Source organism: Magnolia sinica, chromosome 11 (assembly GCF_029962835.1).
Source record: "Magnolia sinica isolate HGM2019 chromosome 11, MsV1, whole genome shotgun sequence".
In the NCBI taxonomy this organism is placed as follows: Eukaryota; Viridiplantae; Streptophyta; class Magnoliopsida; order Magnoliales; family Magnoliaceae; genus Magnolia; species Magnolia sinica.
The window spans coordinates 75,365,418-75,421,532 of record NC_080583.1 but is presented as its reverse complement, the minus strand read 5'-3'; the positions used below and the strand labels follow the sequence as shown (position 1 = coordinate 75,421,532).

General features: G+C 38.5%; 3 protein-coding genes across 3 annotated transcripts; 1 reads left to right on the top strand and 2 right to left on the bottom strand.

Annotated features, from left to right (window-relative positions):
• Window positions 1-4,123: 4,123 nt before the first annotated feature.
• On the top strand, window positions 4,124-37,809 carry LOC131219389 (uncharacterized). Its single transcript, XM_058214496.1, has 11 exons — window positions 4,124-4,628; window positions 6,500-6,649; window positions 6,982-7,149; window positions 25,238-25,390; window positions 26,011-26,163; window positions 26,637-26,798; window positions 27,227-27,427; window positions 29,264-29,450; window positions 29,820-30,009; window positions 34,846-34,996; window positions 37,419-37,809. Exons 1-11 carry the CDS (start codon window positions 4,421-4,423, stop codon window positions 37,484-37,486), a joined length of 1,791 nt encoding a protein of 596 aa, XP_058070479.1. The 5' UTR covers window positions 4,124-4,420; the 3' UTR covers window positions 37,487-37,809.
• Window positions 37,810-40,482: 2,673 nt separating this feature from the next.
• LOC131219388 (protein SPIRAL1-like 2) lies at window positions 40,483-44,462 on the bottom strand. Its single transcript, XM_058214495.1, has 2 exons — window positions 44,133-44,462; window positions 40,483-40,823 (listed from the first exon to the last, which is right to left on the bottom strand). Exons 1-2 carry the CDS (start codon window positions 44,415-44,417, stop codon window positions 40,743-40,745), a joined length of 366 nt encoding a protein of 121 aa, XP_058070478.1. The 5' UTR covers window positions 44,418-44,462; the 3' UTR covers window positions 40,483-40,742.
• Window positions 44,463-47,563: 3,101 nt separating this feature from the next.
• On the bottom strand, window positions 47,564-55,021 carry LOC131218182 (uncharacterized). The gene is made up of 2 exons (XM_058212863.1): window positions 54,883-55,021; window positions 47,564-48,036 (listed from the first exon to the last, which is right to left on the bottom strand). The coding sequence occupies exons 1-2, from the start codon at window positions 55,010-55,012 to the stop codon at window positions 47,564-47,566; spliced, it is 603 nt and encodes a 200-aa protein (XP_058068846.1). The 5' UTR covers window positions 55,013-55,021.
• Between the last annotated feature and the right edge of the window lie 1,094 nt (window positions 55,022-56,115).

The window sequence follows — 56,115 nt, the reverse complement described above, 5'->3', positions numbered from 1 at the left end:
ATATGTGGACCATTGATGTGACCGTTTTTGCTACTATATTTGCAGGCCAAAAAATTGGAGGATTGTGATTGTTTCTAGGCTTGTTCCATCCACCATGGGTCCCACATGAGGTCCTTACCTCATGGCTTATACTTAGACATGATTCAGCTCAGCCCAGCAGGCCTGAGGAACCCACCCAGCTCCCATCTTGGCTTGTCGATGGTGCTTAGACCCATGGGTCCGACTGTCGGGTTCAAATTTTCCGGCCATTTAGAAGTTTTGAGTCTGGTTTGGGTCTACCACTTTGGACCCGGTTAAAAATCAGGTCTAGCCAGTTTTTGGGTTGTGCCCACTAGGGTTAGATTTAGTCAGATCAGGTTGGAACCTCGACTCTAACATTTCCCTTGTTGGAATATAATATATTCTCACGAGGAAATGCACAAACAATCACATTCAACAAAAGATAGAATATTTGACAGTTGGGATCCTTTTCAATTTAAGATTTTTTATTTTTTATTTTTTGTTAACCATTCATACATAATGTGGAACATCAAATCAACGGCTTGGATGAACCGATCATGATCCCTATGTATACAGATTAGGTCCCAAAAAGGGAAGTTCACTTTCTTTATTATGACCAAGAATCTATACCCCATTAAATATATGTTACCTAGGGTTGGAAAGCCTGCGTTATTAGATACACTAGGGGCGACGTAGGCGGAGTAAGGAGGGAGAGAGAGAAAAAAGGAAAAGGGGCAAATAGACCAAACCTTCTACAACACCTGTTTTGCCCACGGTATAAAGCTCCTAGGGCATCTTTCGAAATATATGGACTAGCAATCCCTGGAATTGGAATATTCCGTTGTGTTTGATGCCTTAGATTCAGAATCCCCTATAATCCAAAAGTAGTTATATGCTTTAAATTATGTAGCATGTTTACTATAGTTTGAATTTAATTACTAAATCAATTTTAATATTTTTAATTAATGTATGTATATAATGTTTGACACAATGATCATAATAGGTCCATTGAAATATATACTTTGGCCACATATGACATTTGACATAATGATCATAATAGGTCCATTGAAATATATACTTTGGCCACATATGATGAAATTCCAGCCTCGGATGGGCAACAAGTATAGAATCACAATGAATACTAACCAATGTTTTCTAATGGTAATATATTTGAACAGGGTTTGGATTGCTCAAATCATTCCATTGATGTAATTTTAGTGATGCAGTTGAGAATTTAATTGTTTTAAGATATCATTACCAAGCAACATATATAATGGATTAGTAGCCTAGTGACACAAGTTATGCATATGATTCTTTCACAATAATAATAATAACAAAAAATAACAAAAAAGATGAGGATTGGTAATCTTAGTAAAAGGGAGGGATCACAAAACTCACCATAAATGAGGATTTGAAATCCCCTCCAATTCATGCTGCCAAAAGATCGGTGGATTTGAATACCCACAAATATTGTCCAATCCCTCCCAATCTACCTCTAAATCCATGCCGAGTCATCATGTTTTTTAACATAAAATTCATCACACCCCTAAGGTAAGTCTTGAGGTTAAAACTAGCTATATCCACAACTCAATAGAATACACTACAAGGAACAATAGCAATGAGATGATGGCCATAGGATTGTATGTTCGCCACCATTTGGCTTTTCTTTCAACAAACCCATTAATTAGGTCTAAATAGCAAAGATAAAGAAAAAAAAGTACAAAAATCAAATTGATAATAAACTTCGGTGGGCCACACCGAGTGAACTTAGCAATTCCGGGAGAAATTTACAATGCCCTATTAGTGTAGCCCACTTGAGTCTTTAAATGGGATTATCCTTTTTACACTTCAAAAAATGGTTTTTACCTTAAGTAGATTTTACATACACAACATAGTAGATCCTATATAGCATCAAGATTTTTAGTTATATAACATAGTGGACCCTACACAATGTTACACCACCTCATTCATGCTACATGCACATAATATAATAATCCACATTAAATAAGGTGGATGAGGCAAGCTTAATCCAAGCCATCCATTGTGCAGTAGAATTTCATTCTTTTCCTACCACACACAACTCTATTTTTATGATGAATTTAAAGAAGGTGGAGGAAGTGGATTGAATCCAACCCATCCCTTGTGCAGTAGAATTTCATTCTTTTCCTACCAAAAAACTTTTTTTCGATGACGAATTTACCCTTTCTTAACTAATACTGTAAAGATTAAAAGACTATTTGTAGGGGTAAAAATGTCCAAACCACTTGAGTGGTATAGGGCTGAAAGTTGGGCGGGTTCAACCCGACCAACCCATGACCGACCAGATATTGGGTTCGGCTCGGGCAGGATATATTGGGTCTGATCTCAAGTTTGGGCTATACAAACACCAACCCGATATAACTTGGGTTGAGCTCAGGTTGAGGTATCAGGTTGCTCGACCCAACCCGAACCCGATCAATATATAAGTTACTTATAAATTATAATTGAGTGTGAATTATGATGTCGAGTCTCATTTGTCCACATCATTTCCAAGGACTCAAACTAACAAGATATGCCGAATTTCTGTCTCCCAAACAGATTATGTGCTATGCTACATGACTTTTAAATGAGTAGTTGTCCTATATTTTAGCTTGTTTTTTTAAAGAAAAAAAAAATTCTTTATGATGAATAATCACATATATAATTAATAAAATCATAGATATAAAAAATAAATCCTATATTAAAGTATAATAAACTAATTTAATAATGAAAATATTAGCACATATACACTTGACCAACTTGACCAAGCGTGCTTGGGTTGAGCTTGGGTTGAGAATTCCCAACCCGAGATTGAGTTAGTTTGAGTTAGGGTTGAGGTATAGGAACCTTGGATTGAGTTAGGGTTGAGTACCGACCTGACCCGGCCTGACCCACCCGACTTTCAGCCCTAGAGTGGTATTTAACAGGCATTAACTAATCTATCAACCAAAATTTTATAGCCCACATATTTGACCGGACCCAGCTTGAAACCAAATATCAAAACCCGATGGGTAGGCAGATACCCGACCCGAAAAGATCAGAGCGCTGTGCCCGAGTACGGTATGATCTACTAAATGAACCTGACCCGTTGACAGCATTCTTCCCATCACACCAAACGGCCTAAACCACCAAGCCAATGGGCCCCACCTGTACATAAGACAAACTGATAAACCGAGGAAACTGTACACAGGAACAAGTGTTTGCTATCGTACATCCGCATGTATTGTTACAGAACACATCTGCAGCCGTTAGATCTGGACTCATTTTTCAATGATCCAAGTCGTTTATATGATGGGCCACCATTGATGGGGAACACCCAAATTGAAAAATCCTCCGATTCAGATATTTCAACCCTTGATCATTTAACTCTACTGCTTTGAATGTGAACCGTCTCGTTCACCCTGTCTTTCGGTCATTTATAAAAAGTTTAGGATATTCCTATCTTAAATATTTTCAATATATAAACATTAATATGTGTGTCCCATCAGATGAACGGTTTGGATCACTGAAAATTATCCCATATCTGGCGGCTATAGTCCCGACGTATCAAACAACGGAACGTGGGAATGCGCTGTAGCAAACCTCAACTGATAATCCGAGGAAACCATGCACTATCCTCTTCATCTATCTCCACGTGCACACCGCGTGACATCAACCACCTAAAACTATAGGGCTAGGCCCTTACTTCATTTCGAAAATGGTAGTGAACCTGTCCTTCTGACTCGTATTACTCGTTTACGTCCATCAGAACCATTCAAAATGTGGACCATGTTGTCATTATAGATAAAAAATAAAAATAAAAATCTAACCATGCAATATAAAGCTATAATAGTGAAATTTAAAAGAAAAATGGTGAAATGCATGATATCAAGTGATTGAAGAGATAATTACTATAATCTTCTCAATGAAAATTTCAATTATCCTCTATCCAGAGATGGTTGTCGATTTGGACGGTCTAGATTGTGTTATAATAGATGCAATATTACGATCGAATAGTCACCACCATTTTTCAAAGGTTGATAAACTATCATAGAAAGCTGAAAGAATAAAATCGTCACCGTCGGATCGCTGATATAAAGGCAGAGGTAAACCCCGCTATTATACACCGTATCTACAGTATATTTCCGCATCTCTTCCTCCTCTCTAACCCCAGATTTCTGTTATCGTAACACCCCTCTTGTATACCATACTTCCGTATATATCTCTTCTTCCTTTTTAACCCCACCTATTTTTTCATTTCCCACCATTGCCCTTCCCTTTTCCCCTCTAACATAAATCCATGCCATATGATAATCGATTTTCCATGACTGTTACACCTGAAAATCCGTTTTAGCTGCAGGAGGGTTTCCGGGACATTTTCGTCATTTCAGGGGGGAATTTTTTATTTTAATTTTTTTGAAGAATGAGGTGGGAGAAAGTGGAGTTGAATGGGAGACCGAAGGAGACAGCTGAAGGGAAGAAATCACCGGGCAGGATTGGTGGGATTCTTGGGCCAGGGAAGAGGTGGGGCCACACATGCAATGCCATCAAAGGGGGGAGGTTTCTCTACGTTTTCGGTGGATACGGCAAAGACAACTGCCAGACCAACGATATCCATGTCTTCGATACATGTGGGTATTATATGTAAATTTATCATTCTTTGTTGGTTTTTTATTATTGTAGTGTTATACAAGTGGGTTTTTGAAATCTTGCATTTTTTGTTGTTTTTGTTTGTGGGTTTTGGTTATTATTGTGATTTGATTCTTTACTTTTCATGCATTTGGTGTTTGTGATGGGTGATGATTTGGGTGGTTGTAATTTCTGCTTTCTGGGGGGTTTTTTGTTAGTGGGTTTTGGTTGTTGTGTGATACAAGTGGGTTTTTGAAATTTTGAATTTCTTTGGTTTTGGTTTGTGGGTTTTGGTTATTACTGTGTTTTGAATCTGTATCTTTCATGTATTTGGTGATTGTGATGCTGATTATGGTGTGGTGATTTTAATTTTATTTTTATTTTTTATTTTGGTTGGGGGGATACAGTTTGGTATTTGAAAATTTGAATTTTCTTTGGTATTTTGCTTGTGGGTTTTGGTTATTATTGTGTTTTGCATATGCATTTTTGCGTGCATTTGGTGTTTAAATATGTATCTTGCATTGCTGTAATTGTAATTTTGTGGTTTTGTGGATTTCCCTGCATTTTTTTTTTCTCAGATTGAAATCCATGTCTTCCGTGCGTTGATGTTTATGCTTTCAATCAAGTAGGTAGATGCAAATATGCAGTTTTTCTGGGTGTGTTTGTGCATACTTTTTGGTTATTGTTGGGTTTGGATTGGTATGATTTGGTTTTCAGCTTGTACGTACTTATGTTGGGGTTTGTCGCATGCATCGCTTGTTGCGTCTCAATGCATGCGTGTAGTTATAGTTATGCAGATTTTGTGGGGGCTTTTTTTTTTTTTTTTTCTAAAATGGGATTTGATTATTCTCGTGTTTTGTATTTGCATGGTCTGGTTTTGAGCTTGTTATTGAGATTGCTTCATGCATTTGGTGTTTTTCTTTTTCTTTTTCTTTTCTAGGCTTTAGGTATTGTTGGTTTGATTCTGTGTGCTTAGATTTTGAGGTTGTCATTGAGGGTTGTTTTCATTGTCTTGCCATCTCTGTTGAGTAAGTGTCTTTGATACATGTAGGTAGTTGTAATTTGCTCTTCTTCTTCTTCTTCTTTCTGGGTTTTCCTTTTTGGGTGCTGGTTATATTCATCTCCTCATCCATTCTTTTAATTCTGAGATTTTCTTTATTTGTCAACTGTTTCTTATGATTTGTCTTTGATACATTAGTTGGAACTTTCTAGGTTTTTTCCTCGGTTTTCTACAATTGATTTTGGTTATTGTTTTGTTTGGGTCTCTAGGTTATGCTTTTGAGCTTTTTTTTTTTTTTGAAAGGCGATAGCAGAATCTTTGTTAATGCAAAAGAAACAAGGACGGTGATAATGCAAAAGAAACAAGAACAGTGATTAGGAAACAAATAACAAACAGGGAACCATGTAGTGAAAGCTTTTATGGGTTTTGCTTCATTGGTTTTTGTTATGGTTCTGTTTTGAAGCTGTATGCTCTAGTTTCATGCTTACAACCAAGGTTACTCCGCGTCATTTCGTATTTTTAGTGACAGTCTGGTCTTTGGCACATTTAGTAGTAATTTTGCATCACATTGGAATTTTACTTCCTCTGTTTTTTATTCCGAATTTTGAATGTTTATCTTCTATTTAGGAGCTTGTTTTCAGGATTTCTATAACCTTTGCAACATGTAAATGCTGCTTGTGTGCAAATGGGACGCTTCAATCATGCAGTTTCATGGTTTTCTTTTTCATTGTTTGGATCTTCTTCTTCTTCTTCTTTTTGCATTTGTAGTTTCACTGTAGATATTTATTGGTATTTGTTTATCTTTCATCACCATAGTTAGTTTTTGAGCTTTTTTTTTTTAAGTTTTGGGTTTTTATCTTGATCAATTTGCAGCTAAGAATACATGGAGTAAGCCAATGGTGAAGGGAAATCCGCCTTCTCCAAGAGACAGTCACAGTTGCACCGCAGTTGGAAACAACCTGTTTGTGTTTGGGGGTACAGATGGAATAAATCCACTCAAGGATTTGTATATTTTTGACACCTGTAAGTCTTCTTTTTTTCCTCGGCATGACTGCTTGATGATATTTTGTTTTCTTCCACTCCATGTTTTTGTTTTCTGGTATTGTATTGAAGCCAGATTTGTATTGCCCATGACAAGTATTGTATTTTTCTTTTTAAACCTTAGTTATTAATCTAATTTTATGATCTAATAGAGAGAAGATCATAAAAATTTCATGAGCAGATTGCTTAATCACTCTTCTTTGTTGGTGCTTGTGCTTGTAGCTTATTTTTGGGTTCAATAATTTAATTAGACATGAAAGAAACTTATGATTAACGCACAGGATAGATTCTAACAACCTTTTGCATATTTGTAGCTTCGAATACATGGATAACTCCAAGTGTAAGTGGTGAGGGACCAGAAGCACGGGAGGGGCATAGTGCAGCACTTGTTGGTAAGAGGATTTTCATATTTGGAGGCTGTGGGAAATCTCGATATGATCCAGAAGAAGTATATTTTAACGATATTTACATATTGGACACAGGTAACTTCTTCTTTATCTAGCTTATGTAGTTTGTATCAGTTGGTTATTTTCACTATCCCTTCAACATCTAACAAGTTATATGGCCGGCTTGTCCATCCCTTGCCACCGCACAAGCCAATTAGTAGTATGGAATTGAGTACGGGACCTTACTAGTATGGGTATTGAGTACGGTAGGGTGTCCTGAAATTCAAATGTGTAGAATATGGGTGTGGCAAGGATTGGTTACTTCTAACACATTATCTTATTAAAATACTTCCCTAACAAGTTGAATCCATTGCCTGTTCGTTACAATTCACAATAAAGTCCAAATAACTAACAGCTGTAGAGTTCAAAATCCTAGTGTATGTTTTGTCTCGGGGCAGGGGAATCCCTTGAGCTTCTGATCAACTACTCCAGCGTTTTAAGTGCCCTAGAAAAGGACCATATCCAATATCCTGTGTCACATAATGGGGATGATCGATGTGGTTATGTAACGACCAATACAGCCATTAAGTAACTGTTTTTCAAAACCATAGTGAGTTGCCTATTTGTGGCAAGGACCACAGCCATCCTAATTTCAATTTTTAGAAATGTTTATGAAATTCAGAATGATTTTATTTAACAAAATCTGAAAACTTGATCTAGAGTCTGCCCTTGGCTAGTCAACACACGTCTCCAAGCTCTCAAAATAGTGTTCTTTTCTGTCATAGAGTTATCTCCTGGCAGTTGGAAGTGGATTTTGTAGTACATAGAGTTTGGAATTGTTTGGATGGAACTTCAGCGTGACCAATCAGGAAACCGATCCTCCAGCAAGGTAAATCTAGTGGAGACTCAAAATCCTCCATCCCATTTATCTTCTAACGTCACCAGATCTTGGTTCCAATTCACTGCAAGACCTCCTGCTGATGCATTGATGGCAATGGTGATGGTGCTTTGCCAATGCATGATTTCGAAGCATTTCAAATGATTTCAAAGTTTCAAATCTCATAAAATGTCTAATGTAGTTGGTTCAAGATGTCATACCGTAAGTCCCCTCTAATAAGAGAGAGGGTATGATAATTGTCGAAGTCAACAATAATTGTCTTTGAGAGGTACAACAAGTTTATTTTAAAAAGTAAAACTGTTTAGTAGTCTATGTTTTAACTTTGTGTTAGTTTGGTTAGGTTGTTTGTTTCTTCTAAATGCAATAAGTTAGCTTTTTGTATTATTTGGTAAAAGGCTTTTTGTAGATGTGAGTGGACCGTGATGGAATCAGACATGTGGCCTACTTCACTTGGAGATAATGGTTCCTATTGTTTTATTTTATTAATCTCCATTTTAGTCCTTAAGGTGATGTGTTAACAACTTAACATATAATTTAAACATGTGGGCTTTGGTTTATGTAATAACTTAAGCATGGGAGTATTTTTTTTTGTACTCTTATACTATGAAACCCTAATGATAATGAGAGGAGAGGCTAGCGACATCACTACCTACTAGGCCTTCTCTCCCTTTCTCTTGCTTCTTCTCATATTCTCTCCCATTCTTCTTCTCAATCTAACTCAAGGAACAATAGATATCATAAAAGGAGACATCAAGAGTTTTATGAAGGAATTTCACGGCTGAGCTATCATAAGCAAGGGGCTCAACCCAATGTTTTTCACTCTTATTCCTAAAGTCGAGGATGCATCAGACATCAAGCTAGAAGCTGATATGCTTGCTAAGTGGAGCTTATAAAATATGAACAGCAACTCTTTCGAAGAGTCTAAAGGAGGGAGCATGGTGATATTCCCTATCATGGGGCTTTGTTAAAGACCCACGTGTTCTAGGTGGTTTTTTGGGTGCAAATGAAGCCATTGACTCTAAAAGGATGGGGACCTAGGATGCTTTGCAAGGTGGATGTGGAGAAGGCTTAGGATCCTATTTATTGGGATTCTTGCGTTTATCTCTTGACAAAATGGGTTTCGGAGGAAAATGGATAAGTTGGATCAAAGAATGCATTGGCTCAGCCACTTTCTTCATACTAATTAATGGATTTGGGGTTATTCTTTAGCTCTAAATGGCTTTGGCAAGTTTATTCTTTATCAATGAGAGGATCTCCAAGATGAGCGCCTAGCTTACCAGTGTCTTTTAACAAGTCCAAGGTATACTTTCTCTGAGAGATGAAGATACCTTTCTTTGATCAAGCCACCTCTATTCCTAGAAAATATTTTCAAATTCCCTAAATCCTTTATTTCAAATTCTTTTGGTAGAAATCCCTTCTGATCTTTAATTTCCTGGGAATCATTCCCGACTCTGGGCATAACCAGTCCTCTTCACAGCCTAACTGAACCTCTCGAACCAAGGACGATGGGATTGTTTAATTCCATAAATAGACTTCTTTAATCGGTTAACTTTTCCTTCACTTTTGGGGAATTTGAAAGTAGTTGGAGTCATACACACTTTCTCCTCTAAGTCTCTGTGAAGGAATGAATTTTTCACATCTAGCTGATAAATAGGCCAAGAAATTTTGGCAGCAAGAGACAACAATATATGTATGGAGTTCATTTTGGCTCCTGGAGCAAATGTTTCCTTGTAGTCAATTTCATAAATACAAGTAAACCCCTTGGCAACAAATTTAGCTTTGTACCTTTCAATGGATTCGTCTGCCTTGTGCTTCACTGTGAAGACCCATTTGCGTCCCAATAGCTCTTTTCCTCTAAGTCTACGAGTTCCCATGTGTCGTTTTTTATTATTAATGTCGTCTTCTCTTCCATCATAGCCTCATGCCACTTTGGATTGGAAACCGAAGACAAGAAAGAATAGTAGGTAGGAGACACGGCGTTATATGAAACAAACTTAGATATAGGGTGCGAAGTACATTAACACTTCCCTTTCCTTAAGGCAATGGGAAGACTATCATCAGAAGCAAAAGTCATGGACAAAGGACACATATTACCTGGTTGCAAGGAATCAGAATCAACAGGTGGACCTGTCTCAGTGGTCACCCCTTTCTTGTGTCTTTATATATGGAGTTTCTTAAGGCAACCGGAACTGGGAAGACTATCCTCAAGAATAGAAGTCATGGACAAATGACACATATTACGTGGTTTTAAGGAATTAGAATCAGTAGGTGGACATGTCTCAGTGCTACCCCTTTCTGGCGTCTTGAATATGTACATTGTTCCTTCACCGTATCAATAGTAGTATTAGTAAGATATTTTGAATTACCTAAGGCATCAATCGATGGACTACAAGGAACAGGAACAAGAACAGTAAGCGGACAAGCTGGTGAAAGATGCACCTCTTCCTTCTCACTAAGCCCCCCCTAAAGAGAGGCAGACTTACTAGAAAAGAAAGGCATGAATTCAAAAATAGGCGACATCCATAGTAACAAACTGTTTCTTAGACATGGATCAAAACGCTTGTATCCTTTTTTAGTGGTAGAATAACCTAGAAAAGCACCCTGAATAGCTTTTGGATCTAATTTGGTCAGGTTTGGTCCAAGCCATTAATAAAACACACTCCAAAGACACGATTAACAATGAGCGTAGGTTGATATGGATGGAAAACATGATAAGGAGATTTTAAGTCCAAAACTCTAGGTGGCATATGATTAATAAATAGGTGACCACAAGAACTGCATCCACCCAAAAATGTTTTGGAACGTTCATCCCCGTCAAGAGACTTTGAACAACTTCAAGCAGGTAACTATTTTTCCACTTGGCCACTCCATTTTGTTGAGGAGGCAGGAACTTTTATGTATCATCCCATACTCGGCCAAGTACTCCGCAATGAGCTGTCAAAGTATTCTTGCTCGTTATTTGATCGAAATATTTTGATATTTTTATCAAATTGTGTGAGTTTCATCTTATGGAATCTTTTAATAATGTGTGGTACTTCATCACGAGTCTTCATGAGATATGACCAAGTACAGTGAGAGAAATCATCCACAAACGAAATGAAATATCGGTAGGCATCCATTGACACAACAAAAGTAGGCCCCCACACAGTAGAATGAACAATATGAAATGGAAGCAAGCATGTATTTAAACTTGCTAGAAAAGTTGATCTACAATGTTTAAACAACGCACATACTTCAAACTATTGATTATGACTCACAATTGACTTATTTAAGTCTGGAAAACACAATGGTTAGGAAAGAAGGTTACACAACAATTCAAACTTTTAGTAGGAATGCTAACAAAAATCAAGTTTGTGGATAAGTTTGTGATGCCAGACATGTGATCCAACCATTCGGAAGCAGGAGATTAATCCATTAATAATCAAAGTAAGTCAAATATAATAACACGCCATTCTACCATATTTAAAAGAGTACCAAATAGATAATAGAATTCATATTTACGTTAAATCACAATCCCACACAAGCATAAACCACATAAGCATGAAAATCTAAGGCCCAATGAGAGACTGGAACTCTCACGTTAGCATAGATATGGCTCTAATTCAATGGGCAGATTTGCGCAATTCTAAGGTTACGGTTTCAAGGGGTTTTGGGAATTTTGGGGAAAATGGGAGATTTAGCATTTGGGAATTAAGGGTTTAGGGTTTCGTAGGGAATTGGGAGGTTAAGGTTTTGTAGGGAATTGGGGATTAGGGTTTATAGGATAGGAAGATGGATTGAGAAATGGAAGAAAACGGAGGGAAGGGGCTGAACATTCGGTCGTACAACCCCATCCATACGTGTGGGGCTGGTGGTAACGGGTTGGGTTTTGAGGAGTGATGGCTAGAAAAAGATGAATTTAGGTGACGGGTTTAGGTTTAAAAGGAAAGGGTAAAGGGATTTAGGGTTTATAGAAGAAACGTGGTAGGGAAGAAGGATTTGAGAAGAGATGAGAAAAAAAAAAAAACCTTTTAGAAGAGAATAAGATAGAGATGAAAAGGATAACTAGGCTTCACACCTTTGAATTCACACCAAATAGTCTCTTTTCACAAGAGAAGCTCAAATCACATGAGAGAAAGAGCTTTTTCAAGCAAAAGAGTTGTTTTCATTCAATTATTATGGGCAAGGGTTGGACGCCCCCCCTCCCAGTTATAGTCTCAACACGTGTTTTGACAAAAATACTCCTCACTTAAGAAGAACATACCTCACATGTCCCATGATGAAATAAACTGAAAATAATTCATCCTAAAGTATAAATAACTATAAAAAACATAAAATCATTTAATCGTAATACTAATTACCAAAGTGATCAAGGATCACAATGATCCAACCGCCTGATCAAAGGATCCACACGATCCAACGGTCAAAACTCCTCAAAGAAGCAACCCATATGCATCTTCCTAATGTAAGCACGATCATGCATATGGGGTCTTCAAGTCCTCAGTACGGCCCACTCGAGCCCATGTACAAATCATCGAGCCAAAGTGAATGTTGGGCCGATCTCCTCCTCTAATATACTCTAAATGGTTAGATGTCCTCATCTACTCCCCCCGACCGAGAAGATTTCGCCTCTGGCGAAATAAAGTTGCGATACTGCTCCAAAAGATCTGGGTCAAGTCGTTGAAGATCCGCCTCTGTGAGCCACGTTCAATATGAAACTGGTTGATGTTTCCACTTGATTAAATATTTCTGAAAGTCCCCATGTTGAGAGGAAACCACCTGCTCGTCCAAAATATCATCTATCTCTTCTCTGCTTGTAGGTATGGATGGTAAAGGTGGTAGAGGCTGAGAAGAGGAGTCAAGTAAAGCCCATGGGCGATGAGACAGGTCAGGTGTATCATTATCTGGGTCAAGACATGGGTTTTGGAAAGGCACAAGATTTTCCACATTGAATGTAGCACTAACACCCATACTAGTTGGAAGATCTACCAAGTACGCATTGAGACCTAATCATTTCAAAATCTTGTATGGTCCAGCACTGTGGGCTTGTAATTTTTTGAAGGTCCCCTGTGGAAACCGTTCAGGCCCTATCCTTATCATCGCTTTATCGCCAATCTGATATTCTTTGAACCTACCATGAGAGTCAACAAGTTTCTTATATTTTTCATTACTTACGTTAATCCGTTTTCTAATCTCTGCATGCAAGTCATGAATGTGGCGTGCAAATACATCTGCAGACTCTGAAGGCCTATGGGAGACTAACATGGGAATAAGGTATATAGGTTTTATAGGCTTATCAAAGGGACTCATGCCTCTTGACCTATTGATTAAACTGTTATATGCCAACTTGGCTACAGGTAATATTGTGTCCCAAGTCCTGGTATGGTCACCCATAAGACACCGTAACAAGTTCCCTAAACTCCTATTGACCTCTTTTGTTTGATCGTCAATCTGAGGATGGTATGTTGATGAAAATTGTAATCTCGTGCCCATCATGTGCTAAAGTGTCTTTCAAAAATAACTCATAAACCTAACATCCCTGTCAGACACGATGGTTTTCGACAAACCATGTAAACAACCACCTCCGCAAAGAATAGCTTCGCGATGTTGGAGGCATTAGATGTCTTTAAGCATGGTAGGAAATGGGTCATTTTAGAAAAATGGTCCACTCACAAAAATGGAATCATGCTTCTTGATTGTCTTGGGAAGCCCAAGCACAAAGTCTATACTAAGGTCTTGCCATAGAGCGTGTGGCACTGGCAAAGGTGTGTATAAACCCGTGTTCTGCTTCGCCAGCTGACAAGTCCGACATTGCCCTATAATTTTGGCTATATCTCGCTTGAGACTTAGCCAATAAAACATGTCCTCTACAAGGGTGATAGTCTTGTCACAACCAAAATGACTAGCTACTCCACCAGCGTGAAGCTCCTAAAGAAGGAAATCTCGTAGGGATGTGCGGGGAACGCAAAGCCTGTCTCCTTTGAATAGAAAACTATCAATTAGGACAAACCCACTATCAGTTCTCTGACCATCCAAAAGTGATGCATATACTTTTCCGAAGTTTGGGCATGTGGAATATTCATTCTTCAAACTCTCGAATCCAGTGACTCTAAGGCTCATAGATCGAAGTAACATCACTCTACAGCTAAGGGCATCAACAGGTTTTTTCTCAACCCCGGCCTTGTGTTTCAGAACAAATGAGTACTCTTGAAGAAACTCAATCCACTTGAGTACCTCCAAAGAACTACACATCCATCAGAAGGCATGTCTGTGGATCCACCATCTAAGGAGCTCATCTACTTGCTTCTTCAACTCCGCATGCTCCGCAGTATTCATTCGATAATGAGGAAGGTTTGGTAGAGTCAACCCAATGACGAGATTAATGGCATGTTGAATGTCTCTCATGGTTGGAAGCTTATCTGGTAAATCCTCAAGAAAAACATCTCTAAACTCCTTAAGTACCGAACTCACCTCGGGTTACAACTCTATACTAACCTCAGGTGTAGCCTCTTTCGCCACGAGGGCATACACCATCGAATCCGCCTTAGTCTCCCGCGCAAATTTGTTGGCATTTAATATGTGGAGAGACTTGGGCTGGGATTTCCTCACATCCTTCTGTCTATCCTTTTTAACATCCTCTTTTTTAAATTTCAGGGTGCTCTTGGGCAGAAGAGGATTTAACTTTATCTTCTTGCCCTCATGCATAAAGGAACAAATATTCGAGCGACTGAATATTGTTACATCACGATCAAAGAGCCAAGGTCTGCCAAAGATTATGTGGCCTACATCCATAGGCAAAACATCACACCACAATGAGTCTTTATAAGATGTAAACTGGATGGGAACAAGACAACGTTGTGAGATTGGCATAAAGGACGCATCAACCCATGAAACTCTATAGGGCTGAGGGTGAGGAGTGGGCTTCAGATCTAAACAAGAGATAATGCTATTGGAGACCACATTTGTACAACCGCCACTATTAACGATCACTTTGTAGATTTTTCTCGCCACACTTGGCATAAGTATAAAAAATGGTATTCTTGCACCAATCATCAATCCCTGTAGCCTGAGCTACGGCGCATCTAACAACTACAAGTGGTATGACCTCTTCTTCTTCATCACTAGCACCAATTACAGGGTGATATTCTTCTTCTTCACCATCACCCTATTCATCTTCATCTTCCTCTTCCTCATGCTCTCCAATCACAAGGGACTTAGGTCGTTCTTTTGTGGGACACTCATAAGCGAAATGGCCATATCCTTGGCAATTATTGCACTGCTTGGGCTCACCTCCTCGTGAATTGGTACCAGTGAATCCTTTACCCATAAAAGGGTTTGGGTTTACTCTCAAAGTTAGACTTAGCTCCCTGGGGAGTAGTCTTAACATTGGACTCACGAGAGTCAAATTGTCTCCCGAATTGCGGTTTTAAGTACTGCTCAAGTTCTTGCACCACCTGATAGGCATGCTCAAGGGTGCCAACATCATGAGAGAGCAACTCGCGTTGAATATCGGATCGTAGGCCCGTCCTAAAACGAGAAAGAGTCACTAGTGGGTCCTCCTTGACATTACATTGTATCATGTGTTCTTTAAATTTTGTGATGTAATCCGTCACAGGCATTATTCCCTGGCGAAGGGATTGCCATTGATCCAATCACTTTTGGCAATATGAGAGAGGAAGATATGTTTCCTTCAGCGGTTCCTTCATCTCAACCCAATTTGCGATCGGGTCTTGTCCAGACCTTTCTAACTTGCGGTCAAGATCGGTCCAAAATAATTTAGTTTGGCCCCACCAACTTCATCTTAGCAAACCTCACATGACGGCGATCAGACGTCTCATACCACTCAAGTAGTGGTCCATGTCCGCAAGCCAATAGAGGGAAGCCTCTAGGTCCAGACGACCATCAAAGCACAGAGTCTCGATCTTCACACTTTCCAAAATGCACTCATCTATATTGTAACGATCGTGATACTCTCCAAGGGGTGGTTGGGTACACACCCCATTATGGACAACACCTCGGCTAGTGTTCGAAATATCGGTATCACGCAATGTATCGCACCCTTGGGATACAGATACGTATTGGTTATCACACGGGATATATCGTTTGTATCGTGTAATTTATCGCACTTTTTGGGAAACGTGGAGAAACTTTGGGAAAATGGTTGAATTTTTCAATGAAACTTCTGGGATTATTAAAAAAGACCTTAATACACACTTTTAAATCATAAAGTTTCAAAAAGAAGTGCACATAATAGATTTCCTTTGTATAGGGTCCCAAGCTATGCGCTGTCCGATTGAACTAAGACAACTATATTCAGTATCAACCCCGTCCATCCATTTTTCCATATCATTTCAGGACATTATCCAAAAAATAAAACAGATCCAATGATCATGAAGACCATACCATAGGAAACAATGGTAATTGACCATTAGTGGGCCGCAAAAGTTTTGGATCAAGCTGATAATAGTTTTCTTTTCATTCAAACCATAAAATTATCTGGTAAAATGGGTGGACAAAGTGGATAAAATACATGAATTATAGTGGGCCCACGAAGTTTACAAAGTACACTGCTCACTATGGGATCCACTTCCCACCACACTAGGGTGAGGTGCTGACGTACGCAGATTTCCTGCTAAGTTCCTTCGCTCGAAACCTGGGTGGGGCCCACTATGATGTTTGTAAGAAATCCACCCCGTCCATTCGTTTTTTGAGATCATTATAGAACTTAAGAGCAAAAATGAGCAGGATCCAAGACTAAAGTGGGCCGCACTAAAGGAAAAGGTGGGTAGGAAAATTCCTACCGTTGAAACCTCCCTGGGTCGACAGTGATGTTAACATGCCATCCATCCCATTCATAACGATATTCCTACTCAGATGAATTGAAAATACAAATATTAGTCTGATTCAAAACTTATGTGGCCCCACGAATATTTCTAGTGTGGATGTTCAATCCTCACATTTTTGGCACACTTGAGTATCAAATCCTACTCATTTTTGACCCCATGTCCAAAATGATCTCACAAAACGGATGGACGGAGTGGATTCCTCACAAACATCATAGTAGGCCCCACTAAGGTTTCAAGTGCAGGAACTTCACGAGAAAGGCTTTGGCAGGAAATCCGTGTTTGGAGCTGACGCTCCTCAAGCTCAAGTTGTACGAACATTTCAAAGTTACATAGCCCCACAATAATGTATTTATTATATCTACACCGTTCATGCATTTGAAGAGATCATTTTAGATCATGAACCCAAAAATGAGTCATATCCAAAGCTCAAGTGGACCACACCACAAATAGTAGTGGGGGACTGATTCTCACCATTAATACATTCGTAGGGCCCACCATAACGTTTATTTTCCATCCAATTTGTTAATTAGGTCACACAGACCTGGATGAAGAGGAAAAATAAATATCATATTGATCCAAAACTTCTGTGACCCCCAAAAGGGTTTCAATGGTAGACGTTCAATCTACCACTGCTGTTTGCAGTGTGGTCCAGTTGATCTTTGGATATGTCTTATTTTTCGGCTCAAGCCTTACGAAGAGCTTGCCAAATGGACAAATAGTCTAGATATAACACATACCTCATGATGGGACCCACAGAACTTAGTGACGTCAACACACTAGTTAGCACGGTGGTCTGCGGTACTCGATTTTGATTTTTTTTTTTTTAATTATTATTTAAGGCTCGAACGACCTTTTTTTAAGCAGAGAGGGTTTCGGCTTCAATTTCTCCCAAATCTCATCGTATCAGCGAGGATTTCTTTGGATTTCTCTCCAAAATCAGAGATTTTATTTGCGGTAAGCTAGGAACAACGCTTCGATTTGAATGGCCCACTAAATGGAAGGTTCCGATCATGGCGATCTCTTCTATAGGTACTAGAATCCAACCTCCATTTTTTTTTCCCCGATTTTTTTGGATGATGACGCTATCCCAAATGATATTTGTGTTTTTTTAAAAAAACTTTTTGGTCTCTTTCGAAGGATTTCATATCGCTGGACTGCGATACCAATAATATCGGCTGATATATCGGCCGATAGTATCGATATTACGAACACTGTGTGCAAGTCATCGAGCCAAAGTGAAGGCTAGGCCGATCTCCTCCTCCTCTGGTATACTCTAAATGGTTGGATGTCCTCATCAATTTGGAACATGAAGAACTGAGGGCAGGGATTAGTGATCATTAAGATTGATATCCCCCTTTCCAAAAATGGATGAAAGAGATCTATTGGCAACTCTCACTTTATCCCTTCTAGATGAAAGATTATAAGAAGAAAAAATGGCTGAAAGACCTGTCATATTATTAGATGCACCTAAATCAATGATCCAGGATAAGCTGGATGACGAATGACTAACAATTTTAGCGGATGCATGTAAACCTAACTGAGCAAAGTAGAAGACCTTCCAGTTGAGTGAGGAGGTGGCGGATGCGTTCCAAATCTATGGAAGACACACTCTTTGGAGTCAATGAGGATGTCCTAGAGAAAGGGGCATATATTATGGAAGTGGTAGAACTCGAGGGCTAGGTAGCAGATGCAGCAACAAGACCACTGGATTAAGACGATTGGCCGTAGTGGTGGAACTTCATTAGTCTATCATGAAGATCCCAACTAGTTTCTTGTGTATGCCGGGTTTTCCCACAGTGATCACATTTCAACTTGCCCTTCTCATTAGGCATTTATTCTTCTGATTTGGTCCTTTTTCCATCTCGAGAGGTATTAGAGGAAGCTGCAAGAGCATAATGATCATTTTTAGAGGGAATTGGTTGCATAGCCCTCTTCCTGTTTTCCTCACTTTGCACCAGAGAATAAACTTGGTCCAATGAAGGGAACAGCTCATATTTAGAATTCAACCCAACCAAAGAATCAAATATCATGTTCTGTTCAACTTGTTTGTGATGTTTTTCCCTATCATCCTCAATATCCCATTGTAATAGCTAATAGTGATCCAGTTCTTCTCATAGGCCCTGAAGGGCAGAATAATATGTATCCAAACTTCTATCTGCCTGATGAGTAGTAGCAAATTCTTGCCATAAATGCTATACGCAAGCAATATCCTATTGCTGAGAATGAGTTCATCTCAGATTTCTTTTGTTGTAAGCAGGAATCAAGAACCTCTACTGATCGAAGGTTGCATGGAATTAAGTAACCACCCATCACCATCGAATTTTCCTATCCCCACGTATCATATGAGGAATCTTCCATACCTGGTTCTCTAACCAGGCCATTTACATATCCTAATTTTCCATACACGTTGATATACTTCTTGATGGATTGAAACCATTCAAGGAAATTTGTGCTTATCTAACTTAACAGTTATGATTTGCACACTGGGGTCATTGCCGCAATAGATACCTATCATAGGAACAGGATTTGAATCCCCGAACATGGACTTAGATGAACTGGTGGCCCCAAAGCTTGAAGTTGACATTTCTTGGAAGGTTAATGGTGCTCGTCAGCCGTCACAAATCAACTACCAAATCTGATCGAACACCATAGATCAATCACCAAATCACCCTTATAACTGTAGATCTGACCCAAACACACCCTTTACAGTATTATTAAGGCTCAACACAAAAGAAATCAGCAAATGTAACAAAAAAAAGGGGCTAAAATGGCACTATTTCTTCATAGCTTTTCATCACAAATCTCTCAAAAATGAACAAAGTGAATCGATTCTCGTTCCTTGGAATGGCAAATGATAAACTGCATCAAATTAATGCAAAAAACTTCCACCAAAAACTGTTATGGGAATGCATGGACAAGAAATCAAAACCGGTCCACTATTTCTGGACTTTTCTATTTCAAGAAAGAAAAAAAAAAAAAAAAACCCTCAAATACTTACTGAAATTTTATGAAAAAAAAAAATCATTCCCTCTTAAATACCGCCTTTTTTGCCCTTCAAGGGACCTTGCCATCCATACACTGTTGATGTCACCCATGCAGCATGATGACGTCAGTAATGGGTCACAACAAAGATAGTCTCAATTAGTGCCCATACGTCGCTCTGATACCAAGTAGAGTTTAAAGATCAAGATAGGATGATGAAAGAGGGATAGAAGATGAGAGATCAAGGTAAGAAGAGATTAGGGGGAGAAAGAGAATAAGAGAGTTGAGAAGCATATAGTGATTTAGGCATCAGCCCCCTACCCATGATTTATTAGAACTTCTATAAAAAATTTCATATACACCCCTCAAGAATGCTTTATTACACAAAATCTTATAACTATATATCTCGACAATTGCATCCCTAAAGGCTATCGGATTCCCCCTGCCATCCTCTTCCCCACCTCTCTACCTTCCTCACCCCTTCTATGCTTTTCACCTTAGGTCCAAAATGAGCCCTTTGAACCTGGAGCTTCTTCCCCCTGAAACTTTCCCCATGAAGCATCTCCACTACCTTCACCATCTCCTCCTGCGAGTTCATTCGGACGACGAAAACAAATCCTTGATGTGCTGAAGTTCTCCATTTGTGAGGATGATAGTGGACAACCGACTAGCGCACCAAAAGCTCCTGAGCTGATGAGGAATAACTAGTTTATCCCTATATGCAGGCCCTCCTAGGCGAGACCTCCTCGTGGGCAACCCCTGATTCTCACAGGTCCCTAAATCGCACGATCCTACTTGGGCCCCACCTTGTGGTCATTCTGCATCTCATAGTCCTCACCTAATAGACCACCTCACCCCAGCGTGGAGATACGGTGCATCCTTGAAATCACACTAAGATGCCCTATATCATCTACCCACGCCGGTGAGGAGACTCGAACATTGGGCTCTCGCTCTGATACCATTTCGATAGCGTACAACCGACCAACTCACTAAAAGCTTCAAAACTGATGGAGAAGGACCGGTTTATCCCTATATGTAGGCCCTCCCAAGCGAGACCTCCCCGTGGGCAACTCCCGCTTCGCACAGTCCTACAATGGGCCCCACCTCATGGTCATTTTATATCTCACAGACCCCACCTCGTAGGCCACCCCACCCTAGTGTGGAGATGCGATGCATCCTTGGAATCACACCAAGATGCCCTCGCATCAGAGGCACTTTCACCTCCATTGCCTTCCCCACCCTGTTGAAGATCCTAGAGAAGTTAATGGGTAGTCACCCCTAAGGGAAACTGACTACAAATAGGTTAGGGTACTCCGATAGCTCCTCTCTTCCTTGCTCTTTCTTCTCCGACCTGGCAACCCCTGCTTCCTTTTCTTACTTCTGTCCAAATTCCCTCCTCCCCTTCTTCCGACACCACCCCTCTCCCTTCACTGCTTTTTACTTCTCCCTCTCCCTCTCCCGAACCTTCCTCGTTTCCCCCCTTACCTGCTTTTGCTTTGTCTTTCCCTTCGCATCAAAGCATCACTTTTAGAACTTCCCTCGCCTTGGTCTTCCCATCTTTGGTCCTTCCTCCAAGCTCGTCTCTTTGTTTCTTCTCCCTATATTTATCCATGAGCTTTCTAAATAGGAAAATATCCTCGATGGTCAATCTTCTTGGCATGAATCCAAAGTAATTTTCTGATACATTGTCCTATGCCTTAATCTTTGCTCGATTTCTTGCCTATGTCCTCTTGTTATTTTCTCATGGGTTCTTGACAATCCTTTTCCCCTCGATGAACATAGTGAGCATTTAGGAGCTTCTTTGTACTTTGGCACTTCTACTTTAAAAAATTTCCAAAAGCTTCATATCAATATGAGCATTCAAGGCATCTTGGCAGTGTGGGTTTTTGGGGCTGTTTTGTGTCTCAGCATTCTATTGGACGATATTGCTAGTCAGATTCTCGCTATTGAGAGTCTACGAAATAGAGATTTTGCTCTTTTGAATGTTTGCTTTATGGGCTAGAAAGGGGCGTAATTTGTTGGCCTTCTCTCTATGCATTGTGTGGCGGCATTGGAGTTCTGGCAACTCTTATTTAGTTCAACATCTCCTGGGTCCGTAATTGCATTCCTTATCAACAGATGGTCAAGGGGCTCTTTTGGCTAAGAGGTTGTGTTGTGGAGTGTGCATCCTCATGTCCTATGCCATTTGAAGCATCTCTTTGTTGTTGCTTGCAGTCAAGGAGAGCATTAAATACTCAATTATGAGTTGGGTAGTCTGCAGCATGGCATTTAAAGATGTTCAGATTTTGGAGTAAGAACTGGAAGTTGGTCATTTTGGATTATAATTAGCCTTTGAGCAGTGTTCGAAATATCGGTGTCGTGCAATGTATCGCACCCTAGGGGTACAGATACGTATCGGTTATTGCACGAGATATATCGTTTGTATCGCGTAATTTATCACACTTTTTGGGAAACATGGGGAAACATTCGGAAAATGGTTGAATTTTTTAATGAAACTTCAAGGATTATTAAAAAAGACCTTGATACACAGTTTTAAATAATAAAATCTCAAAAAAGAAGTGCACATAATAGGTTTCCTTCGTATAGGGTCCTAAGTTATACGTTGTCCGATTGGAACTAAAACAACTATATTCAAATATGATGCATAACATTTATAAATGTATCAAGACATGTATGTAAACACAACCAATGCATTTTAAAATAATAATATATAGTAGAAATTATGGCGGGCCGCACAAAATTTTTCTATCAAGCTGATCTTTGTACATTACCTGCATTCAGGTATGTTTGAACTTATCAATGGGTTGGATGGAAAATAAACATTATCGATATACTTAAAGTGGGCCCACATAAGTTTTTAATGGTGAGCGTTCAATCACACCCCTCAAATAACACCTTAATGAGTGTTACTCTAACGTGTGGGGCCCACCTCGATGTACTTTTTGTATATACATGCCATCTATTTGTTTTCCCATCACATTTTAGGGCATGATCGCAAACTCTAAGAAGATACAAATCTCAGTGAACCATACCACTAGAAACAATGATGAATGACCAAATCTCGTCGTAAGGCTTGAGCTGAAAAATAAGACAAATCCAAAGATCAAGTGGACCACATTGCAAAAAGCAGTGCGGGATTGAACGTCTACCATTGAAACCCTTTTGGGGGGTCACAGAAGGTTTGGATCAATATGATATTTGTTTTTCCTCTTCATCCAGGTCCGCGTGACCTTATGAACAGATTGGATGGAAAATAGATGGTATGCCAGCCCTATGAATGTTTTAACGCTGAGAATCATTGTCTCCACTTCTATTTGTGGTGCGGTTCACTTGATCTTTGGATATGACTCATTTTTGGGTTGCTTCTCTAAAATGATCTTGGAAAATGGATGAAGGGTGTGGATATAATAAATACATTATTTTGGGGGACATTTTGATCTCCTTTGTACCGTTCGTACAACTCGGATATCTAGAACCGTCAGCGCTATTCGCACGACACGCAACCACCCTGCGTTGGAAACATATCTGCTACTCACCCTGCCAGTGGCCAATGGCTAGCGGTCGGTGATCTGTGAGCCCCACCATGATGTATGTGTTTCATCCATTCCGTCCACCCATTTGTCGAGATCATTTTATGTTATGAGCCCAAAAATGAGGTTGATCCAAATCTCAATTGGACCGCACAATGTTGATCGAACGCCCACCATTAAAAACTTCTTACGGGCCACAAAAGTTTTGGATCAAGCTGATATATATATTTTCCCTTCATCCAAGTCTGTATGACCTAATCAATAGTTTAGATGTTAAATAACCATTACAATGGGCTCTAGGAGGTTTTTAATGGTGGGCATTCAATCACTACTGTTTTCCCATGGTGTGGTCCACCTGAGATTTAGATCTACCTAATTTTTGGGATCAAGCTCTAAACTTTACTTTCAAAAAGGATGGACGGCGTGGATAAAACACATACATCATGGTGGGGTCCACATAGCACCTACCACTAGCCACCAGGTTGATGGCAGCGTCACTAGCCAAACCACGTCCCCAGCATCTCGCTAAAGGCTTTAACAGGAAATCCGTCCCTAACAGTCGTGGGCCCCACCATAATGTATGTGTTGTATCCACACCATCCATCATTTTGGAGAGATCATTTTAGGGCATGAGCCAAGGAAAGAGGCAGATCCAAAGCTCAAGTGGACCCCCACCATAGAAAACATTGGGGATTAAATGCCACCATTAAAAACTTCTTGGGGACCACAGAAGTTTCTGATCAAGCTGATATTTATGTTTTCCCATCGTTCATGTCTATGTTAACTTATTAACAAGTTGGATCTCAAATAAACCTCATGATGAGTCCTAGGAAGGTTTCAACGGTGGGCATCACTGTCTCCACTGTTTTCTATGGTGGGGTCCACTCGAGCTTTGGATCTGCCTCATTCTTTGTCTCATGCCCTAAAATGATCTCTCCCAAATGATGGACGGTGTGGATACAACACGTACATCATGGTGGGGCCCACAAAACTTAGTGACATCACTTTAGCAACGAATCTCGTTGCTCAAACCCATTTGTAGCTAACCCGATCCCATTTTTGAAAGAGGAAAGGGTTCCGGAAGGACCGAAACCCTAAAATCCCTCCAAAAATTTCAAATTCCTTCAATCAAACCCAAATCTACTGGGTTTAATGGCAGATTTCTTGCCGAAATTTCATGCGCAATTTGAATCTTACATCTATTTGAAGAAAAAAGGGTAAGGAAATTGAGATTGTTGAATTCAAAGCTTTTCTCTATGTTTCCTTTTTTCTTTTCGATTTTTTTGGTAATTATGCAAGCCAAAAATGGATAAATCTGTAAATAATATCTGTAATATCGCAAAAATGGTGCGATATTGTGCGATATATCACACGATACATAAAAATCTGGTTTTTTTTTTTTCCTGAGGGGTTTCCGGCAGATATCGAGTTGCTGGCCAGCGATAACGATAGTATTGGCCGATAGTATCGATATTGCGAACACTGCCTTTGAGGGCTTTCAGGTCCGGAGCCTACCTCCTATTTGGATGAAATTCTTCTCAATGGAGCAGTCTTGGTGATGCTGCATGGGAAAAAAAAAAAAAAGAAATTCTCTGCTGCTACTCTTAAAAAATAACCATGCCTTTTCTTTATTGATAAAAAGGCACCTCTTACTGTAACACCATTGTATTTGAAGTGCTACTATTAAAAAATAATCATGCTTTTTCGTTATTGATAAGAAGGCACCTCTTACTGTAACACCATTGTATTTTGAATGATGGTGTGTAAAACAAATTATTAGCATTAGAGAAACAGTAGTCTTTATTTGTTTGGATGGAAGCTATACAGATTTTATCAAGGGCATTCATGGGTATGGATGACTAACACCCGCTGATGTCTTAGTGGCATGTTGATATGGATATTTGAAGAACTGTTCATGGCAATGACAACCTTATCCTTTTGAATTGCAGAGCAATTAGTATGGAAACGTGCAATGACAACTGGCACTCCACCTTCTGCACGTGATAGCCATACCTGCTCATCGTGGAAGAGCAAAATCATCATTGTTGGTGGTGAAGATGCATCAGATTATTATCTGTCTACTGTTCATATACTTGATGCAGGTATCCCATTATACTTGATTCAGAACGGACATAAAGTTGCATCTCATAAAAAAGGAATGCTACTTGCAAACATGCATCTGCATGACACAAGTGCTACGCACATAAGCAAGTGGTAAACCTGGTTTTGGAGATCTAGGCCGTTCATCAGACGGGCCCTGTGGTGTGCCCTAGCCCAATTCATTGTATAGACCCTATGGTGAATGTGTCCTGGGCTCCTGGCCCAAAGCTCATGCCAGCCTTCTTAGCAGGAGGCAGCATATGTATGTTGATTGTGAACCTTTGGTTATTATTTTGTAACTGTCCACCTTTCATACACATGAGCCCACCTGACTAGTGGACTGATCTGATCTTGAGCCAGGGTACATTCACTGTGGCTCTCTTGTGATGAAGGCCTCGATCTCATACACGTATGTCATTTTCGCACATGTGGGGCCCTTGTATTCGACACTTGCAGATGGGCGTCTGGTTGTTGCATTCCTCTCCAAATTTGCTACAATCCCACCATGATCCGGTTGCATCCAAACTCTAATGATTGGAACTTGAGGTTTTGAATACTCTGACATGAAATCATGTGTTACCGATGTGTTTCTCTGACGGGTTCTATGGATCCCTTTTATCAGATACACTTGTTTGGAGGGAGCTAAACACATCAGGCCAGATACTTACTCCTCGTGCAGGCCATTCAACTGTAGCTCTTGGAAAGCACTTGTTTGTGTTTGGTGGTTTCACTGATGATCGAAACCTTTATGATGATCTTCATGTACTAAATGTGGGTATGTATTCATGTTGAAATTCTGCATCCGTTGACTGTACTTGTTACCATTCATATTTTGCACAGCTTTGTCGTAGTACTCCAAATAAGATGTACACCATTCAACAATATTGATGGCAAATTGAAGTTTTTAATCATGGCTTCTTTAAAAAAACGTTACTTATGATATTTTTTTTTGTAAAAAAAAAAAAAAGTAAATTGTACATTTCATCCAAAAATAAAAATAAAAAAAGAAAGAAAGAAAAACATTTCATTTCACTGATTTGAGTAATTTATTATCCGATTTTATCTGAATCATACGAGTCAAATCATGAATAATACGTATTTTATAAGAATGCATCCGCTGTACATGAGGTATATTTGGGGATCCAGTCCTTAACATTTTACACCTTCAAATTTAAAAATAGCTTGTGTTTCATCTGTAATTTTAGACTGTGTTCCCATCAATCACCTTTTGTGTCAATGTCCTAGCAGATACTGGTGTCTGGAACAAAGTAGCGAATGCAGGTGTAGGGCCTTCTTCCAGATTTTCTGTTGCTGGAGACTGTTTGGATCCACAGAAGGGTATTCTGGTGTTCATTGGTGGTTGCAATCAGAATCTTGAGGCCCTGGATGATATGTACTATCTATACACAGGTTTCGTTATTTTCAGTTTCTTATGTTGCTGCTTATTTGTTTTACGTTTTTGGTTTTTCTTCTCTATAGTTGGCTTTTACCCTCTCTCTTCTTTTTTATTGGGTTTTATGACGGCTACTTGACTGGTCTTTTTAGGTTTAGTTTTGGGAGCAACTATTTAAACCCACCTTCCTTCTTTCTTTCTTTCTTTCTTCTTCTTCTTTTTGCATACACCCATTTGCCATTTTGGGAATAATTGAAACAGAACACACCGAATTTGCATTTAAGGAAATGAACTAGCAAGTTCATCCTATTTTAGTTATTCCCAAAATGGAAAATGGGTTATGTACAAATCCTTCTAGGTGGGATGTAGAGAGCAAAACCCTTTTGTTTTAGTTGAATATGAAATTTGGTGATCATTGGCTACTTACTACTAGATCTGTTTCTAGATATTTCAATGGAAAATGGGCAAGGCGAACAAACGCAGGAAAAGTTCTCTCTTAGGAGAGAACTGAAGAAGAAGTGTCAAGAACAATATCTTCTTCCTGCTATTAGATCTGAAAATGAGAGAGATTTGCCAAAGCTTATGATGGTGCCTGATTTGTTGCAACCAGTGCCTCTGCAAACTCTGCAAAGTTATGTTCAACCAGGTGAATTGATCTGCTCTACTCTAATGTCTTTGTTACCTGATACTCAAATGTCTCCTTGCCTCATGTCTGCACTTCAATTCTATGCTTTGTCCCCTGGCTATGACATGGGCATGCCATTTCACACTAAGTTCTCAAAAGTTTTGAACACATTTAAGGCATCCTTTTCAAAGTTCCCATCTTAGGGGTGTCAATGGCCAGGTTGAGCCCAAGGTGGCAATGAGTCTGGCAGCCTGGCCCAACCCAGCCCACCGTGGGCAACCAAACCCTGTTGCCTATAGGGCCAGGGCTGCTGGGAATGGCCCAGCCCAGCCTGTTAACCCGATCCAATCATTAGGCGAGCCACCGTTATAGCCTATAATGGATTAATGACACTTGTGAATGGTTCTCATTTCATGTACATGTGTAGTCGAAAGTTCATCATTTTATCTGGGGTCATGTTTCAACAATCCAAACAGTTCATATGTAGGATTTTATTGTTGATGGAGGTTACCCCCCCACCCACCCAAAAAAAAAAAGCATAAATTTTATAGGGCTCATAGTGGGCTTTTCAGCCCCATTAGGGCCAGCAAGGTTTAAGGGATTAGGATGGGCTACGACCAACCCTAGCCCAGCCGACTGTCGCCTTTAGTTGAACCCAGGCTTGGGTCTGTCTGAGCCCAGCTCATTTATCTTTCAAGCCTGAAATTTGGGCCTGCCCGAACCCACAGGCACCCAGCCCTGGTAAGACCCATAAACAGTACTAGAAATGAGTTTCGCCAGGCCTCAATAGGAAATGTAATCAGATCAGGGCCTGTTCACTTGTTGGGTGTGAAAATCAGTCCAAGCATGGACCCAACTCATGGTTGGCTAGGCCTAGAAGCCTGATGGGTGACAGCTGGCCTGTTGACGACCCAACTCCATTGACGAATATGACCAAGTGCTAGAGACACCCATTTCCTTCTCATGGATTCCATGACCATGCCATTCCGAGTAGGATGTAATGAATGACCTTGGTTGTTTGTATTTGCACCTACTTCATGTTGCCTTTTTAAATTGCCAGTCTATATTTATTGAGATCTATTCATCTCAAGGCATTTAACAGAAACTCTAATTCCAATTTGTCACTATTATGGGCAGCATAGTTGCATGCATAAATGGTGCTGTTGCATACGCTTCCATTGGGTCCTGTTGCATTCACCCCTATTTTCCTTGGCTATTTCTATCTTGAGGCAGTCTTTCTTTACTTGGTTCTATTTCGAGGCAGTCTTTCTCTAATTAGTTTAAGGCGGTCTGTGATAAGTAAAAATCTTTGGGACCATTTAATCATTGTTGCCATGATTAAATCATATATCACGTGTCATTTCTCTTACCTTTTCTTCCAGCTGTATCCATAGAAAATAATCATGAAACAGGCATGCTAATTGAGGGTGTGCAAAGCACAATCGCTCCACATGTTTCAAAGTGGCAGGTGGGTGTGAGATCCAATCCGTTCATCTGATAGGCCTAACATTTAGAGCATCCTAGCCCAAAAATAGGATGTTCCACTTACGAGGTGGGCTATGCATATGTTCATTGTCTATCAATTTTTGCATGCAAGTGTGGCCCATCTCATGAGTGGGCCAAGCTTAGTTTGGGCTAGGGTGCATTCACCTTGAGACCCACCTGATGAATGGCCTGAATCTCACGGATGTTTGCCACTTGGGCACATGAGGGGCACTCTGTTGGGCACTTGCAGATGGGTCATTGGCATCCTCATAAAAGAAATGTATTTCAACTTCTTTAGCAGAGTATGAAACTGCAGGGTAACCTTTATTCAAGGATGTTAGCTGTGGATGTAAGAGTTCTGTTGCAATGCAGGAAAACAGAACTTCCAATCATCATATGAATTTAAGCCTGCAGGCGAGAATATGTTCGAAGCCAAGGTTACAGAAGCATTCCACTATGGGTATACAATTGAAACTAATATTGATGGAAAACAACTACGTGGCATATTATTTTCGTACAAGGCAAGCTTTGACCCTGCTGCTAATGCTTACATCAGCAGGTAAGAATACAGTGAGTTCCGTTAAGCTCACGTGCACTTTTAATTGAGCCGGACATGCATGTGGTGGACAAGAACCAGGCATCAGGTGGTCCACTGTGTGGATGACCTGGCCTCAGAAATCATACTAATCAAACATATCAGGTGGGCCATGCATGCATATTCAATGTGTACCCTGGGGAATTTTTTTAAACCAGCCATTGCTTTCATACATACCTAGGCCACTTGATGAGTTGGCTGGCCTGATTTTATACCAGATCATCTACACAGTGGGGCCACCTCATGCAAGTGATTTTGGTTCATTCGAAGTTCTTTGCATGCAATAATCTCATTGTGGATATTTTTCATTTTAGTGATATTCCTCCTTGTCAGGAAAAGGATGGGTGTGGAAGGTGGTGATGTTAAGTCAAATGATGGCTATGATCCTAAATCAAAGACTGCTAGAGTTTTCAACGAAGAAGTAAAAAGATCAGATCACAGGCAAAATGATGACATTCATGGCAAAGAATCTACATCCGATTCGAACAATTCAACTAATGTTGATGTTTATCAGCCAGAGATGGTTTGTGCCCTACACCTGTTATTGCATTGAAGGCTTTTGATTACAGTATGCTCTTTATTAATATTGGGATGCACCTCGGTGGTACCAGTACCACCGTAAACCACAGTGGTACCGGACAGAAGTAGGACCTATGTTATGTATTCACCTCAGAGTTTCCTTCTCTAAGAGATGAAAAAAGGAGATCTTCAAGACCATTTCCTAATCTCTTGAACCCAATTCGCTAACCTCCAAGGATGAACCATGAGAACCTTGGAGGTTAACTTTCATTGTAAACAATAACAGGTCGATTTGTGTCCTCTTTGTCTGTTTCTTTTTATATAACGCCTAGAGAAGTGAATTTGGTGTCATCCCTAGCTAAAGAAGGATATTCTTATCCAGCCCTCAGTTCTGCAGTATTCCAATCATGTCACCCATCTCAACCTGTTAGAAGTCACAACTTACTGCATGCCATCTTAACATGTCATTCACCCATCTCAAGACGTTATTCCTAGAATGCAATTCGAAAAAGGAGGTCCTCAAATTCCAAGGTTTGCATATAACAATCTCATTGCATTTTGATATCTGCCCCAGTTTCCTTCCCAAAGAGTGAGGGAAAGAAAAAAAGATCACCAAAACAACTCCCTAATATCTTCAACCTAGTTCGTCAATCTTCAAGGATAATCTGTTAGAACCTCAGAGATTATCTTTCATCATAAATAATATCGGGTCTTTTGTATCCTCCTTCGCAAGTTCTTTGTATATAATGCCTAGAGAAGCGAATTTGGCATCAGCCCTAGCCAAAGAATCTGTTCTGTAGTCTGTCAATCCATTCACCCAACTCAACATGTTAGAAGAGTCATGAGTCATGTCATCTCAACACATTAGAAGAGTCACTCATGCATCTCAACTCATTATACCTAGAAAGCAATTCAAAATCAAAAAGATATTATCATGCATGTGAGTGGTCTTTCTGAGGAAATTTTCACCCTCATGTGATAGATGGAATTCAAAGCCTAAAAAGAGCTATAAGTGATGCATGTGTTTATATGCAAAGGCGTGGGGAAGCGTTTATAGAAGGAAAGACTTGGAACTTTATGTCCTACTCGTATTTACGTTTGACAAAATGGACTAAAAAATATGATATTCATATATAATCCTTAGTAGAATGCCAAAATGGAGTGTCTGCAATAATCACCCACAAAAGTATGGGAAAATGACCAACAACCTGCATGGGCCTCAATTTTTGTAGTTCTCTAGAGTCCCTTTGTAGATGCTAGCAGGGATGGGGGGAGCAAGTGAACCTTGCTTTTGAGTTCATAAGCAATGCCATAAAGGAAATAGTCAGCCAAACAGCATCTCAACCAAGGTATACCGCAATGGTAATGGTGGCCATAACGGCCACCACCGTTACCTTTACGATACGGGCTGTAATGGCTGTTATGATCACTTCTTTTCTATTGAAAAAAAAAAAAAAACTGAAAAACCTGTATTGGTCCTGTAATGGACCATTATAGCTTTTATTTATTTATTTTAGTATTTTTTGTTTGGGGGGGTGGGGGGGTAATGGGCTGTTACGGGTCATTTTTTTTCCATAACTAGCCATTACAGGGGTTGTAGCTGCTGTTATGGGTCATTTTTTCCGTAACGGGCCATTATAGGGGCTATAGTGGCCGTTATGGGTCATTTTTTCCGTAACGGTCGTTACAGCCATTACGACCCTATAACATGTAACGGTTGCCACCTTACCTTTACGTACTGGCCTTTACAGCCCCGTAACAGCACACCATGAATCTCAATTGCCAAAGAGCATGAACCAGGTTCAGGCTTAACTGGCTTAACCAGAGTGTTGGGTAGACCGATAAGTAGCCAATGTCAAAAGTTAAAAGATGTAGCAATATAGTTTTAGAAGATTCAACATCACTGGCCTCAATGTAGTTTCCAAGCATTCATAATTAAGCAGAAGAAGAAGTGGAGAGGAGGGGATAGTCTCCCAAACCATTCACCCATCCGCAAATTGCAGTAACATTCCTTTCACATCCACCCAAGTTTCCATAATGAAGTAGCAGTCAAATTGCAGCTGTAATTCCTTTCACGTCCAGCTTGAAAGTAAGATGATTGCGATTTGGAGCCTGGCTCTTTAATATGAATGCCAAGGTAATTTCAACTCAGCGTTTTGACTTTATTTAACTACTGCCAAGTTAATTGTGAATCGCCCATTTTGAATTTAATTAACTACTTCAATTCAATCAGTAGTGTATCCAAAGGCAGCCTGATTGTTCGTTTAACGCATTGATTAATCTATTACTGTTATTTCTTATACTATTCACAATAACTGTAAATCCGTTTATCTGTAGGCATCAGAATGCATTGTACAGAAGATGTTATCATGTATATTGAATTTGTCACGCCATCATCCATGACTAAAGATGGGAAAAATCTATGGAGGTTCAACTTTGAAATCTGATAGCTGTATGCACATCAGCTTAGTGAAGAGAGATTATTTCTGAAGATGCCAATTTCCACAATCAAGATTTGGCAAATCCTGCATCCATCACATCATATACATTTTTGTCGTTTTGCACTGAGATCCTCAGAACCACAGAATTTGATGTATTCTTTTGAAAAGGAAACTTCAAAGCTCATTGTCTTGTGGGAAACTCCCCACAAAATAAAAAGTGAGCTTTGTTGTGGCAGTGTTGGCCCTCATTCTCCGTTCTATGCTATACAAAAATAACCTTAATTACAGTTTTTTCTCTTTTTTTATGAGAAATATATTTTATTAAAAGAGTCAACAGGCAAAAGAATACAACAGCTAGCCGCAGCCAGCGAAAAACACCCGCTGAAACTGAGGACATCCACTCCCCGATACGCATAAAAACCTTCCTAAGGACTTCCAAGAGGGAGCCACTGCAATTATGAAAGCAACGGTTATTCATCATCATAGCCTTGTCCTAAATCTTAGGTTCAGCTTTATAAATTCCATCTCAACACTCATTTTGATCTAAATCCATATCTTAGTGTTAACTGATTGGACTGTTGAGCACATAAGATGCTTCTTGTAGAAGTATACAAAATGTGCAAGTAAAAATGGGGTTTGTACAAAAGCTTACAGCCCCCATGGCCATTCAGTTGTATATAAATAGAGAGCAGAAGGTGGACCTTTTTTTTTTTTTGTTGATTCATTTCCCTTCTTTTGGTAAAAGTTATCAAAGGCCAGTACGACAGATTGAGTTGAATAAGGTGTTACTAACGTGGGAGGTGGGAAATTGTGGCGGCACCAAAAGATTGTCTGGGAAGGGATCAGGTTCTCTTTGGGAGATGGGAAACACATTAGATTTTGGGAGCATATATGGGTGGGGGATTAAAAATTAAGTGAAAAATTTCCACAATTAGCGGGGATAGCTCTAAAGGGAGATTTGAGGGTGGCTAGTTGCATTGAGTTGAAAGGCAAGGAAGTTATCTGGACTCCAATATGCAGAAGGAATCTTGTAGATGAAGAGGTTGACGAATTCATAAATCTGGTGGGGTTGCTATATAATTTACATCCGGTGCCTTCCGAGTAAGATTCCTTGATGTGGAAAAAGGTTAAGTCTGGTAAATTTTCAGTGAAATCATTCTACAAGTCGTTAAGTGGGATGGAAAGCAAAGGGGCAAGCCCGACAAGTTTCATATGGCGATACGGCGTTCTTCCAAAGGTAGCAGCATTTGCTTGGCTTGTGGGAAGAAAGAAAGTATTAACAGTGGACAACCTTCACATGAGGAAGATGATCATTCCGAATGCATGCCTGATGTGCTTTCAAGATGAGGAATCGGTGGATCATCATTTTATCCATTGTTCATTTGCTAAGAGGATATGGGAGTGGTTCTTCAATCTATTTGGAGTAGCATGGGTAGTACCGAATTCTATAGATAATTTCTTTTTAATGTGGCACGGTAGAGTCATAGGGAAGGTTGGGAAAAAAGTTTGGCAAATAGTTCTATTAGCGGGAAATTGGTTCATATGGTTGGAAAGAAATCATTGTTGTTTTAGGAACAGGAAGGGTCAAGAATTGGAGGTCTTTAGGAGGGCTAAATATCATCTTATGTAGTGGGCAATTGCATCAAAGGTGGTCAGCCATTTTCCAGATAGGTGGTCGGAGTTGTAATTTTCTTTTGGTTCTGGGACCCTGTATTATTTTAGCCTCAGCCTTTTATGAAGAAATTATCAATGATATAATAATAATAAAAGGTGTTACTAGCATGGCCCAATAGAAAGTAAACATATGAGAATCATAGAAACTTATTTCTAGATTATTCTTGATGGTATTTGTAGCCTTATATCAAGGCAAGAGTGATACATATGAGACACAGAATGCTCGATCATTTGATTTATTTGAATGAGGTTTTCTTCATTAGTTTCATGTGATGGAATTCTAGCACTAGGAGTCTAGGAAAGTGATTCTTCTAGAATCTAGTGGTACCATACCTCTAGATCCTTTTGATGTGATTCCATAGGGTTTTCTTATCGAGTGATTCCACATATTTGTATTTATTTAATCTTTATTTAACTGCTGTAATTTTGGATTGTATCAAGTTTGTAGCAATTATTTGGAGGATTGAAGAATTATATGTAGCAATTCTTCTCTATTTTAGACCTTTTTCTGTCTTAAATGATAAGTTCCACGGTGCATCCAAATGCTAGAATCTTTGCTTTTCTAAAATAATTCTTCTCTATTCTTCAAGTTCCATGGAATTTTCCTTGCATCCAAACTACCACTTGGAGGATCGTTTCCCTCATAAAATTGAATCTGTGCTTGTTTCAGTGTAAACATATCTGTTTCTCTTTGCACTTTGTGTCTGAACTTGGCTTTCTGGCAGGCCCCAGAGAACTCAGAACCATTGGCAGTGCCAAATCCAGGCTCAAAAGATGATGGCTCAGATGCTCTGCACAAACTGGATACAAGAGGTCCCTGTGAGAACTCTTCTGTTTCTACATCTGTAGAAATGGGCTCGTCAGTGACAAATCTAGGTATAGACATAATTGGTGTTTCTTACACGCCCAAGTGCTTAACAACTCAGACTGCATCTTAAATGTCACTGAGGGTGGTGAACAAGCACGATGCTTTCTGCCCAAATCAAAAATCCATTTTGCTTTGGGGAGGACCATGAATTGAGCTGATATTAATTTGGGTGGAAAAACTATATCCAACATAACACATTTCTGGTTTCCAGCATCACTGCAAGCATCTTAACTATTGATAAAGTGCCGGAAGCGCAAACCAACATTCACAACACACCCAAATACTATCACGTGCAGTTCCTGTTGATTGCATCTCATTTTGGAGCAAGCAGCCCTCCTGATATTCATTTATTTCAAACCCTGTGTTTCTCCAGTGGAGAACATACATCTGTCTAAATGCTTTGGGTCATGTTTGGATATGCTCTATTGAACAATTATTCAATTAGAACTAATCACCTATGGGCAACGGCACTGCAACTTGTGGTGCCATACCATCTTTCTCACCAACATGCCACTTGTGACAGACATCCATAATATGAAAACAGTGGGACCCACCATGAAGATCACATGGCAGAAAAACAGGCTGGTCTGCACATCAGGTGGGTCACGCAGTTGGAGTTGACAGGCAACCAACAGTGTGAATTGATTGTCAGCCTAATTTTTTATGAGGATGGTCTTGATGGTTGGACCTGCCGTTTTCATGGTATAGATGTTCTACGTGAGTAGCATGTTAGCGGAAATGGTGTTATTGTCTGTAGATGATCAGTTCTTGTGTCCAATTCAACAAAAGTGGAGATGGGTATTAGGCCCTCTGCAAGTAGAGGTGAGCACGGGATGACTTGACTCGCCTAACTCAACTTGTCCGACTCGTTTGGACCCGATTCGAACCGAACCGGATGGGTAAGTCTGGTCCGAACCGAGAAGGATTCGCCCAATCCGTACTCAAACCGAGTCGAGTTCAAGTTACCCAGTAACTCGACTCAACTCGATCTGAAACCAACTCGACTCGGATTCGGGTATATATATATATATATATATATATATATATATATATATATATATATATATATATATATATATATATATATATATTAAAAACCCTCAGCCTGGGCCTCTGTTTTTGGATAACTCACGGTCTGCATTGACAATCGTACCTATGCTTCAAACAACTTAGTATTAGTTTCTGCTTCTTTAATCCCAAACATCGAATGTTGTAAGACAACAGATTCAACCTCACTAGCAGTAATAATACTCCATCTCCGCTACTTCTGAAAATCTGCATTCTTTGGAAAAGAACTCTTTTGCAACTGTACGAAGGCTCTAGCACCCCCTCCCATTTTGGGAATGATGCATGAGTTCTGTCATCGATCCTCCTTGGAGAATCTTCCGCTTGAACTTCTTCAATCTTAGAAACCCGATTCCATATCTGAAAGCAAATTGAAAAAGCAAACCTCCTTGTGTCATGTGTCCACAGCTTTTTCTATAAGCCCACGTGTCATAGGAAGAAATAAAACTTCGCTGGACTCTTCCCTCGAGCTCTGCCCTTGCAGCCAAAGTTGACTGCTCTTTAATGCTCATGCCACCTGTCATGCCTAGAATCAATAGTGTGTTCGATGACAGCTGCAGCTCATTGATATCTCTCCACTTTCGTATGTCATCAACTATTGCTAGTAACCCTCTGAAGCATTGAAATGGTGGTCCTTCATCTATGAAGTCTCAATCTGCCATTATTGAATACATGCAAATCAAAGGAGCTTCTTCCAGATTTTGCTTGTTTTCTTCTCAAACCAGCTTCCTTTGAATCGAGGATCGAGTCAAGCCAAACCGAGTTCATTAGGGACGAGTTACACAGCTCAGTTCGTCCTGAACCCAACTTTCAAGTCGATCGGTGTCCAGCTCTAGTAGTCACCCACCACCATCACGGGTTGTGTCCAGCTCTAGTAGTCAGGGTTCTCTCTCTCTCTCTCTCTCTCTCTCTCTCTCTCTCTCTCTCTCTCGGTGCTTTTGACCGGGTCGGATTCGTCTAGGCTAGACCCGGACTCGGATCGGTTCAGGCATGCTGGACTCGGTACCAAGTCGAGTCGAGTTCGGGTCAGGCCTATTTCAAAATCGGCTCGAGTCGGTAACTCGGTCTGACTCGACTCGATGCCCAGCTCTATCTGCAATGAGGGACTAGCCCCAAATCCGAATTATGATAATTTTCAGTCCCTGAAACACATTGAATTGCAATTTCGGGTTTGGTTGTTAATATGAATCAATTGTCATCACCTTAGTTTAGTCATTTCTCCCATGTTGAATTGCATTTCACTTCAACAGAGCATCCAAATGCATCCTTGAATTTTCTAGTCATCAAACACATTTTATATGCATGCATCTTGATGACTGTTAATGTTATATCTGAATTGTAGCATATTTCTTGTCACACTATCAGATGATTCAATGACAGCCATGAAAGAACACATCCCTTCGAGCAATGGACAAATAACAAGACCAACTTGAAGCAGATACGTGAGCCATGAGGGAGTTTTCTAGCAGAGAATGAGCTGATGATATCACCATATTACGTTGAGGAGTTCCGTTGGACATGTTCTCCACGCATGACCCAAGTCAGCAGATTTGGGTTTTGGCAGAACCCATTAGATGAATGTGGTTGAGTAGAACCATGCTGAAACACGTGGCGGCAAACCCGATATTTAACTGCCATTTTCGTAGGACATAGGTTTGAACACTGATGCTTGTCTAAGACCTGGCAAAGTTGTTGTAGATATTGAACCACAGTTTATGAACTATATTAGTCTCTGAAATCAAAAGGACATCATACACTCTCTCCCTCCCTCCCTCCCCCCTAGGGTATTCCTAAATATATGGAAAAAAAAAAAATCATTTTCCCACAAAAAAATTGTATCTTTTAAGAAGTTTCCTTTTATGATTTTATATATATGAGAGGTTTAGAGGATTTGTGGCTCAGAGAGAAGAAATTGGATTTTACCACATCAAGGGTTTGAGTTAGAAGCACTGTGAAGGCAATGCAAAGCACTATCCGCATGGCATGGGCAGTGGGCTGCTTGTGTCCGTTTTGCCACACTTTGCATGGGCAGTGGGCTGCTTGTGTCCGTTTTGCCGCACTTTGCATGTGCATATCATCGAGAGGAGCTTTAGAGCCTTGAGTTTTACAACTTTTATCTTTATGAATCCAGCATTAGCCAAGGGTTTAGTCAATGGTAGACTCTCCCTTTGAGTAGTCTATGATGAGGCACCCATGTAGAAGTATGTTGACCAATTTAGTTATAGTTAACTGTTGTAATTAAATTAGAATAATGTCATTGGTTCAAATGAAAAGACAGAAGTGTTGCTTGCCAACAAATAAGTGCCTTGGAAGTCACTCAGAAAATCTCTCAATTCTCTTAAATCTCTCGGGCAGAATTTTTAAAAGTTTTTGGGTTGTGGAACAACTGTCTTTGGATTGGGCGTGGATAATCCTAAAAGACTTGTTTGAACCCTTGGCAGTGCGAGTTTAACCAAGTGTCGGGGTATTTAATTTCTTAGGGACAGGGCAATACATAATTTAGGCAATTGTGTTTTTTTCGTCTCCATATCTGTTTTTTCTTGAGAGCACCATTCATTAGGACGGGATGGGATGCACCATCAAACAAACTCCCCAGCATGTTATCAAACTTCTCGATCACCTAAACAAGGGCCTCACCTGTACAAACTGAGAACCCCAATCTTATTACCCAGATCATCACTCAGGTCAAGGATTTTCTAGAGAGGTTAGATCATAACTATTAATGAAGGTCTTTTCTGTGTAAAAAAAGGGAACTATGGATTGTTCAAGAATCCAAATCATAAGGATCCACATCACCTTTGCCAGTGAAATGGATGCTTGAGATACCATCTTTAAAACAGAAATTTATCCCTCAATCTGAAAAAACATACATGCTAATTGGAATCTGTCTGCAGTAGGCCCCATCATCAAAAGGCCCATAGCAAAGATGCTCCCATCCCACCCCCAAGCAATCATTCCAATGGGCCATGCAAATTCTTTTTTGAGGGTGGCAGGAAGAGCGAGGGGTAGTCTGTCCATGGATCTTTAAATTCAGATCATGGACTATAATACATGTTGAGAGTTCGCATTAAAGGTGCAACTTGTGGGTTCAAACCCAACATGAGTCCCTTCAGGTTGGGTTGAAGTTGGAAAACGCCAACCCAATCGGAAATTTTGGGTTCATATTGGGTGAGGAAATTGGATTGGGTTCCAGTTGGGCACCTAGGTTTGGAATTCACGCAAGTGGGGTTGCGTCCTCTTTGAGTTCGGTTGGTTTGCTTTGACCCTCTACCCAATCCGACCCACCCAAGTTGCAATTCGATCCATTGTGTTTGCATGATGCCTCAACGAGCATGAGAAGCAGGCAAGACGAAAACACTCTCCTGAAATCCGGCAAATTGCATCCGCTAGGGAACAGTTATGGCAGAAATGCAGAGCATTTTCTGTTTCCATGAGCAGTCTGCATGCACCCTGATTTTCAATCTGTGGTCCAATCAACCCACTTGGGACATCCATGTTTCAACTAGAGCTTTGTCGATCAACCCACTTGGTACATCCATGTTTCAACTAGAGCTTTGTCGATCAACCCAAACGTCCCCAAACCTAACTCCTAATGACACCACCTTTGTGGGTGTCTGGGGTTTTTACCCATCTTATGCTGTCTGCTGATGTGGTGACCGACATGATTGATTGCCATACCTATGAAATTTCTCATTTCTTTATGATACTGACCATCAGGGTGGAATAATGATGATAATGTCCATGTTTAGGCTACTTATGCGGCTTCATTTTTGGGTATATATGCTAAAATGAGCTGGAAAAAATGGATGGACAGCAACGTTATAAAACACACGTCTCAGTGAGCACATCACCACACCCCACCTAATCCCCGTCCTGAGTACCCAATCTGCGCCAACGCCTTTGCACGCCAGGTCCGAAATATAGTCTTTCTTTACTGCCAGCATGCCCACTTGCATACTAAATCCATGCCATGAAAATGGTAAGCAACACAAAGTAGGCCATTTATGTGGGCTGCTGCCAATTCATGTGGGCCACAAAAAAATCAACAAATGACAACCTACAGTCTGAAATCAACAAAGATGTAACCCATCAGCCACAACAATGGCGTCAATGGACAACTTACAGTCTGAAACAACATTCAAGTGTGGGCAATTTTATATGATCAAAATGAATTAACAACAAATGATGAATTCACTTGGCCAGATACGTACGACATTAACCCTGAGTTTGATTGAGAGAGAGAGAGCAGACACTTTGTAAACTGAAACATCAGGTGCCGATGAGATCATCGTGTCAAAATTATCTTTGGGATTCAATTTCCTTTTACTTTTTTGTTTTTTTTTTAATGAAAATATACCATGAAATTATCTGTAAGCTTTCAAATCAATACAGATACTCGGCACTGCCTTATAGCTGGTTCCACCAAAACTACAGTTATATCAGCAATGAGATTATAATACCCATAATGGAAAGATAAACACAATTCTTAACAGCAAAAGATCAGGAAAACAACAAATCCTTCCCCTATTCCTGATCTTTGAGTAGAGAACAAACACAACAGAAGACAGCTATATTACATCATATAATAAGAAAGTTGCATTTAAGCCCATAGTAAATCCCAGTTTTGTTTCAGCTATGAATCTAAAAACAGTAAGAATTTCCATCATGCGTCTTGAGGGCACAAGGTGCTCAGTTAACACCATTGCCAAAGAGGTAGCCAAGGGAAGAACCGCCACCAGGGGCAGCATGAACCTTGGTTGAAGGCCGCTCCTGTAGCAGGAAACACTCCCACAGTTACGAAAACCTAGGATAGATGGCAAAAAACAAGAGCTACTGGCACAAACTAGAGATATCAATGGTCCACGATTGCATTGAGCTGCAATCGGCCCGTTCACTGAGGGGCCTCTGTTTATGAATCAAGCTCGAAATTCTACCAACCCAACGAAAACAGGCTTGGGCTAGCCTCCTAATGAAAAAATGTGGCCTACTTCAACTGGCAAATAGGTGCCTGGGCCTCAACACCAAGTCCCAGCCCTATTGCTAGCCTAGCAGAGTTGGTGACATGGCATGATAAGGGCACACTTCAAGCAGAGTTGAACTCTGAATGGCGACCACTTATACAACAGTCCCACATTCTCCACATAGCCATGTACACCCCCACACAAGTACCAGCATGGCACAATGGGTCCAAGATCCACCATCCATCAGATGGGCACCCTGTGTTAATGCACTAGCCCAAGGATTAGGTTGATCCAATGGTCAGGTCGGCTACAGTATGCAAAACAAATGTATGGCTCTGAAAAACTTAGTTGAAGGTTTCTAACCCACCCGCCTGTTTCAAATATTGGGGCTCATGTGCATACTGGACCAGATTTTCTTTTAGAAAAAACGTGTAGAATGCTGGACCAACCTGATCGATGAATTAGATCTCGCACATATAACCATGCTGGTACGTGTGTGGCATGTACACCAGCTTTATTGCAAAAGCGTGTAAGCTTAGCAAAGCTCTCAGATTAAAATTGTGAGTAAAACATGGTGTACAAATCCTTTCAATAGGCAGACCCAAGAAAACTGACCATCTCTATAGCAACGTTGTCAAATCGCATATGTGATCGCTTTCAAAAAAAAAACAAAAAAACAAAAAAAAAGAAGAAGGAAATATGTGTTTCTTCGCTGCCCTTTCACAAGGGACGTGTGGGATCATTTTTTCCAACCATTTGGGGTGCTAAGGGTGCTCGCAGGCTCAATAGATGATTTTCTTCTATCTTGGCAAGATGGGGGTTGTGGAAAATTAGAGCAGAGATTACGGAGAATGAGTGGTTTAGCAGGGCTTTGGGTGTTATGGTTAGAAAGAAATGCTCGCTGCTTTGAGAACAAGCCTTAGATGTGTTTAGGAGGGGTAAATCTTTTGTAAAAGAATGGATTTTGGGTTCAGATAGGTGCATCCTTTTTCCATCGGGCTGGTCGCAGTGGTGCTTGACTTTTGTTTTTTTATTTGATTCTTTTGTATATTTTGGCTTTGGCCTTTTAATGAAATTATCACCGTTCAAAAAAACGAGGGGGAGTTGATTTTGAAGAAAAAAATCTTAAATTTTAGGGAAATTTTAACTAACTAGTAAATGTGATTGGATAACTTATTTTACTTATTTCATTGTAATTTGAGTGTTTTATTAAGTTATAAAGTTAATTACTTATGTTATATTTACATAAATTTTTTAAAAAAAAAAAAAACCAATTTACAAGCTACACTGAGAGAATTAATTATTAAAAACTTCAAACATAAAGACAGAGATAAGTAAAAAAGAGGATGGGAGGAATAAATGAGAGTGAGAGATTTTAAGTTTTAGAGTAGAGAATAGTGAAAATGAGGGATTTCAGTGCCTATTTATAGGCAAGAGTGACTGAAACTGCAAAAATAAATAATAAATAATAAATAAAGTCATGTTGGGCAATATGCGATCGCATATTCATCGCATAATAAAGAATGCCATCATGGCATATGCAATCTCTTCACACGTGCGCATAAGCAATCACATTTGACAACGTTGCTCTATACTTAATCTCTTCTCTTGCGAAATGGGGGTCAAACTGTAACCCGCAAATAACTGCAATGACTCTTTCATCTTCCATTCCTTGGCCTAATTCTTTGTATTTTATATAAATTGCTACTTTTTAAGTTTGTTAAAAGTTCAGTCAAGACAACACCCTGGGTATCTGGCTCTGAGTTGAAAACTCAGAGGAGAGTGCAAGGTTTAAACATTTAGTTGTGTGAAGAAGTCTTGGGTTCTAGACATTCCGCCAAGTTACGACACATGGCATGGGAATGATGCAAGCTGAAATGAACAGAGATCTCACTTATACATATACAGTAAATAGCATCAGAAGGAATCATGTGTTAAATTGCTAGTAAAAACAAAAAGATTACAAAAACTACAGATCGATCCAAACAAATCTTTTAAAACCTGGACTAGGCTGGACAATCTTCCTGGTTAGACTGTGACTGGAGAACTCTCCGGTAACGTTCAATTCAAACCTTTTGAGGTCTAGAAACCATCCTAAAGTACAGGGAGAGGCTACAATAACAATGATGATTATATCGACTATGCGATGTGAATGATGATGTCCTGTTTTCAAACCCTTTTTGCCACTAGTTCAACCTCTGGTCCAGTTTTCAATATTGGTCCAAACTAGATATAAACTGTCATAGATCCATGTCATACCAACATAACATTGGAAGGGTAGAAATAGTGTATTAGATTGTGGAAGAATAAGTGGAGAGTTTTCAATTTCATCTATTCATAAAACATGCATAGCTCAACAAATCACATAAAACAATTGAACCGGTGCCACCAACTGGTTTCTCTGTCTCTCTTTTTTCTTTTCTTTTTTTTTTTTGTGGGGTGTTCAACATCCTAGTATATATCAGTCAATAAGTGCCATGTCCTCTAATCACCAACAGGCTAAATAACAACCGCACTCTACTTATTTTTTAGGAATTTTAATGTGCCAATCCATTTTGAGTCAGCATAACGGATGCACCTAGATGCTGCTGATATAAAAAATAATAATAATAATAATTGTAGTAGCTTTTTTTTATTCTTATTTTCCACGAAATAATTAATGTTTGGGCCCTGTTCGGTAGACACCTAAAAATGACTCCTATTTTAGTTAACAGTAATTATGTATTAGAGATCTTGATCTAAGATCTCTAATGCATAATAAGTTCATGCTAACAGTGATTATATATTACAGATCAAGATCTACTAGACATAATTACTGTTAACTAAAATAAGATGAACTCATTTTTAGGCATCTAACAAATGGGGTATGTTTATTTTGTTTATATTTATTTTTTCCATTTCTAACAATACAACAATTGCAGCATTTTATTTAAATAATATTATATCATGTAAAGTAATTGTACGGACATGCAAATATGACTTTACGAGCCAGGATGTCAGCTCCCTCACATCCATGTAACACGTCCAAGTTACATGGCCAGTAGGCAGTTGGTGTGAACTGTGAAGTGCATAATTGATCAAAATAAATAGCGTAGTCATCACGAATATATTCACATACCGTTATGAAATTGCCACTGTTCTGCCCGTCTGCCCGGAAGTAGTTGTTAGCAGGGTTCCCATGGATACCTGCTGGAATCTGTTTGGCGTTGTCAACTGGTTGAGCTGCAGCCGGTTTCTGGGCAGACCCAATATTTGTTGTTGCTGCTACTGCTGCTGCTGCTGCTGGTGGTGGTGGATTCTGAGCAGGCTCGGCGTGATTTGGAGATGGCTTGGGAGCCTCACCACTCCCAAAAAGGTAGCCCAAAGAACTCTGGCCCCCTCCACTGCTGACTCCACGACCCATTCTATCAGACTTCTTTTCTTTATATAATCAAAAGCCCATATATGCACAAAATTTCAGTAGACATCCTAAACATTAAATCCAAAGATAACTCACATTCCATAAAGTCAGCATCACACATAAAAATATCAACAAAAGATGTGCAAATATGAGAAGAATATTATGTGATAAGACATATGGAAATGCACCATAATTTCAAAAACTGATGTAATGTCATCGTAGTATCTATAAATAAGTTGGGAGTTCATTCTTCCTTTTCTTTAATTTATGAGCATACAGACATCATAATTACAAAAGGTACTGTAACAGCATCATAGTATTTAAGAATAAGTTGGAGTCCCCCCTTTCTTTCATTGATAACATCAGATTTTATCAGTAAGAAGGGCAGCTGTTATCTATTAAAACACCAGATAAGAGGTTGGTGAAGATTTCTGACAACTAAACAGTGCTGTCACTGATTTCAGGATGCCTGTATGATGATAAAATGCCTGCAAAGATGCAAAGGAAACTCTTTTTTTTTTTATGAATGGGTAGATATTTTATTAAAAGAAGAGGCTATTCAAGAATCTATCCTTTTTTTCTATTTAGACATGTATATAATGGTGGATCAGACCTTTCTTTAATGAGAATGCAGTCTATCGACTTGACCTATTGACAGTCAACCAAATGGGCCCTAATTGAGTACAAATCAAGCATGACATTGTGAATTGGGGGCATTAAATTGAAATACAATAAAAATAAGGTGAAAACACAAAAAAGAAAAGTCATGGTTTACCTTTTTTTCTGACTTCTCTGATAATGGTCCATTCTGCTTCACTTCGTCAAATCTCACTCAAATCTGTTGTTTTGATCCTCAAATTAAACCTAGACCTAGTCTACGATGACTTTTTAAGCTTTTTTTCTAAACGGTTACTTTCTAAGCTCTCTCTGGTTTAAATGAAACGAAATGAGGAAAATTAAGAGAAAATTGAAAGGAAAAAAAAAAACCCCGTATCAGACCCTTATCAACCAAGGTATTTGATATTGTATGCCAATTACAATACAGGCCGTAACAGACCTATAATAGTCAAAATTCTTTTAAAGAACAAATTCATGGTACTGGATGTCGATATCAGCAGGCATATAGGCCCGGCAAAAAAATGATATGATACGGCATCGCATATCAGTATCAGTGTCATATTGGGTTGTATCGGCCCGTATCGGTTAGAATTTTTTTTTAAGAAAAAAAATACGGATAATTATTAGAAAAATAGGAGGAAATGAGATATCCAAGAATCTATCATATTTTGTTTTGACCATGCATTCAATGGTATCTCGGATCATTCTTTGGTAAGAATGTTGTCCCAACAGGTGACTTTAAGGTGTGGTGTTAATTTTTCTGGGTATAAATTGTTGATATATGTCAGAAATTGATATCATATATTGCTAATATGATTATCTATCAACAATTGGAATATTAACTGTCTTCCAGGGGAGTTATTTAAAACAATAACACATTAGAACCATAAGATAAAGAGAAGAGTACAAAGTGTGTAACATGTATTGATATTTGATATACAAGAGGTGAAATTTTTGATAAAAAGAAAGTAATATCCAATCTGATTTTGAAAACCATAATAATGATAATGATAATAAAAACTTTTGAACATTGCCAAAAAAGATGAAAATTCATTAAAAATAAATTTGCAACCTCTAAAATGTAAATATTTGTCAAAAGAAATTATATCTATGTTTAAATAACATAGATTGATCATTCCCCCAGTAAAATTTTGGAAGAAAAAAATGAAGAAAATACCTAAAAAATTAATTAAAATGGCTCGAATATATATAAGAAAATAATTCAAATCTAGCTGTAAATGGTAGATCTATGTTCAAAACAAACACACATTAACCCATATCTAGCATTCATAATCATAATCATATAATTTTCATAAAATTATTTTAAAAAAAAAAAAAAAAAAAAAAAAATCAGAAAATACAACAATAAAATCAACCCTAAAATAGAAAAAAAAAAATTGTAGAAAATTTTTTTTTTTTATCAATGCATGTGTGAAATGATTAGATCCATAATATTAGAAGATTCCCAAGCAACATTTAAAAATAATAATAATAATAATAATAATAATAATAATAATTAAAAGTTTAAAAAAAATCTGTAGAAAAAAAAAATGAAATTTTATTTTATTTTTTAAGCTTAGAGAAAATTTATGTAAATTTTAAAAAAGAAAAAAAAAAAACCCCATAATTTTTTGTAAATTTACAGAATATTTGTTAAAAGAACTTAGATCTATGTCCCCCCCCCCCCCCCCCCCAATAAAATTTTGGAAGAAAAAAATCAACAATATACCTGAAAATTGAATAAAAATGTCTTGAATATAAGAAATAATTCAAATCCAGCAGTAAATGGTAGATCCATGTTCAAAATAAACATATATTAACCTACATCTATCATTCATAATTAGAGGTGGGCAAGTTGGACCCGATTCGGTAGATCCGACCAGATCCGACCCGACTCGGTACCGTTCCGAACAGAACCGACGGCCTAGATCAGCCTGATCGAATCTGTCCATCCAGATCCGGTCGTTTTTCGGATTGGATTCGGATAAGGGTGTATCCGAACAGAACCGATCCGAAAACCCGGACCGGAAGGGTCCGAACCGACCCCGACCCGACCCGACCCGGGATATAAATATCCCTCTTTTTTTGCAAAATTCTTTCTCCACACCACATCTTTAGCTTTTCGTTTGGCGCCAAAAAATTCCGCCCAATATAGCCCCAACTCTATTTCTCTATCTCTCTTTATATGTCTCTCCCTATATCCGTCTATCCTTTTTTTGTTGAAGAAAAAGGTAAGAAGAATGCTAGTTAGATATCCTGCAGTGGGTTTTGGAGTTTTCATGGGATTTCTCCGTGGGAGAGAAATATGCATGGAGAGCAGTTGGGTTTTAGAGATCGATTTTTATGTCGGAGAGGGAAATACATTGAAAATTGGTATAAAGATATGTAAGAGAGAGAGAGAGAGAGAGAGAGAGAGAGCCGTAGCAGGCAAGGTTAGCATATAGATATTTACTTGCTGGTTGACGGAAGCGTATTTGCTGGTGTACGACATGGATTTGCGGGTGTAACGTTAGCAAGGTCTGTGGGTCTGATTACAAGTAATTGTACGGACATGCAAATATGACTTTACGAGCCAGGATGTCAGCTCCCTCACATCCATGTAACACATCCAAGTTACATGACCAGTAGGCAGTTGGTGTGAACTGTGAAGTGCATAATTGATCAAAAAAAATAGCGTAGTCATCACGAATATATTCACATACCGTTATGAAATTGCCACTGTTCTGCCCGTCTGCCCGGAAGTAGTTGTTAGCAGGGTTCCCATGGATACCTGCTGGAATCTGTTTGGCGTTGTCAACTGGTTGAGCTGCAGCCGGTTTCTGGGCAGACCCAATATTTGTTGTTGCAGCTACTGCTGCCGCTGCTGGTGGTGGTGGTGGATTCTGAGCAGGCTCGGCGTGATTTGGAGATGGCTTGGGAGCCTCACCACTCCCAAAAAGGTAGCCCAAAGAACTCTGGCCCCCTCCACTGCTGACTCCACGACCCATTCTATCAGACTTCTTTTCTTTATATAATCAAAAGCCCATATATGCACAAAATTTCAGTAGACATCCTAAACGTTAAATCCAAAGATAACTCACATTCCATAAAGTCAGCATCACACATAAAAATATCAACAAAAGATGTGCAAATATGAGAAGAATATTATGTGATAAGACATATGGAAATGCACCATAATTTCAAAAACTGATGTAATGTCATCATAGTATCTATAAATAAGTTGGGAGTTCATTCTTCCTTTTCTTTAATTTATGAGCATACAGACATCATAATTACAAAAGGTACTGTAACAGCATCATAGTATTTAAGAATAAGTTGGAGTCCCCCCTTTCTTTCATTGATAACATCAGATTTTATCAGTAAGAAGGGCAGCTGTTATCTATTAAAACACCAGATAAGAGGTTGGTCAAGATTTCTGACAACTAAACAGTGCTGTCACTGATTTCAGGATGCCTGTATGATGATAAAATGCCTGCAAAGATGCAAAGGAAACTCTTTTTTTTTTATGAATGGGTAGATATTTTATTAAAAGAAGAGGCTATTCAAGAATCTATCCTTTTTTCTATTTAGACATGTATATAATGGTGGATCAGACCTTTCTTTAATGAGAATGCAGTCTATCGACTTGATCTATTGACAGTCAACCAGATGGGCCCTAATTGAGTACAAATCAAGCATGACATTGTGAATTGGGGGCATTAAATTGAAATACAATAAAAATAAGGTGAAAACACAAAAAAGAAAAGTCATGGTTTACCTTTTTTTCTGACTTCTCTGATAATGGTCCATTCTGCTTCACTTCGTCAAATCTCACTCAAATCTGTTGTTTTGATCCTCAAATTAAACCTAGACCTAGTCTAAGATGACTTTTTAAGCTTTTTTTCTAAACGGTTACTTTCTAAGCTCTCTCTGGTTTAAATGAAAAGAAATGAGGAAAATTAAGAGAAATTTGAAAGGAAAAAAAAAAAAAAAAAAAAACCCGTATCAGACCCTTATCAACCAAGGTATTCGATATTGTATGCCAATTACAATACAGGCCGTAACAGACCTATAATAGTCAAAATTCTTTTAAAGAACAAATTCATGGTACTGGATGTCAATATCAGCAGGCATATAGGCCCGGCAAAAAAATGATATGATACAGCATCGCATATCAGTATCAGTGTCATATTGGGTTGTATCGGCCCGTATCGGTTAGAATTTTTTTTTAAGAAAAAAATACGGATAATTATTAGAAAAATAGGAGGAAATGAGATATCCAAGAATCTATCATATTTTGTTTTGACCATGCATTCAATGGTGTATCGGACCATTCTTTGGTAAGAATGTTGTCCCGACAGGTCACTTTAAGGTGTGGTGTTAATTTTTCTGGGTATAAATTGTTGATATGTGTCAGAAATTGATATCATATATTGCTAATATGATTATCTATCAACAATTGGAATATTAACTGTCTTCCAGGGGAGTTATTTAAAACAATAACACATTAGAACCATAAGATAAAGAGAAGAGTACAAAGTGTGTAACATGTATTGATATTTGATATACAAGAGGTGAAATTTTTGATAAAAAGAAAGTACTATCCAATCTGATTTTGAAAACAATAATAATGATAATGATAATAAAAACTTTTGAACATTGCCAAAAAAGGTGAAAATTCATTAAAAATAAATTGGCAACCTCTAAAATGTAAATATTTGTCAAAAGAAATTATATCTATGTTTAAATAACATAGATTGATCATTCCCCCAATAAAATTTTGGAAGAAAAAAATCAAGAAAATACCTAAAAAATTAATTAAAATGGCTCAAATATATATAAGAAAATAATTCAAATCTAGCTGTAAATGGTAGATCTATGTTCAAAACAAACACACATTAACCCATATCTAGCATTCATAATCATAATCATATAATTTTCGTAAAATTATTTTCAAAAAAAAAAAATCAGAAAATACAACAAAAAAATCAACCCTAAAATAGAAAAAAAAAATGTAGAAAATATTTTTTTTATCAATGCATGTGTGAAATGATTAGATCCATAATATTAGAAGATTCTCAAGCAACATTTAAAAATAATAATAATAATAATAATTAAAAGTTTTAAAAAAATCTGTAGAAAAAAAAAAATGAAATTTTATTTTATTTTTTAAGCTTACAGAAAATTTATGTAAATTTTAAAAAAGAAAAAGAAAACCCCCATAAATTTTTGTAAATTTACAGAATATTTGTTAAAAGAACTTAGATCTATGTTCCCCCCCCAATAAAATTTTGGAAGAAAAAAATCAACAATATACCTGAAAATTGAATAAAAATGTCTTGAATATAAGAAATAATTCAAATCCAGCAGTAAATGGGAGATCTATGTTCAAAATAAACATATATTAACCTACATCTATCATTCATAATCATATAATTTTCCTAAAATTGTTTTCAAAGAAATCAGAAAATACACCAAAAAAAAAAAAAAAACCCAAAAATAGAAAAAAGAAATTGTTAAAAAATATTTTTGTAATCAATGCATGTGTGAAATGATTAGATCCATATATTAGAAGATTCCTCAATCAACATAAAAACAATATGTAGAAAAAAAGAAATTTTTTTTAATTTACAAAAAATGTGTAAATTTTAAAATAATAATAATAATAATAAAGAAATTTAAAAAAAAAAAAAGAAAGAAAGAAAGAAAAGAAAGAGAAGAAAGAGAAGAAAGAAAGAAAAAAAAAGCACAAATCAGTAGATCCATAGTCAGTAGAAAATTTGTGTAAATTTACAGAATAATTATTAAAAGAACTTATATCTATTTTGGAAAAAAAAAATGAATAAAATACCTAAAAATGAATAAAAATGGCTCGAATATAAGAAAATAATTCAAATCTATCTGTAGATCTATGTTCAAAACAAACATATATTAACCTAGATCTATCATTCATGATCTTATAATTTCCCATAAATTATTTTCAAAAAAAAAAAAATGCAATCCAAAATTATTATTTTTTTTTAAATGTAGAAAATATTTTTTTTAATCAATGCATGTGTGAAATGATTAGATCCATAATATTAGATGTCCACGAGCAACATAAAAACAATCTGTAGAGAAAAAGAAATTTAATTTTTTTTTCAAATTTACAGAAAATTTGTGTAAATTTAAAAACAAATAAAAAAGAGAAAGAAAGAAAGAAAAACCCCCCAAATCAGTAGATCCATGGTCTTCTAATACTGCCCAAGCAACATATAAAGAACCAAAAAATAAAAAACTAAATTAAAACTTTTTTCTGAAATTTTCAAAAAATTCCCACATAAATTTTTTTTTAAAAAAAAAAAAAACAAAATCAACCAGAATTTGATAGAAATGGTTTATTTTATACAATTGTTTCAATGGGATTCCAATTCAAAACAACAACACACAAAAAAAATTTATTTTTTACCTTTTTCGATTTTTGCAAAACCGAGCTCAAAAGCTTCGATCCTTCAATTTGATGCAAATTGCTTTTTTATCTTCGAATCAGACCTAGATCTAGTCGAAAATGGCTCTTAAACAGTTCCTCGTTGAAAAAAGAAATCAAAACGAGAAGGAGAAACAACAAAAAAAGGACCGGTTGAAGACTTTTTATAGCCGTATCAGTTGAAACCGATACAACACACAAACTATCGGTGCCAATACGACCTGATACGACCCATAGGCCGATATGATCCCATATCACATATCCGGCCGATACGGATATGATACGGCCGTATTGACCGATATGATACCATTATTCATAACTATGGAAAAATGTATCAGCCCCATCTCAACCTGTATCGATCCGCAACAGCCTTTTGTGGACCCATAACAGCCCTTTGCAAGCCATTTTTTCATATTGGGAGCTATAGATTTGTACATGTAATGGGCCCCACCATTATTGTTAAGTAACGACCGTTGTTAATACCTTGGCATCGACCGATATGGACCATTTTTTTGGGCAGCCCAGTTCGGCCCTGTGTTGTGTCAGGCCGATACAAATACAATATGGTCATATCAGCCAATACAATGCAAATATTCAAAATCATGACAGGGAACCCAACTTGTTATAAATAGAAACTAGTATATCGCGCAGAGCCTCAGTCGAGCACCCTATATATAGAAATTCACCTTTGCATGAGTGGGTATAAAGAATACAATCATATTCGCACTGTCTAATGGGATTAAGAAAAAGCTTCTTTGCAAGTGGAATTGACCCTTTGGTGATCTAAACCATTCATATCGAGACCCATCATGTACGAGAGATATCCAAAAGCCTTTGCCATCATATGATCCTAATATCCAATTGGGCACTTGTTAAATGTGAACCATTGATCCATTTGCAATTCACCAATCAAATGGTGATTGGCTAGGATCTTCAAAAGGGGAGACTAAGGCACACCCATCTCATTATGGGGCCCCGCAAATGACTAGCTTACTAATTTTAAGGTGGGTAGAGCAGTATGAGCAGAAAAACGACATTTCTTCAGATCAAGCCTCATAAAATTCCCCTTTTGTTAATAAGGTAATGTTGTTCAACCAGCATAATGCAATGCAATTTATTCTTTTAGACCAAGGATCATATTATACCTCTTTTGCTAATGGGTTATGTAGTTCAAGCTAAAGTATGCGACTGCAAGGTGTCAATGGCGATGATCACATTCTTCCACTACATTTCCCATTAAAAGCCATCTCATGGGTTCACAAATAACAATGATTCAACAAGGATCTAAAATTTGGAGTATGAATTACTTTATCGGGGGGAGGACATAATGTCGTGCCTCGCTTTTTGTTTTTTAAGCCTCTCACAATGAAATCAACTTTAACTTGAATAGAAGCATTCAATTGATGACATATAGAAACAAGCACCCAGTCAAAAGATGCCTTTTTTCTCAATAGGAAAGGGCTGCATTTTCTTTATATCTGCAACTGTCAATATAGCGATGCAATCTATGATCTCAGAACTCAGAAGAATGAATTGAGTTAACATGATTACAAACTAGTATAGAAGGGCCAGAGACCAAAATATGGTTTTCACAAATTGCTAAATTACAGAACCCAAGGCCATAAAACATTGCATACATGCATTCCAATCCAGATCCTCCAAATCATAAACCCTAATATTGATGTATCATAGCCCAGAAATCACATTGGCCATATGACGTTAGCCATCAAGTTTTAGACACAGAATTTGAACCATGAGCCATCCTCTTTGTAACTGTCCATTTTATGCCACCAATCGGATGTGTTTAAAGCTATGAACCATCCACAGTGGGGTCAGGCAGGCTGGTAAGCCATGAGTATAGTGGACAGGTTTCAACAATTGTGGAACATATATAAGTAAATACAAATTTTAGTCAAGCCATACACAGGCCCATACACCTCAATAATGATATCACGCATTGTTTTCCCCCATGTATTCTTTTCTATCTCTATTGTGGGTGAGATGGAATCTACAAAAGCTCCAAACTACAGCCATTACCACACTAGAATTTTAAGTTCGGGGCTATTCTCATGATATAATTAAGAGGTGATTCCCAGCACATGTGCCAACTCAGCACACTTGTGGGAGATCATCTGAGTCACATAAGAAGGGTTTCACCATGTGAATATCTTGGCCCAAAATTAAGGATGGGCCGCACACCAAGAGGGCTGCAAATGCACACAAAATCAATGGTCAGAAAAAACTCGACCAACGGTCTCTGTTCAAGGCACTTGGGTGACCAATATGACTAACAGACCACCCTTTTTTGAGGCCATAGACTGTTCACCATAAGAACAGTATGTATCTAGCACAAACATATTTTTCAATATCGGTGTCGTATCAGCTGATACAACCATATTGTACTCATATCAGCCTGATATGCAATGCGGGACTGAATTGGCCTGTCCTTCAAAAAAAATGGGCTATATTGGCGTATCGCCACCAATACAAGTCTACAGGCCGATACACCTATAGAGGCCATTTTTATTTTTATTTTATTTTTTTTTCAAAATTTCACCCATGTTTCCTCTTCTTCTTTTTTTCATTTGAACCATGGAGGAAGCTTAGAAAGTCATTTTAGGCTAGATCTAGACTTATTTTAGGATTAAAACAAATTATTTGAGTGGGATCCAACAATCCAACTATAGTGGACCATTATAGGAAAAATCTGAAAGCAAGCCTTCACTTTCTTTTTAATGTTTTCATCTTCTTTTTGTTGCATTTCAATGTAATGGGCCCTAATTCACCAAATCATGCTTGATTTGTGTTCAATTAGGGCCCATTTAGTTGACTTTCAATAGGTCAAACTGACAGACAACATTCTTATCAAAGAATGGTCTGATACACCATACTATGCATGTCCAAAACTTTTTTTTTTTAAGATGGATTCTTGTCAAAGAATGGTCTGATACACCCATTCATTTCTTTATTTCATCTTACAATTTTTATTTTTATTTTTTTAAAAGGCCTAAACTACCAGATCCGACTGGTGCGCTGCAAATAACAAGAAAAAAAAAACATCGAGATCGGATTCTGTTGCAATCGGAAACAACATCGAACTGAACAAACCCTAAAAAAGCATCATCAGATCAAAGTGCATTTCCTACTTTTATTTTTAAGATCTCAAAAAGAACATGAAATTTGAAAAGAAAAATGTATGAATCAAATGATGCTCGTAAAGAACAGATTAAACATCAGATCAGCTACAGGAAAGCATCAAATCCACCAAAGCCAGGCGTGACAGAAACCCTAGCAAGAAAGTGCTCGTTCTAGTGCGGTTATTGGTGAGATTTGACATGAAAAAACAGTAGAAATGCGATAGTGGAATGGATCCGACGGTGGGGAACAGAGATCTAGGTTTCATACCTCGGTCTTCGGATCGGATCTGGAGAGCTAGAGAGGAAATCGTCCGAAAAGGAGAAAGGAGGGAGGGGGAGAGAGAGACGAGGGGTAGAGATGAAGAAAGGCGCAAAATGAGATTTATACGAAGTTCCATTCGCTCCGTCGCGACTGAACATCCAGCGTCTGTTGCTGCTCACCGGGTCCCACGTACTAAGGAGGATCGATGATCTGAACCGTCCATATTATCGTTACTGCCATGAGTAACCAATTTTTTCAAAATCTTGCTTCAATTTTGACTATAACGTTTGATTTTTAATATTAAATTGAAGCAAATTGGAAATACTCTTTTCACTGCTCTGAATTCATCTACAAAAAATGATGGTCACAATGCAATAGGGTCCACATATGGACCATTCCGATCATGGGACCACCCATCACGTAGGACCCTGTGGGCGGCGACACATGATACGCTATATGTCGCGACAGAAACAAAACGAAATCATTAATTAGACGTCCAGTATCATACACCGCGGGACACAAATTGGATTTCTGCTCCCATAAATAGGAGTGTCCTTACAGGTGATCAGAACCATTCAATACGTATTACCCACTTTCTTTATGACTGTAAAAACAACAGTTTCACCTGTAAACGTATCTGCGACATTCAAAATTTGAATGAAATATATAAAGACAGCAAATTTAAGTTTATGACCATCATAGGACAGTTAAGATCATTTCTGTGAAATGATATCTTGACCATGCAAAGAAGGTCCGTACATCAATAATATACCTTTTTAACGGTCTGGATAAAATACTTACAACAGATGGAGCACAAAATGACGGTGCTCCAGCGGTTTACGTTTTATACTGTTGCTCGAATGCGAGAGTGATGCAAGCAGTGTGACAAATATCGCCTGTTAATTAAAATATAACGCGATGAATATATTGGACGATATTATCGGGATATTATAAATTTTCGTGATATTTTAAAATATCTGGCTTTATGGAATTAATATCGAGATATTAACTCCAAAAAAGTAAAAATTAACCAATTTATTTATATTTCGAAATTATTTAATAACTTAAAAGTAAATATATTTTCGGGGGGAGGTTTTCCTTAAAATACTTAGAAAACTCTCGGCATTTGAAAATCTCCCGAGAAATTTCCGTTCCGATAAATTTTCCGAGAACGATATTTGTCAAATGCTGACAAGAGTGCAACGTTCGTTATAAAGCTGGAGAAACGCAGAGAAGATT

What these genes read in the sequence shown, in the direction of transcription:
- LOC131218182 (XM_058212863.1), bottom strand. Translation starts at nt 55,012, where the DNA reads ATGGAACTTCGTATAAATCTCATTTTGCGCCTTTCTTCATCTCTACCC. An exon ending in GATCCGATCCGAAGACCGAG is followed by an intron (nt 48,037 to 54,882) that starts GTATGAAACCTA and finishes GATTATATAAAG; the next exon opens with AAAAGAAGTCTGATAGAATG.
- LOC131219388 (XM_058214495.1), bottom strand. Translation starts at nt 44,417, where the DNA reads ATGGGTCGTGGAGTCAGCAGTGGAGGGGGCCAGAGTTCTTTGGGCTAC. An exon ending in ACAGTGGCAATTTCATAACG is followed by an intron (nt 40,824 to 44,132) that starts GTATGTGAATAT and finishes TTCCTGCTACAG; the next exon opens with GAGCGGCCTTCAACCAAGGT.
- LOC131219389 (XM_058214496.1), top strand. Translation starts at nt 4,421, where the DNA reads ATGAGGTGGGAGAAAGTGGAGTTGAATGGGAGACCGAAGGAGACAGCT. An exon ending in TTTGTATATTTTTGACACCT is followed by an intron (nt 6,650 to 6,981) that starts GTAAGTCTTCTT and finishes GCATATTTGTAG; the next exon opens with CTTCGAATACATGGATAACT. An exon ending in TGTTCATATACTTGATGCAG is followed by an intron (nt 25,391 to 26,010) that starts GTATCCCATTAT and finishes CCCTTTTATCAG; the next exon opens with ATACACTTGTTTGGAGGGAG.